The sequence below is a fragment of the Vigna angularis genome, chromosome 8 (genome assembly GCF_016808095.1).
Source record: "Vigna angularis cultivar LongXiaoDou No.4 chromosome 8, ASM1680809v1, whole genome shotgun sequence".
Lineage (NCBI taxonomy): Eukaryota > Viridiplantae > Streptophyta > Magnoliopsida > Fabales > Fabaceae > Vigna > Vigna angularis.
Window position 1 is genome coordinate 13,609,221 of NC_068977.1, and position 72,089 is coordinate 13,681,309.

Below are 72,089 nucleotides of genomic sequence, written 5' to 3' on the forward strand. Positions count from 1 at the left end.
AAATAATATATATATATATATATATATATATATATATATATATGTGGATTTATTAGAAACAATTAGAGATTCTTGAGATTAAAGGGCATTATTGATGGGTCTGTATAATTCCTAGTTCTAGTTTTTTTAATGGGTTGTTTATGGTCATCGTGGTGTTTTAGTGTCTTTGCGCTGTCCATGTTGTTTAATGGAAGCCGTATCCTTCTTTATGTCTTTTTCTATTCAGTGCAATTTTTCTTTTAGAATGCATCCATAAAATTTCATGCATGTCGTGCATTTTGGTTCACCTTTAACTAATTTCATGTGCAGCTCCTTATTATTTTAATTTATAAACCATTAATAATAATTTATTTCCGTATGCGCAGTCCTTCAATTAGTTCTAATTAGTTTCCTTGTTTCTTCCTGCCACGTTCTTCTTCCCATTAAAATGTTCCATTATAATTGTCCTTTTATTGTGGTGTCGAAGTACTTTTTGGGCTTTTATCCAAATTCTTTCATACATAGACCCATGATTTTGTGAAATCTTATGAATGTTATAGTTTATTGCCATAGTATTTGTTTTGTTTGCTGAAAAGAAAAATTTATTTCTATATTACAAGACTTCGACGTAACGGTGTTAGTGGCTTTTTTTAGCATATGTGTGGGTGTGTTTCGGTGATTTCATGTGCAGCTTTTTGATAGAGAATTTCTGCATGTGCTGCAAAACAAGAGGGGTGACGCTGGATTTTGTTTTTTAAAAAATAATTATAAATGATTAACGTAGAAAATTTCTTTGGTTTCAATTAATTCTAGTTGCTGCCATTCCTATCTTGGATTCTATGCGGTGCAGTATTTATTTTATTTGTCAATTAGAATTGTTGCTGCCATGTATTTTTGGTGCAATTACATTGGTGAAGGCCATTGGACTTTGAAGTATGTTCTGGAAAGAAAATTTAACGCTGGAAATGGAATAAGGTTGCTGAAAAACTTTAAAAAACGAACGCATGTTTTAGAAGAAAAAAGTGACGCATGAAAGGACTTTTGCATGCAGTGGGGTTCTGAAAAATGAATTTATTACAATGTTTTAATCGTGGAAAATTAGTTTTAGCGCATTGATAATGAATGATTAAATTTATTTTTAGTACAATGTTTTAAGTCCTGGAAAATTGTTTTAGAAGCAATAATATTTGATGGTTAAAAATCTAATTTGGTGTCTTCTTTGAATTATGAAAAATATAATGCAATTTAGCATGTAAATTGGAATGATTTGATACTTGAAACTTGGTGTTTTTGGGTATGGTATTGTGATACATGTGGGAACATGAGACCCAAAAAAATGACTCGAAGGCTTCGAAGGCATGTAGAGTGGTCTAATTTTATCCACTCTTAAAATGATCTATTTTCTTACCTTAGAGTATTCTAGAAGGAGTTTGTTATAATTGTTATGCTTTGATGTAAGGCTTGAGTGCCACGTAGCTGATAAGAATCTTCTCTCAGCTTTTCCTTTAATAGTATTATTCTGCATTGAATGAAAGGGGAGGGGGGGGGGGGGGGGGGGGGGGGGGGGAAACAATATTCTCATCTTCTTATTGCTTTTTCTTAGGAGGCAGCACTGACCTTGAATCCAGTGTTTATTCCCCTACTAAAGGGGAGGGGGGGGGGGGGGGGGGGGAAACAATATTCTCATCTTCTTATTGCTTTTTCTTAGGAGGCAGCACTGACCTTGAATCCAGTGTTTATTCCCCTACTTTTAACAATTGGTGTTTTCATTGTACTTTTCCATGTCTGACGGTATACGTTTGAAAAATCTCTCTAACAAGCTTGATGATGTGCTCACATAAATGTCCCTTTTCTCCACCCAAATGACAAACATCCATACCCGTATATCTCACCTCGAAGCTCACCCTCTCCTCACCCCTCCTTCACCACACCGTCTCCATTCCAGCGACACCTCCTCTTCACAACGTCATTTCCTGAAGCTTGATGTGCCCCGTTTTGACGGCACCGACCCGCTCGGCTGGATCTTCAAAATCACACAGTTCTTCGACTATCACAATACCCCCGAAGAAGAACGCATTACCGTTGCCTCGTTTTACTTTGACGGCGCCGCCTTGGCCTAGTTCCAGTGGATGTATCGCAATGGTCAGATCCACTCTTGGCAACACTTGTTCCAAGCTCTGGAAATGCGATTCGCTCCCACGACATTCGACGATCCACGGGGCAAACTCTTCAAGCTCGCCCAAACCACCACAATCTTAGAGTATCTCATAGAGTTTGAGGCAATTGCAAACCGTGTGGCAGGGCTACCCCCTTCCTTCCTTTTGAGTTGTTTCATCTTAAGTCTCAAGCCGGAGATCCGCCGTGAGGTGGTGGCCCAACAACCCCCAACACTATCTCATGTGGTCGGCTTAGCAAGGTTGCATGAAGAAAAAATCTGGGATCTCAATCGTGTTTATCGTTTTCTTCTTTTCATTGCAGAGGAAGCTGACTTTGTTGGGGAAGGTAAATCAGAATTTTCATCCTTAGATTTGGGTCATTGCGTGTCGGGGACCCCTGGAGAAAACCCATATCAATCAGCCCAAATTAGTCTTCACGCCCTATGTGGCACAAGAGCCCCTGAAACATTGCGACTTATGGGCCAAATAGGGCCTCATCAAATCAATGTTTTAGTAGATGGTGGCAGTACCCATAATTTTATTCAAAGGAAGGTAGCTTAGTTATTAGGCCTGACCCATTCCCCCTCACCTTCTTTGAAGGTTTTGGTTGGCACCGGTGAGGAGTTGGCCTGTGCTCATGTGTGCCAAGGGGTAGAGCTCTCTCTTCAGGGTCATTCATTCACATTGGATTTGTATTTATTGGACAAGGGGGGTGTAGACGTAGTATTGGGAGCCCAATGGTTGAAATAGTTTGGGCCTATTTTGATGGACTATCAAGCTCTCACTATGAAATTTGTATTTAACGAATCTATTATTGAGCTATGCGGCGATTCGGGATTGAAGCTCACTTCCATTTCTCTTCACCAACTAAAGCGAGTGGCTCAAACAGATCCTTCGGCCCAGTTCTTTTCACTTTCGGTTCGCCCATCTCACCTTCCAAACTCTTCTCCCTCTCATCCTAACACTAAAGTACAACAATTGCTTCAATCATATTCCACATTATTCTCTGAATCATCCTCTCCCCCCCCCCTCACGAGCAATTGATCATGCCATTCCTCTATTCTCCCTTGCCTAACCGATCAATGTGCGACCCCATAAATACCCTCATGCTCAGAAATTCGAAATCGAGCGTCAGGTTTCGAAAATGCTGGAATCTGGATGGATTCGACCTAGCACCAGCCTTTTCTCGTCTCCAGTCCTTCTATTAAAAAAGAAGGATGGTTCTTGGCGCATGTGTGTTGATTACCGAGCACCGAATGCAATAACGGTCAAGGGTCGTTTTCCTCTTCCAACAATAGATGAGCTTCTAGATGAACTGGGTTCTGCTTATTATTTCTCCAAATTGGACCTCACTTTGTGATTCCATCAGACTCAGTTACAACCTAACGACGTGCATAAAACAGCCTTTCGCACTCACGATGGTCATTACGAGTACCGTGTGATGCCATTCGAGGTGTGCAACGCTCCTACAACTTTCCAGACTACAATGAACGACATCTTCCGGCCCTTATTGCGTAAATCTGTTATCATTTTCTTTGATGACATCTTGGTTTTTAGCAATGATTTTGAGCAGCATTTGTCTCATTTGAACCAAGTATTCTCTATCTTAGAGCATCATCAGTTCTTTTTGCAGCCGCATAAATGCTCTTTCTTTCAGTCAAAAATTACTTATTTGGGACACATCGTGGCTAATGGGGGTGTCTCTCCTGATCCTGCGAAGATACAAGCCATGATTCAATGGCCTACACCCCAATGCATTAAAGGGTTACGTGGGTTTTTGGGGCTCACTGGATTCTACCGGAAATTTGTTCAAAATTATGTTGCCATTGCGTTGCCTCTCACGGATTTACTCAAGAAGGGAAATTTTCAATGGTCTTCTTTAGCTCAATCAGCTTTTGAAGCTTTGAAATCTGCAATGACGAGTACCTCTATTCTCGCACTCTCGAATTTTTCTAAACCATTCTGCGTTCAGACGGATGCTTTGGGTTCTGTCATGGGAGTCGTTCTACTTTAGGACAATCATCGAATTGCTTTCTATAGCAAGGTTTTTTGCCCTCGTTTGTCAAGGTCCTCTGCTTATTTTCGGGAGCTACATGCCATCACAAGTGTTGTGAAGTAGTGGTGTTAATATTTACTGGGCCATTTCTTCATCATACAAACAGATAAAAAAAGTTTGCGTGAGCTCTTAACTTAAGTAATTCAAACTCCGGAGCAACAACATTATTTGGCAAAATTGCTTGGTTATGATTATGAGATTCAATACAAACCAGGCTAATTGAATGTTGTGACAGACGCTTTATCACGTTTTCTAGGCCCGTCGCAAGCTAATCTTTTCACCCTCACTACCCCTAGTTTGTATTCCTGCGAGATTTGAAAGCTTCTTTGCTCAATGATCTTGAATTTGTAATGATGCATGATAAGTTTAAGGCCGACCCCTCTTCCCTTCCGTTATTCCGATTGCACGATGGACTGTTAAAGTACAAGGGAAGGATCTGGCTTAGCAACAAATCTCACTTTGTGCCACTGTTATTACGCGAGTTCCATGAAACTCCGATTGGTGGTCATGTCGGCATCAACAAAATTTTAAAGTGTCTTAGTGCAAATTTCTATTGGGGTCTATGGCTAAGGATGTGAAGTCCTTTGTTTCTTAGTGTATGGTTTGTCAACGAACAAAGTACAACACTAAACCGCCAGGGGGTCTTCTTCAGCCTTTGCCCATTCCAACAGGAGTGTGAGAGGACATTTCCTTGGATTTTATGATCGGATTGCCTCCTTCCAACGGTTACACTGTTCTTTTAGTGGTGGTGGACCGTTTCTCCAAGGCTGTACAAATTGGTGCCTTACAATCCAATTTCACAGCCTACAAAGTTGCAAGAGCTCTTTGTTTCTATTGTTTGCAAGCATCACGACTTACCACACAACATTGTGTTTGATTGTGACCCCATTTTTATCAGTCGATTCTGGTCAGATTTATTCAAATTCAGTGGCACACTCCTTCGTATGAGTTCTTCCTATCATCCGCAAACAGACGGACAAACTGAAGTTATGAACCGTACAATAGAACAGTATCTTCGTGCCTTTGCTCATCACAAACCTAGTCTATGGTTCAAATTCTTGCCATGGGCACAGTACCACTATAATACTTCTACACATTCTGGTTCAGTTTTGTCTCCTTTTGTAGTGATGTTTGGAAAGCCGCCACCATCAATTCCGCATTATATTGAGGGGTCTTCCTCTAATGTTGGTTGTGATAATGTGCTTTCTTCATGTGAAGATATAATTTCTCTCTTAAGGCGTAATTTGTTAAAAGCACAAGTGCGTATGAAAAGGCAGGCTGATGTTAAGCGACGTGATTTGAATTTGGAGGTATGCTCTTGGGTCTACGTAAAACTGCAACCCTATAGGCAGATTTCGGTATCTGGCAGTAAATATCATAAGCTTTCCAAGCATATTTATGGCCCCTTCAAGGTTCTGGAGAAAGTCGGCCCTGTTGTGTATCGCATAGAGCTCCCTTCAAACTCCAAGATTCATGATGTGTTTCATTGTTCTATGCTGAAGCCACATGAGGGTACGGTTCTGTCTCTCATAGATCAGATCCCTCCTGCTTATGTGGATAATAATCCCCTCATTTCACCCTTGGCAATCTTGGATTTCAAAATAGTGAATATTGAGGGCTCCCTAATGCGCTATGCTCTGGTTCAGTGGGAAGGGATCTCGCCCGATGATACTTCTTGGGAAAAATCGGAGGAGCTTAAATCACTTTATGACCTTGAGGACAAGGTCATTATCGAAGGGGATGATATTGATACATGTGGGAACATGAGGCCCAAAAGAATGACCCGAAGGCTTGTAGGGTGGTCTAATTTTATCTATTCTTAGAATGATCCATTTTCTTACCTTAGAGTATTCTAGAAGGAGTTTGTTATAATTGTTATGCTTTGATATAAGGCTTGAGTGCCACGTAGCTGATAGGAATCTTCTCTCAGCTTTTCCTTTAATGGTGTTATTCTGCACTGAATCAAAGGGGGAAAAAATAGTATTCTCATCTTCTTATTACTTTTTCTTAGGAGGTAGCACTGACCTCAGATCCAGTGTTTATTCCCCTACTTTTAACATATTGGCTGGAAAAATTGGTATTAGGTGTAGAGATTTTAGGAGCTATTTTGACTTATTTTGGTATGATAAATTGTTTAAGTTACTTGTTGGAATATTTGGGATTGTTTGGTGAATATTGTAATTTTTTTGGATGGTTAAGTAATGACGTTGGCTTTATTTAGTAATTGACAACTTGTGTTTTATTTATTATGTGGTTATAATAATTATGGAATTAATTTGGCATACTAGGCTTTAAATGTGTATGCCTTAAAAATTGATAAAAAGATGTTGTTTGGGTGTGTTATAGACTATTGCTTTGGGGTGTGGGTGTGTGTCAGGATTGTTGCTATGCAGTTTGGGTATGTTGTCGTGCTTGTTTTGGATGTGGTCGTGCTGCTTGATTACGTTAATTAGTTGTTTCAATGTTTTTTCGAGTTGTTTGCTTGATTGTCGAGTTGTTTACGATGTTTCCAAGTTGTTGTAATGCTTTGGCTAGGTTGAGACATGGTTGATGTATTGGATGATTGGTTTGCTTTTGTGGTGGAGTGATGTTGTTTGTTTAGGGTGAAACTGAAAGATATGTTGATTGTTATGTCTTCTTGTCGTATTTCGTTAATCTGGAATTGTATCGTTCCTCTTGTGAGAGGATAGAAAGGTGAATCTCTTTGTGTCTAAGATGTAGTAGAGGAGATGAGTCTCTTTGCCTGTGATGGGCGGTATAAGGGACTGAGATTCAAATGCTACTCTTTCCTCTTTCAAGGGGTTAGAAAGGGATGAATGTCTCGTCTGTAGGGTTTCGGCTCGTGCACAGTATAGTGCCCGATGTGAACAACATCGAAGTTTTACTCATAAGCCTTGAGAAGCAAGGGAAATAGGGCTGAAGCTACGGTGGAGGACGACTTGAATCACCCTGTTTTGGTAAACAGGTTTGGAGCGATAAAGTATGAAAGGTGACATATGATTGTAGTGATTGTTGGTGTTGGCATGGTTTGTGCTAAGATTACATATGATTGTAGTTATTATTGGTGATGAAGTGGTTCGTTCTAAGATAGGTCCAAAGTTGCGGTGGAGGACCAATCAAATTGTCTTGTTTTATGAATAGATGTCATGTTTTGGTTAACAAGTTTTGGTACGTTGGAGTATGGAAGGACAACGCTTGTTTTAATATTGTTTGGTTGTGATCATTGTTGGAGTGACTTACTCTTTGGGAGAACCTAGGGTGATCGGGGCCGTACCCGAATCAAATTAATATGCAATTAAGTACAGTATAGACTAGGAAGTGACTTCTAGGTCGTCTCTCAAGGGCCAAATATTGGTTCAGTCAATAGGTCAAACACTTGGTGGGGGTTTTATGAAGGGATTTTGTGTATTGAAATGAAGCAATTAAAACACGAATTCAACACACATTAAAAATGGTTGGCAATTAGATCAATTACAATGCTTTCAATCACAGATTAAAAACAATTAAACACCACTCTCACCCCTAATCCAACACGAATTAATCAACTAAGCAAAGGTTAATCTGGCCTTCAAAAACGTGAATTAAGAAAACACATTGCATAAACCCAATCAAATCTGCACCCATGGTCCAATTAACTAAGCGAAAATCAAACACCAATTAGGTAACTAAGCGTATACCTAATTGTAAGCACAAGTCCGAATTGGCATCATGCAAGGCAAGAACAACACCGTCAATTACAATCCAAAAATCTCAAGCAAGCATTGCAATATCCCCAATTACCAAACACACAGATTTATAGTTCCATTAAACTAAATTGAAGTAGCCAAAACAAAATTGAATACTTTAAAGCAATGTTGGAAAGGAACTCAATGCAGTAACGAAAACCACTTTCAATTCATAAAAGTCAAATGCCCAAAACGAAATGCTAAAAACAAGATGGAAAACAAAATTGCAATGGGTTAGAACACTGGAAGCAAAATTAAAAACGCAAATGAAAACGAAAACGAGATTGGAAACAAAAACTACAGTGCGAGAATGAAAGGGAAATTAAATGTGCAGAATCCAAATTCCAAAGAGAAGAAAACGAAATTCAGAATTAAAATTATATTGCTGGAATTAAAAAGACATGAAAATGTAAATGAAAACCTAGACCCCAAAAATGGGGGAACTCTCCCTTTGTTGTCCAAAAGTGCTAGAAACGTAGAATGAGAGAGAATGAGGACGTTTTGCCTCCTTTGGGTCATAAAATCCTAGTCTAAGGTCAGCCCATAAATTGTGCTTTTACTATTTTGACCCAAAAAGCCCAATGGTCCAAATCTGTTCAAAAATACACTAAAAACGAATTTACAGTTGAATTAAATCTAAAACGCCTATGTGGAGAGTGGTTGTTGATGTTTTTGCCCTCTTATAGTCCCAAAATAATATTCCAAACAATTCCCTGTAATTAATAATGGAAATAATTAGCCTCAAAAAATTCAAATTAACTAAAATAAGAATTACTAGTCAAATTAAGCCCAAATATCAAAACTGAGGAAATATTGGACAATTAAGCATAATTCCCTAATCAAATGTAGTACAATAAACTAAGTGATTAGTAGGAAATATTGATTCATCATAGGGTCTTAAAGATTGTCTAAGGTTAGCGTGGTTGGTTTTTGAAATAAAAGATTATATTAGAAATTGATTGACTAACATAACATGTTTTGAAATGGGTTTTGGTGAGGGTGATATAGAATCATAGTATTGACTTGATGATTAAGCTTTAATAATATCTAGTATTGATGGTTGATGTTTATTCTATTAGCTCACCCTTGCTTGTTTGTGTTTGTGTGATGATCGTATAACTCATGTTGTTATACGGGAACAGTTGATTCTACAAATGCACCTGTTGATGAGTAAAGCAGCAATTATTAGCGAGTGTTTGAGGGAACTTTTGGATTTATTAAACACCTTTGTTTATTTAATAATGTAATAATTTTAGTGATTTCATTTGAAAGGTTTAGATTTTGACTATGGTTTAATTTAATTAAAATTAAATGAATAAGTTTTTCTATTTTTTTCAATTTTAAAAAGATTTTAAATTTTAGCTTCCGCAACTTAGAAGGTTTTATAACTTATTTGGGATATGCTAAATTGGGATGTTACATAAAACATTGAAGAAACATTCTCAAAATGTCTCCATATCTCTTAATGTTTTTTTAAATCATCACAAAACTTTTCAATAAAACATATTGTCCTTGGCAGATCTGTAAAGATTAAGAAAAACAACACAACAAACAAAAAATATTACTCATATATTTGAATTTAAAACGTTAAATGTTTATTATATTGTTTAACATAACTCGTGTATTATAGGGTTTAATGTAGTCTCTTTATCATATAATTTAAAATAATGTATTACGTTTAGGATGTTGTTTAGAAATTTATTATGTTTGCTAATTTATCTTAGATCGTCTTTTTGATAAATACTAACATAATTGAAGCAAGGTGTTATTTATGGGATGACAATATATAAGTGTAGGATTTTAAAAGTACATGTTTCAAAATGGCAAATGAGTAGGCTTTTGTATAGGGCCGATCGGGGATTCGGTTTATGGCGAGGGACGTACGACAAACTGTTGAAAATCCAAGTGTGAGTCCAAGTCCCACGTTGAATAAAAATGAGAAAGTAGAGCACTATATAAAGATGAAAGACCCATTAACTCATTACCTTAAGGTTTTTGGTAGAGAGTGATGTCAATCCCTTATATGATTGGCTCATATCTCATTGGTGTTTGTGTCTCTCCAGTGAACCTCTTCCTTAATAGACTCAATAGTGGTATTAGATGTTTGAAGAAAAAGAGGACGTCATTTGTAGAGGGGTTATTCTATTAGTTTAGCCAATTTATTTATTTCTATGTTAAATTGAATCAAAGATATACTATATTATGAAAAGTATTTGATTTTACATTCAAATTTTAAAGTTTCCTTTCACTTTAATCTACCTTTTTTCTTCGTACTCAATGTATTACACACCTAGATAGTAGAACGTAATTAAACAACAAATATCTTTATAATCTTAGTAATAACAAAGGATATTGTTGGGGATAAGGGAGGTAATTATAAATGAAAGCGTGACTTCCAATTAGTCACTGCATGCTGTGAATCAATAATAATGATATTTACTGCTGTGAGGCATATTTTCAGCACAGAACTGATAAAAAAATCTTACAAAACCATATCCATAATGACTATTCTATAGTCACTGCTAATACACTAATTAGGAAATGATAAATACAAAGTTTTAGGATTTATTATAAAAGCAATTTTCTATAAAACAAATATTCTTTTTTATTCCTTGGCCAGTATTTTAAAGACAGTTGCAGGCATTTTCCTTCATTTTGTATAAAAATTCTCTGTATAATTAGCACCTTCAGAAATTCCCTGATTATTATATATGGTCCCTACATTTTCTAAGTTCCTGAAACAGAACGATGTAATTGTTTTCCATTTGACACCTTTGCAAGCTAAGCAGCAGAAGGAGGAAGAGCAGGAGCAACACCGCCAGTGGTTGGCCTGATAAGAAAAAAAGGAATTTCATTACCATATAATACTAATTAATGACATGATATAAACCAAACAAAACCTATTTATCAAAACCAACTAGCAAATGATGCAAACTTACAGCCCCACAAAAACTTTGAATGAATCATATATTCCCCATTGTGCTCCTGTGAGAGTTCCAACCATAAGAATACGAAGAGGTAGACCACGGGTAAACATACCCCATAGTCCAAGCTTCTTTACAGCCTGCATTTGGAAAAAAATTCAGTACTGCAGAATCATACGCTCCTTCCATTAAACCTATGACACCTTAACATGTATGATTCTTTTTTCTTTTTCCTATTTGAATTTGTTTCCCATTAGGCAGATTATTCAGCCAAAATACCAAAGAAAGTCTAAAGCGTTAAAAGTACATAAAATCTAGCACTTACATCAGCAACGCTTGCCCCTTTGGAATTGTTAAGGAAAGAGACAAGATTATCAGCGGGATGGGAGACGACAGCACACAATATACCAGCCATGTATCCACCGACAATGCTCACACCTACTTGCTGGGAAATGCTGCATTCATATTTTGGTTTGGAGATGACATGCTTGTAGATCATCTCAACTATGTTCTCAAAAGAAGCAAATTTCATCATTGTATCTGCAAGGAAAAAAATCATTTACTTAACAAGTAATGGTTTAGGTAACTGATTAGCAATTTTCCGAAGGAAATTTTAGAGTAGAAAACACACACACAAGAGGTATCAGTACTGATACGATTTTGTACACTGACAAGTTGGCAGAAAACCAGCAAAAGGAAAAGGAACAACATAGAGACTCTTGACAAGCTTTCAGATAGTTCCTTATCTGGACTACCTAAATTTCCCTTGTTGCCCCATTCTTTTACTACATATATACGACAATGAAATAAAAATCCTTCCGAATTTTAACAAGATAGTAAGAAAGCAAAATACCAACTAGTATTCTCCAGAAAAATTAGCATATAAGCTAAACAATTAGCTGTCACATTGAGACTCAAATTGCAACATATACAGAGAACAGGAAACAGACAAAAACAAAGAGACATTTTTACTTTTGGAATTATCTTTAAAAACAGAAAAATAAATGACGAGAGCAGCCAATTCAGCCAAAAAGGCACTTTATGTCCAACTGCGAAGTATAAGATGGGGAACTTACATGGAACCTGTCTTCCCCACAGAGGCATAATTCCCTTGTACAGCCTGAAATCAAATGACATTTTATTAAAAGCTAATCCTATTAATAGTATCTATTATGAGTAAAATGTACACTTCATAGTGCCGGATTCAGTATAGTTCACTTTTCCACACCTTCACGAGGTCAGCTCATTGTAACCATTGGATGTTGATCAGATTACTCGAATCTCAAATGTGTGTCCATTTATTGAGATAAATTATGAGCTGTTTCATCTTGTTTTGAGTTGCTGACTGTGAATGCATGGAAAAGTAATTGCAAGGAATCCAGAACCACAGCTTCACTCAACCTTCTTACCAAAACAATGGGAAGATTTAAGTTAACAACAATTATAACATCATAAGCATACCCTGAGACACCTTCAGTTCTGACTAACTTTGGGAGTCCATCAGCTAGGCCTCTAGCAAAGCCAGGCTGAGTTTGAACTCTGACCTTCACAGCCTCAAATGGGCAAAGAGCAACATCAGCAATCAACTCAGAAGATGCTGAACCGGCTAGGTAAATCAATGTCTTGTACTTCGTTGCATACTCTGGACCAGCTATGTCAGAATAGTACTTCTTGAAGTACTCATACAATCCATATTTGAAGGCACCCTGTGCGCTGTAACCAACAAGGGTAGGTGCCCATCCGCGGTAAAACCCCCTCAGTCCTTGCTCCTTAAACATGACTCCAAATCCTGTGCTGGTGTTCTTGTACTTGACAGGGTCAATCTGAAAATGATAACTAACTTAATGTTAACAGAAACCAAAAGCACCAAATCACGTCAAAGCTTACCATCATTTCCTTTTAAAAATAAATACGAATGCAATGTTCAAAAGACTAATTGGTCATACAAAAACTGTGGCTGTAATCGTGGTTGCCGAAACTTATATATAGCTAGAATTAAAGACGCAATAGAATTGTAGACACATAAAAACTAGCTAGTTTTGTTTCTTTTTTTTTTCTGCTCTCACTTTTGACTACAAACTCTTATTTCTTGCTGTCGAAACTAGCTAGTTTTAAACTTATTTCATTTTTACACAAATATTTAGAAAGTGGCATTTTTTAATTAAAATAAAAAATACTTTCACAAATTTCATTTTTTGTTTTGTTTTTATTCTTATTTCTAATTACAGAATATATCACTTTATTTTAAGCGATTCCATTCCATATAAAATACAAACACAAAAACATTGTTATGACATTTTCATAATTATAAGTCAAAAAGGACCATGAAAATAACAATAAACAATCCAAAATCGAAGGCTGTGTGACTGACGTGGTTCTGGGCTCCCTTGTATGGATTTAATCAGAATGTAACATATAATTACATTCAAAATAATAAAATGCTTTAAGTAAATTTATTTTTTAAAAATATAAATTATGTCATGAGAGCTTAAAATTTGAAATGCAATGGCGTGGCAGGGGAAAAAAGTGCATAAGGAGAGAACTTGAGGAGACCTGTATGTTGCATTTGACAACGTCAAGAGGCGTGACGGCGGTGTGCGTGAGGCCACAGCTGAGAATTCCTCCGATGGTGCAAGCACTGTAGAACGCCGGCGAAAACATCTCTATGCTGCGTTTCTCACTGGGAGAAGGAACCGCGAAGCTTGAAGCTTCCATCTTCTTCTGCGGCGGAGAGGGACAGGAATAGAGAAAGCTCGGAATCTGAGAATGGTGCCCCAAAGTTTCAGAGTCTGAAGGAGCCATCAAGAGGTGAAACAGTAGCAGGTACAGATCAATTCAATGATACTGTTTGTGTGTGTGAGAGAGTTTACTTGTAGGAAGAGAGAAAGAAAATTTTGAAGGACTTGTGTCTGAGTTGTTATGCTCTTACAATGAAACCTTCTTTATATATCCAACCTCAACACCTCGGAAAGTCATGGAGAGAATTGACCACCAAAGAAAGAAAGATGGTCTAAATTGTATTCTTGATACCCAAGAAAATTATTGGGATAGTTTTTTTTTTTTTTAATAGCAATTATTGGGGTAGTTGTTAAATTTCTTTTTACCTCTTCTTATCTATGGTTTCTCCTATCTTGTAGAAATCATTACACTTAATTATTTACTCGGTCTCCACTTTCCCCTATTTAGTATTTAATTAGTATCTGATTTAAAAAATGCTTGCATTTTAATATGATTAATTAAATTCTATCCATTTAGTAACAACGTACTTAAATGATTGGTGATGTGGCAAATCATTAAATTAACGTGATAAATAATTTTTTAAAATTTACTTTTATTACGTTGACTCAATGATTTGTCATATATCAACTTGATTGATAAGACTTAATTGATATAATTATACAATTATAACACATTTATAAGTAATATAAATATTTTTTAAAAGTAAATACTAAGAAACACTAAAGGTTAAATCTGGGATAAATAATCAATTAAGCCAAGTTATTAATATAGTGAAACAACTTTTGTCTCCTTTTTATTATGTGTTTTCTATAATTTTATTTTTCTTAATATTCTAAAAAGTTTAGACATATTATTTTAAAAATTAATTATATATGTTAACCATAATAAAGTTAATATTAACAATATTTATTATACTTATTACAAAATGTTATTATTAATAATATTGATTCATTTCATAATAATAGTAATGACAAATAATATTATTATAATAAAATTGGAATTAGATAAAGAAATACAATTTCAATAACATTATAATTAATTTATTAAATAATATAATATGAAAATATTGAACTCGTAATTTTTTTAGAATATTTCAACTTTATTATAATTATTATTGTTATTATTATTATTATAAAATAATATTGATAGTAGTGATAGTTATTAATATCATTAATTATTTTATTTTAACTGTTTGAGTCTATGATAAAAAATTATCAAATTTTAAAAGAAAATATTGATTAGGTTGAATTTAATTATGTAATTTAAATCAAATCAACTATTTTTACTTTGTGTTGAATTTTACGGTTAAAATAATTTCGATTTAATGATTTTTAACATTTATTAACTAATTAATTTAAAAACAAAGTTTACATATTAGATTAGTGACAACAATGAGTGAGTTATGTTTGAGTTTGACTATAATTGTTCTCATTTTTATTCTAAAAGTAAAAGAATCATGTATATCTCCAATACTTGATGTTTATGCTATTTGTGTTCTTTTCTTCTCTTATTAAATAATGAGTGTCTTTCTTATAAATATTTATTAAATATTTTTTAGAAAAATGATACATAATATTATTCAAAATTAGATATCAAAATTTTATAAAATTTTAATGTTAAATATTAATAAAGAAATTATAATTTTATAAATTTAAAAACTAAAGTACTAAATATATAATAGTTATTTCACTTATTTAAAATGAGAATATGTAGGTAAGATAGATTATGTACATCATTTTTCTTACCCTTATATTTAATCTAAAATGTTGAGTATTAATTACACATGTGAATTCGAGTACTTCTTATTAATATCAAGATGAGTTTAAATAATACATATAATATAATATATTATATAAAGGATGATTGTATAATTGAAAATATTGAAATACTTTATAATTGGAAAGTAAAAGAAGAAGTGTTTCTGAAATTTATTTGAAATTAAATTATATTTGCAATGAAGTAAAATAATTTATATTTTATATGTAAAAGTAAATTTACTCTAAAAAGTGTATAAAATTTTATCCATATTAATTTTAATTCGAAACCAGTTTTGATTCAACATGATCGGAATGCACATGATTCTCATAAACATTATGTTAATATAGAATAAAGGAATTTTGACCACTTCTAGATCATCGCAGTATCAATTTGACAAAACATGGCTGCTTAAAACTATAGTTTCTTGAATTATAAAAAAGGAAAGTTGGTCAAAGAGATTTCGGATAAAAACTATAAACTTTGTGCATACATACAACAATAGGTCACATCACTGTAAAACACGTGTCGCTTGCTGAGAAGCTTGATCACATTTAGTTCCGTAAGGTTTGGAAGTGGAAACCTAGGTGGTTACGGCAATCTAATCTGACTACTTTTCAATTACTTTAAATATAAATTTTACACTTAGATAAATAATATAAATATTACACTTATTTTACAATTTTACATATTAATTAATTTAATATAATATTTTAGTTAAATTAATATAATTATTATTTAGTTATAATAAAAATATATTATCTTTTAATTTTTTTAAAAACTATGATATTTTTAATAAATTATGTTTTAATTAAATTAATATAATTATAAATTAAAGCTTACATAAACAATATTAAATTAATGTATACAATTTTAATGATATATCGTTTTGGTTAATTTATGTTTTTTTAGCTTTGGGTCATTGAACGTTTGGGTTTAGCGGACGATCAACATCACATTGTGTTTCCGAGAATAATAAATTGGTCTTTGCTTAAGTTGAGGTAAAAAGAATAGAAGACTTGTTTAAGAAGAAAGATGTAAGTTAGTTGTTATTTTTCTATGCATTTATTTGATATGTAAGCCATGACTTGTGTTTTGTGTTTTTGAATTATTACTTATTTGGATGTTTATAAATATGTTGGGAGTGGTTTTTGCGGGAGGAGGACCGTGGAAACCCAATCATCTATGTGGCCCTTCATTTGGATGAAGGGCCAATACCAGAAGATGATGTACATGAGTTTGGGATGACATGGGAAGAAGTGATGATGAAGAAAATTGAAGACAACCAAAGAAAAATGGTTGAAATGAATAAAGAGTTAAGAACTTTGGCTGTCATGGTAGGTTATGGCAAGAAAGAAAGACAACAACCTTATTTTTTTTGAAGAGGGTGGTACATGTGGTGTTGATGTTGATGGTGAACCTGATGATGGTGAAGGAGATGATGGTAAAGTAGATGATGGTCATGTTCATGGTGGAGCAGATTAGGAAGCCCAATGTTTTGAAACAGTTAGGTATACTGATGTGGGTGGTTGTTTGGAGGAAGAGAAGGAGGACGTTGAGGACGTTTTGGATTTTGCACCTCTTTTAGGCATCTTGGCACGGCAACACCAGAATGAGGATGGTCATTTTTTGAATGTAAATCCAAAATACTTGTACAACTTGGTTATTCCGTTTAAGCTTCCTTGGAGTTAATTTATTTTATAATTTTTAATTGTTTAATTTTTTTTTGAATAGTGTGATGATGAGACATGATGACATATGTGATTTTTTTGTTCGAAGGGTTGTTTATGAAATTTGCGGTCAAACATTTTGCACCCAGAATTGTTATTCTTTTGGACCTAGAATGCAGCTTGGCAACATGATAATAATGAAATTTGGTGTGGTTATTGTTGTTGTAGTTTATATGTTGGTTGAATTATGTAGTATTAAGAAGTTGTTGGTTTTGTAGGGGATTTTGTTTGCCACATTCGTGTTCATGTTCTTTGAAAGAAGGAGTACTGGAGTAGTGAAAATGATATGTTTTAGTCCATTATATGCGGTTGGTTAAAATAATAGTCATTTTATGTTGTAAATATTGTATTCACATGAGAAATGAAAGCTAACTATGTGATTTCCTTGCAGACCTATGTTTTAATTGACTCAAGAAAGAAAAAGACTAATCGCAAAGTTTGGACATTGAATGACTACTCTAACTACTTCCAGTCCGATATCATTCGATTTGATGACATTGTTAATGTCAAATTTGTTAGTGCAATTAGATTTCATACGATGTACTTTCAGACTATGTTGATGGTTATTTGTACATTTGTTGACAAAATTTATTTTTTGTAGTTGTTTGTCCCAATTATCCATGACGATCATTGGTGGTGCTACGTTGTGAAGATTCCATCACTGCAAATGTTTGCACTAGACTCTTTTGGGCACAAAAGAAAAGAACGAAAAAAGATTGACAATGTCATTGTAATGTCATTGTATGTGTAGTAATTGATGTTTACTTTGTAATTATAAAATTTTAGTAGTTTGGATAGTTAAGGAGACTATGTTGTTTTGCAGGCACAAAATCTTGCATTGCTTTTTGGACATTTGTTGAATTGTTCCGAAGACAACAAACCGTCATTGGAGGTACAACACTTGCAATCCAACCAAACTTGTAAGTTTGTAATGTTTATTTTTGTAAATATAATATTTTATTGTATCATTGATATGTTAAATATCATTATTTTGTTGTTGGACTTTGTTTGTTGTAGATTTCATTGTGGAGTAATTGTTTTGAAAATTATGGAGTTGTGGGATGACATTCAGAAATACAAAGGCAACACAATGCCCACTTACACAACTGTAAGTTGTAAAAATTTTCATGTTGTGGATCTTTGATAAAAATGTTGCATTTTATTGATATATTGTGCATTTTTGTCTTTGCAGGAGGAACTGCAACAGGTTAAGGAACAATATGTTTGTGAATGGATTTTGGATGTGGACAATGTGCGGAGGAATAAGGTGTTGCAAGATTTAGGCAATGTGTAGAATGTTGGGGAATAGTGATTTTTGCAATGTTATTTATGGTTTGTTTAGAACTTTTTCAATATGTATTGATGCTAACTATACATATTTGTTCTTTAAAATGTTGAAAGAAAAGTAGTTGTTACATTTATTATTAATGAAATTTGAATATCAGAATGATCAATGTTTAAAATGTTTGCACTGTAGTCCGCACTACATTTCGATATCGGGATTTATGAAATATTGTATGTACAGGGTTGTATGTAGAAAGAATGATGAAAATAAATTGGCTTAAGTGGAAATGATGAAAATAATTGTTTCCACATCACTTTTAAGTTGAAAAAATCATGACAAAGAAATTAGGCACTCCAAAATGAGTTTCATGTTCATAGTTGACCTTCCTGTGCAAAACCTTTACAAGAAGTACCCACTTATTTTGCCTTTGCTACCAGTTTTGTTCTTGCACCATGACTTTTACTAAATATGGTTGCTTTGTCACGTATTTCTTCATAAATTGTATAAAAATTGGTTTCGAATTAATTATAAGTGGAAAAATGATGACAAAGAAATTAGGCACTCCAAAATGAGTTTCATGGTCATAGTTGACCTTCCTGTGAAAAACCTTCACCTAAAGTACCAACTTATTTTGCCTTTGGTACCAGTTCTGTTCCTACACCATGACGTTTACTAAATATGATTCCTTTGCCACGTATTTCTTCTTAAATTGTATAACAATTGGTTCCACATTACTTATAAGTGGAAAAAATGATGACAAAGAAATAAGGCACTCCAAAATGAGTTTCATGTTCATAGTTGAGCTTCCTATGCAAAACCTTCACCTAAAGTACCCACTTATTTTGCCTTTGGTACCAGTTTTGTTCCTGTACCATGACTTTTACTAAATATGGTTCCTTTGCCACGTATTTCTTCATAAATTGTATAACAATTGGTTCCACATTACTTATAAGTGGAAAAAATGAGGACAAAGAAATTAGGCACTCCAAAATGAGTTTCATGTTCATAGTTGAACTTCTTGTGCAAAACATTCACCTGAAGTACCCACTTTTTTTACCTTTGGTACCAGTTCTGTTCCTGCACCATGACTTTTACTAAATATGGTTCCTTTGCCACGAATTGACACGTAACCCCTCTTTTAACGATATTAGTAAGGACCTAATTGCTTTAATTTTTCGAAAATAGGGACCCAATTGGGAAAAAAAATAACTTAGAACCTATTTGAGACTTTTCAACAAAATTAGGGACCTCGAAAATGATTAAACCTAGATATAAATACTAATCAATTCAAGACAAAATATAATTATTATCAATTGGGTTGTAATTACGCTGTTGCTAATCAAAAGTTCATCCCAAACTCTATAAATATAGGTTTTAATTAAAGAGGTAGGTGATTTCACATTTAATACACATTAATAGCTTGAGTTGTCCAATTTTTACTAACTTTAGCATTAGAGTACCTTATGCAAGTAACCTCCGGGCATAATGGACGAACTATTGGGACGAATGATAGCTTAAGGACGAGCATTTGAACCACTAGTGAATAAGTACGACAACAAACTATTGACCTCAATCCCCACACTTGAAACATTTTGGTGCCCACCGTGGGGCACGGGTATTCAATAGACAACAACCCAATGGTGAAAACATGAAATATGAGCATCATAGGACCATAAGAATCAGGTAGCCAATAGGATCCCATGGACATGATCAGAGCAAATGTAATGCTAGATGCAAGAGATGCAGCGTAAGCATGAAGAGAAGTTGGTGACTTTACGGGTTAAGAACGCGGTCATCCGATAGGAGCAGACCGTCCAACAATCTATGACAGGCGACTCTAGTAATCCTATCCTTAGTAAGTAGAAGGATAAACTATGCAAGACGGTGCAGGAAGGAAGCACAGGTGCCAGCAAGGGCAATCTCTTAGTGTAAATGATCCACACGGTCGGTCTACTACCTTTCACTCCAAAAATCACGAAAACGCCCATGCCTAAGCGGTGCATGCCTCAAACCTTTTAGAAGTACCACTAGTACAAAAACAGCGTATAACGTCACGCGTTCAACGTTCAACCACTAAATAGCCAACGTTAAAAATGACCGGTGACATTTTTGTAAATAAATGCAATTATTAAACGTCGTTTAGAAATGTAATTCAACGTAAAAGGATATAAAACGTCGAATTCCCCAGTGTTAGACGTTAAAAGGTTAGTGAATTCAATAAAAAATTGAGCGGGAGATTGAAAATTCATTCACTTTATCTTAGTGCGCGAGACCTTCTTCTCTTCTCAAACTTTTCTCGAACGAAGTTTGACGACCATCACATGTAATATTTCTTTCATTTGATACAAATGCATGTTAATTAACTACTTTATGTATGATTTTCGTTTGTTTTGACCGCTTATTTTCGTGCTCTTGTCCTTCATAGGCGCATTCTGCTTTCTCTGTCACTCGTGACAACACTTTATTTCGACGAACCTACCTTTTGAAGGTTAGTTTTCGTTTTCATTTTGAAGAACTTATTTGTTGAACTTGTTTGTTATTTTCTTTGTTGAACTTGTTTGTTGTTGTTTGCTTGAACTTGTTTGTTGTTGTTGTTTGATTGAACTTGTTTGTTGTTGTTTGATTGAACTTGTTTGTTGTTTGTTGTTGATACTACGTTCATAGTTATTGCTTTATAAAATACCAAAAATTGAAATTTGTTGTTTTTCTGCTTTTCAGATCGCGTAGAGTTGTAAAAAAGGATCACAATTAATTAAGAAAAAACAAAAAAAAAATTGATTAACGTCGTATATTGACAAAATTTGACGTTAAGTTAACGTCGTATATTGACAAAATTCGACGTTAGTTTAACGTCGAATTTTTTAAAATCGATGTCAATTTAACGTCTCCAGATATGACGTCGTTCGCGAATTCGCCGTTAAAAGCCCAAAATATTCGACGTTGTACGCGATTTTTGTACTAGTGTACGATGGATCAACTGACCCCAACGAGCATCTGAGGATGTTCGTCAACCTGATGGCCTTCTACATCGTAAGTGATCCACTATGGTGTAAAGCCTTCTCTCTATCCTTGAAAGGATAAGTCTTAGGGTGGTTAAACTCTTTGTGATCAAACCATAGGCAACTTCTCGAGCGTACACTCATTGTTCAACAGATAATTCGTGGTGAGCCAAACATAGAACCTAACCACCCTGGCCTTGATTAACATCTTGTAGGATAAATATGTACTGTTGCGAGCATTCATGGATCGATACGGAAAAAAATGTTCGGCAAATCAAAGACCTTAGTCAAGAGTTTGCCCTACAGCACATCATCACGGCCTTGAGGCTTGGACCCTTTGTTTATAGTCTTTGCTTGAAGCCAACAAAGACTATGGAGGAGTTGAGGGAGACAACTGTGGAGTACATGCGGGTGGAGGACATGCAGGAGTTTCGAAAGAAGTAATAAGAAGCGGTGAACGGCGAAAAAAGAAGGGGAAGAAACCCATTACAGGGAGTGATAAGGGGAACAGGTCACGACCAAAGGACCTCCTTCCAGGGTCGTGTTTCTACCAGTATACCCCTCTGAATGCACTGAGGGCGAAGATCTTGGAGAATGCATTGAGTGTAGACCTTCTCCCACTCATGAAAAGGATGTCAACCCCACGCAATGTCGACAAAAAGAAACAATCACCATAATTTAGGGCACACGATAAAGGAATGCAGGACCCTTCAAGACAAAATTGAGTAGTTAATATGTGCGGGTCATCTTCAACGATATGTGGAGGTTGATCAGGCTGAGTGGAGTCGTACTCGCAGGTAGAGTCCCGAGTGATGACCTCAACATATTGAGAGCTAGAGAAGGACGACGCGTAGAAGTAGAAGCCGAGAGTGTCCCCTTTGCGGCCACATAAACATAATCTACGAAGGATTTATAGGAGGCAGATCCTCTTCATCGACTCGAAAGAGGCACCTAAGATATTGATGGAAATATCCTAGCTAGGTTGGACAAAAACTAGAAAACAAACCATGGTCATGGTGAAAGGTTGATAATGTGCAGAACAATGGTGGGGGAAGAGACTAAGTGTCTCGGTCATGGGCTATTTTATGGTGATGAAGGTGGTGTTTGATGATGCTCTAAGAGAGGTTGGGCCAACTCTTGGAGGAAGGTGGTGGAAGGTGGCTAGAGGAGGCCACTTGGGTTACTCTAGCCTAAGGTGACCTAATAAAAGTAGTATGACACATAAATGACAACATAAATTTACTCTAAATCAAAGGTGAATACAAGAGTGTGAGACACCTCTATTTATAGGTTAAAGGTGTCTCCTAATTTCTAAAAGCTAGACCTATAAACCCTACCTTGGCTAACTTGGAGAGCAAGGAGAAAATCCTATCCATTAGGAGAAGGACAATTAGCAAAAATCCTCTCCAATGAGAAGGGGACATGTAGCCACTACCTATGGAGAATCCTCTCCATTCCTAGAGTGACATATGGCCACTAACTAGGAGCAAAAACTCTTCAAAAGGGTGATGACACATGGCATGGACTACCCACTCCTCCTTGTCCATCAAGTTAGATGAAACTTTGACCCTTTGGTCAATAGGGCCAAAATTCATGTTCCACTTTGGTCAACAATCGGCCTTGGCCCTTTGTTGACTTGAGTGGTCTAAACATTATTCTATTTGGCCCAAATTACAAGGCCCAAAATTAGTCTTACTCTATTAGAAGCTTCATAATGGCCCAAGAGAGAAAGTCTAGGACCATCTTCCATATATGACTTCAACTCTTCTTGAAAGTGTTTGGTCATGGCTAGGGGGTATATAATCTTTCCCTCCCTCTTGAAAAGGATTTGTCCTCAAATATTGATGTTTCTTCATGAGAAAAGTCGTTTTCTTATTATTGGTCAACTTGTGTATCATTCAGCCAGGATCGAAGATCCATATGCAGTAATCACCAATCAATATTTCACTAAATCATAGTATTACAAAAAAAATATTTCTTAATGAAAAGTTAAAAGAAGGCCTTATTTTAATTTTGAAAGAATTTCCTTGAAAACTTTCAAGGCCCACTTCACAAATGTGGTTTTGTCTTCTTTGAGTTAATTGTAACCTAGGAGGTAACATGTGTTACCAATGTGAAGCACTGATGCTTTGCATTGATTTTGATGATGATCTACTTGAAACCATGAAAAATTATTTACATACATTGTTAGAGCATTTTTTGTAGAAAACTTTGTATTAGGCTTTTACTTTCACTTGTAAACCATTAAGAGTCTTGTAACTTGGTTTTTAGTATAGCTTACTTGTGGCAATAATCAATTATCATAGGATTATCATGTGTAAAATGAGAAAACACTTCAATTCGGCAATAATCGATTATCACTGAAAGTTATAATTGATTAAGGTTCGACAATAATCAATTATCACTAAGGATAATCGATTATCATTATTTTGAAACCTTATAACGACAAAAAATAATCGATTATCACTTTTGGTAATCGATTATTACTGTAGTTGAGAGCTTCCTTTTCAGTTTCTGACCCTGCTCGAACCTTGGGCTATGAATAGAGTTCTCCAAAACTCTAAGAAGGTTATCTAAACTACTACAGAGTACAAAATTGGTTCTGAGGAAACTCTAAGAGTTTAAGTGTGCTTGATCAAGTGCTTGAAGAAGGAAAAGCTAATCTTAATGTGTCTAAGGTGGTAGCGCTTCTCTAGCAAGCTGATTCAAGTTGTTTCATTCCATAGTGTGTCGAAGGAAGGTGTTGTTAACATCTCTTATCTGTTAAAAGAAGTGTTTTCTACTTCATATTGTTTTCACTTGTATCGTATCTTGAACTAATATTTAGTGAAAGGTTAATCATTTTTTAGAGTGATTAATAACTAGACGTAGAATGTTTTGGGTTTGAACCAGTATAAAATTGCTTGTGTGAATCTTCTCATCCTTTCTCTACTTTACTTTATTCTCTTCAAAGAAATTTTAAAAGGGAAAACAAAATTTTTAATAGAACCAATTCACCTCTCCCCTCTATGTTTTTTTTTTCGAACACACTCATCTTAACTTTCTGTTGCGCGATACCAATTCCTACAATTGGTATCAAAGCTTGCTTTTATATTCTTTCATACTTTTCGAAAATGGTTGGACATATCCAAGTGTATGCTGAGGGTGCCTCCATCAATAAACCCCCGTTTTTTACCGGTGATAATTATGCGTAGCAACTATTCATGGGGTCTGTTGACAGGGGTATCTTGGAAGCTATGGTAAATGGTCCTATTATTCCCTACATAATTGTTAATGGTGTAGAGGAGGAAAAACCTCACTTGTTATTCATAGGAGAACCTTAATAATTGAAGAATTTGTGCATGTTGTTTTTGATGAAATCGTAGACCTTGAGGAGAACCCTCTTGAGTCAAATAAGCCACTTGCTGGTGATGAAAATTACTTAAGGGAGGCTCTTGAAGAAATGTACATCAATGAGAACACTCTATATGAAATTCCTCATGTATAACAAGAAGAAGAAGATCCTAGGGGCTATCAAGAACCACATGGTCTATCTATGGACAACATAATAGGAGACATCTCAAAACGGGTAACTACCAGACACAATTTAAATAACTTTTGCATGACAATTGCCTTTGTCTCACACATAAAACCCAAAAATATTGGTGAGACTCTTCAAGATGATAACTGGTGCGTAGCAATGCAAGAAGAGCTTAATCAATTTGAAAGGGATGATGTTTGGGAACTCATTCCTAGAGAAGAAAGCTACCAAGTCATTTGAACCCAATGGGTCTTTATAAACAAGTTGGATGCAGATGGACATATCACTAAAAACAAAGCTAGACTTGTTGAAAAAGGGTATTGCCAAGAAGAAGGTATAAACTATTATTAAACTTATGCACCAGTGGCAAGGTTAGAAGCTATTAGATTATTACTTGCTTATGCATCTTTGATGGAATTTAATATGTACTAAATGGATGTCAAAATTGCTTTCTTAAATGGCTTTCTTAAAGAAGAGGTATATGTTGTTAACAACCCCCTGGTTTGAGGATTTTAAATTTCCTAATTATGTTTATAAACTTAAGAAAGCTTTTTTTTATAGGGGGAACAATGTGAATGCTAAACCCAATCCCTTATGTGTTTGGTTTTTGATGATGACAACAATATATATGTTTTCATGACAGCAACAAAAATGTTTCTTTATGTTTAAAACATATATTGCCTGAAATGTTTGGTTTGCACACTTACTATGATCATACAAGTGTTTACATCTGTAGTATGCATACTCATGATTTCAAATGTTAAAACCATATGCACAAAACATATCTGTATGAAGTAATCAATTACAGTGGTTATGTAATCAATTAAGTTCATCATTAGAAAACTATTTTGATGATAAGTCTTAACTGTCATAACGGTCACATTTTCAAATGTTTTGACTTACAATTCATGTGCAATCGATTAGATTAATTTCTTAATCAATTAAATATGTTTTAATGTAATTCTGGTGTAACTCTGTTAAATGTATATTCGATTACATTATTTTAGTAATCGATTAAAAAGTGTCAGACATATGAAAATCTATATATTGACGCGTAACACTCTGCATTAACAACTTTTGATGATTTGAACTTTTAAATCTGACATAAGAGAGTCAAGAAAGATTTATGCAGGTGCGCTGGTTCTCCAAGAATCAAGATACGAAAGATTTGCAACTTTGAAGGATTCTTGAAGGATTACTTTGAATTGTTATTGGCTGATCAATCTACTGCACTTTGAGGTGTTTTCTTTCCTGATTAGAAATTTGTTTACAATCATAGATTGTGGTTTCCCTGTGCGTATTACCAGGAAGAGAACATGTTGTTCTTGTGACTTTCAGAAGGGTCTCAAAGGGGTACTATAAAAGAGAGGTTTGTTCTTTCTGTAGGGTGTTTTCCAATATTAGATTGGTGAGTTAGATAGGAGATTACATTTGAGAGTTGGTCTCTATAAGCCTTGCTGTAAAAACTCAAATCTTTATAGTGGAAGGTCTTTCAATGTCAAGTTGATTGAAAGGGACTGGATGTAGGCATTAAGGCCGAACCAATATAAAAATATGTGTTTGTTTTCTATCCTTTGACTCTTTTACTACATTGTTTTTATTATTGTCTTGTTCATTAAAGATCATTCTAAAGATTTCCAAAAACATAGAAAAAGAAAGCACTTTTATTAAAAATCAATTCAACCCCCTCTTGGTAAGAGAATTAGAGCTTACATTTCTTACAGCTTTGTATGGCCTTAAACAGGCACCTAGGTTTGTGTATGAAAGACTTATTAATTTTTTTTATTGATAATAATTTCTCTAGAGGAAAGGTTGATTCAACCGTGTTCATAAAGAAAGTAGGAAGTCATATCTTGCTTGTTCAAGTATATCTTGATGACAAAATTTTAGGGTCAACTGATAGCATCTTATGTGAAGGGTTTGCTAGCATAATGTAGGGTGAGTTTGAAATGCCTATGATGAGTGAGTTAACATTTTTCTTAGGACTACAAATTAAACAAATGTATGGGGAACCTTTATATCTCAAGCTAAGTAATGTAGAAAGGTCCTTAAGAAATTTGGGATGGACACTGCTAAAAAAGCCAACACTCCCATGGGCACCTCTTGTTATTTAGATAAAGATGAGTCTGGAGTAGAGGATAACCAAACCTTATTTAGAGGCATGAGAGTATCCTTACTCTACCTTACTGCTAATAGACCAAATATTATGCATATTGTATGTGTGGTGTCTAAATATCAAACAAATCCTAAAGAATCCCTCCTTGTAGTTGTTAAGAGAATCTTGAAATACCTTAAAGGTACTACTTCTTTTGGATTATGGTATCCCTCTGATACAACTCCTAGTCTTATAGGATATTCTTATGATGATTATGGTGGTTGTAAAATTGATAGGAAGTGTACTAGTGGAACTTGCCAATTTCTAGCTGTGTGTAGCCGCAAAGAAACAACTTGTGTAGCCTTGTCTACCAATGAAGTTGAATACATAGCTGTTGGGAACGATTGTGCCCAAATTCTATGGATGAAACAACAACTTGAAGATTTTGACATCTTCCTAAACCATATTCCCCTAAAATGTGATAATACTAGTGCCATTAATCTAAGTAAGAACCCCATAATGCACTCTAGAACTAAACACATTGAAATAAGACATCATTTTCAAAGAGATCACACTAAAAAAGGAGATTGTGTCAAAGAATATATAGCTATTATGCATCAATTAGCTGATATATTTACCAAAGCATTGCCTAAGGAAAGATTTTAAGAGCTTAGGAGAGATTCGACAGTGTTAGATATGTCTTAGGATAAAAATTTGGCCAAAATTTGCATTTTTCAAAAATTAACGCTCAATAATCAATTATCTAAAGCCCATAATCGATTATCTTGGACCTGAAAAATGTTTTTGATTCGGACTTAATCGATTATCCCATGTAATAATCAATTATCTTGAGATTTTCAACAAAAAGGGATTTCAATACGGGAATAATCGATTATCCATAATTTCCGGGAATTATATTTTGAAACGATAATTGATTATCTTTAGTGATAATCGATTATCACACGTTGCACTTTCAAAAAACTAGTCGTTGCAACGACTATAAACGACCATAAACGGTTAGTTTCGACCTTAGGTGTATAAATAGGAACCTTTAATCGATTACAAACACTTCTTTCACCAAAATTCTTCCCATTTGAGTTCTCAAAGAGCATTTTCTCTCATCCTCTTGCTTCCTCTTTCTTGTGCCCCTTTGTCTGCAAGTCATAGCTAATTCAAGATGCAAGATGCCAACCAAGAGAAGGACTGAAGCCTCTTCCTCTACTCAACCTCACAGACAATGATCGACAAACCTTGATGGTTGGGTTTCTGACACCAACAAGAATGAGGAGTTTAGAAACTTTTCGAAAGAAAGAAAGGTTGTTGCTCTTAAGTATGTAACTTTGAACTAGTTTACCAACAATGGCTTCCAATTTTTGAAATTATTATAGAACCAAGGGTTGAAACATCTAGTGGAACTCAAGGGTGTCTTCTACCCGGATTTGGAACGAGTTTTCTTCTTCATATTCAGAATTTATGATGGCATTGCAAGAACTAAAGTCAAAGGCATCAACGTTGTGATGATATCTGGGCCAATGTGGCAAGGTACCTCTTCGAGAGGATGTTGTCAAAGTGTTTCTTGGAGTTGAAGGATTAACCGACAACTTGCCTTTCAATCATTTCTGCGCAATCCACAACATCAAATTGGGCGCAACCAACTTCTTGTGGGTGGGTTCAAAGTAGATGGTTGCATGATTCATTATTTGGTTTGTTGAATCTTATGTCCGCGTGCCACAAATCACGCTAATGCTCTTAGAAAATCTTCTTATGATATATGGGCTTCTAAACAACATTCATATTGATTGACCTTCACTAATCATTGATACTATGATGAAGGCCCAAAGGTATCCTATTTACAATTTGCCCTATGTTCTTCTTGTCTCCAGGATCTGCGAATACAAATGGGTAAATGTTAATGGTGAAAAGAAAACTCATGTGTTGCCCGCACATGAGATTGGAGAGAGCACTTTAAGACAAATGGGTTTTGTTTCCCGTGGAAACATTTTTGTCCACAAAGAAGATGGCCAAAATGACGTTGATGATGATGAAGATGTGCAAATGGCGGAGCCAGTAAATGTAGCTGGACTATCAAATGTTGGCCCTTCCTATGATACTTCATCCTCTTCCTTCTTCATTGAAGAGCAACTTGAAAACTTAACTCGCCAAATGGAGCAGATGAACATTCTTCAACAGTCTAAGCATCAAGAACTAGTTGAACTGCAAACATCTCAGCATGCTCATCTGTGTGGACTTTTAGATGATCTTGACACTAGGCTTAATAATATTAAGAGTCACTATGATCTCAATTCTGATGACTCTCCCAGTGCAAACTTTTAGGTGTTGTCGTGGTTTTAGAACATCTTGTACTCCTATCTTAGTTATGCATAAAACTTGTCTTTTTAATCTTCTTTAAATTGTCTCTCATTTGATGGATTGTCATGCTGAGGGGGAACTCCTCTTTAGGGGGAGTCTATACTCTTAGATCCTCTTTGCTTATGATAAAAAAAGGGAGAGAAACAAATGCTAACAAAAATACAATTGATGTTCTTGTTTGAAGCTAATAATCTTTGTGTTTTGTCTTAGTAAAAATCATGCAGGATAAATCAAAAAGTGCCTTTAACAAAGATTTTTTTTATTATCACAAAAAAGGGGGAGTTTGTTTCCAATGAGAAGCATTGATGATTTAAAGAGATTTTGATCGTGATGCACTTGAAGCCTTGAAGAATTATTTACATATATTTTTAAAGAATTTTTTGTAGAAAAATTTGTATTAGGCTTTTACTTTCACTTGTAAACCATTAAGAGCCTTGTAACTTGCTTTTTAGTATAGCTTACTTGCGGAAATAATCGATTATGACAGGGGTTAATCGATTATCATGTGTAAACTGAGAAAACACTTCAATTCGACAATAATCAATTATCTCTCAGGATAATTGATTATCACCGAAAGTTATGATTGACTAGGCTTCGACAATAATCGATTATCAATAAGGACATTCGATTATCACTATTTTGAAAACCTTATAATGACAAAAAATAATCGATTATTATTGGCAGTTGGGAGCTACCTTTTCAATTTTTCACCCTACTTGAACCTTGGACTATAAATAGAGTTCTCCAAAACTCTAAGAAGGTTACCTAAACTACTACAGAGTACAAAATTGGTTTTGAGGAAACTCTAAGAGTTTAAGTGTGCTTGATCAAGGCACTAGTGCAGCGAAGGGAAACGACCGTAGTTGTTTTTGAATATACGTCGCGGTTTTAGAACTGCAGCATATACAGGCGAGGTAAAAAGTCTAGGACTTTAGGCCGCGGTAATAACCTAGGGATATGACAACGGTTCTATCCTTAACCGCGGCCAAAACCTTTTTTTTAAAAAAATTTTCGTCTAACCATTCTACCTAGGTTTTGGCCACAACCGCGACCTAGACTCCACCAGATCATGCCATCTGGCAATCTAAAACCCTAAGTGCTATCCAACCACATGCTGCCACATCACCACCCAAACCACGTCACCATCTTCTTCAACCTTCCACTCACAGAAACCCTAAACTCCCAAACCCTAGCCGTCGTACAACCGTCGCCGGTCACCACCTTGCCGCAACCAAGCCGTCGTCGCAAAGCCACCAGAATCGCGCGCCTCCACCACCATCATCCTCGTCGGAGTGCAGGCTGTCATCACCCAAAATCAGCGTTCACATTGCGAGAATCTTTAGGCCACCATCTTCCTCGTCGAGACGCTGTCGTAAAAATAGTGCCTCCGTCAAACATCAACACGCATCGACCATGGCCTTCTCATTCACGCTTCTTGCTCACCATCTTCATCTTCGTCTAACCCTGCCTCACCAAGAACAAATCGCGAGCGGCGAAATCATCACCATCACGCCGCTGAAGAATGCCACCCAAAGCCGATTCAATCTTCGTGCTCGTCGCGCAACTAACCTGCAACCACAAAGAAAAACCTAATTCCAGAACACAGAAACTTCCATTGCAGAAAATCCAGATCCGTTTTGTCATCGCGCCACCATCCACCACGCAGAAACCTTAGTGTCACCATTGTCAAAGATCCGCCACCTATAGTCGCCGCACCATCCTCGCCGGAGCACAAGCTATCGTTGCCAATCTCCTTCGTCTTCATCACCTGCAAATCCAGAAAAAGCAGAGAAAACCCCAGTATCCAGATCGCGAAACAGAACCGTGAAAACTCCTCCATTCGTGGAACACGGTCACAAATATTCAGGTTTTTTGGAATTTTAACCCTGTACAGGGGCTACTATCGTAGTTCACTAGAAAACCGCGGTAAAAGAAGGGATACGACCTCGGTTCCCATATTAGCCGAGGCCTATGCTCATAAAAAAAAATTTAAATTGATTTGAAATGGCAATTTTGAATTTTTTTGCATACCTTATGTCGCAATTCTCCGCCCAACCGAGGTCTATTCTCTTAAATATTTAAAATTTATTCAGATCAGGGAATAGACCGCGGTTCCGCAAACAACCGAGGCCTATTCCTTGACGGTCTGACTCCTGCAGGGACAATAGGTTGCGGTTCCCCTCAGAACCGCGGTCTATTCCGTGACTCCAAATTTATTTCAGGACTGCCTTTGGGGAGAATGTCAGAATTTCGCAGGGGAATAGACTGCGGTTCCCCTCAGAACCGCGGTCTATTCCCTAACTCCAAATTTATTTTAGGATTGCCTTTGGTGGGAATGTCAGAATTTTGCAGGGGAATAGACCGCGGTTCCCCTCAGAATCGCGGTCTATTCCCCTACAAATTTATTTCAAGACTGACTTGGCGGGAATGTAAAAAATTTGCAGGGGAATAGACCGCGGTTCCCCTCAGAACCGCGACCTATTCTCCTGCAAATTTATTTCAAGACTGACTTGGCGGGAATGTCAGAAATTTGCAGGGAGAATAGGCCGCGGTTTGCCTCAGAACCGCGGCCTATACTGTCGATATAATTTCAAAAATGCCACCGCGCAATATTATGTTGCGGTTTCTAGTGAACCGATGCATAATGTGCGCGATAATAGATCAATTTTTTACTAGTAAGGAGAAGTTAATCTTAGTGTGTCTAAGGTGATAGCGGTTCCCTAGCGAACTGATTCAAGTTGTTTCATTCCATTGTGTATCAAAGGAAGGTGTTGTTATCATCTCTTATCGATTAAGAGAGGTGTTTTCACTTGTATTGTATCTTGAACTAAATTTCTAGTGAAAGGTTAATTACTTCTTTTAGAGTGATGGACAACTAGACGTAGAATCTTTTGATTCAAACCAATATAAAATTGCTTGTGTGAATCTTATAATCCTTTCTCTACTTTAATTTAATCTCTTCGAAGAAAATTTTAAAAGGGAAACAAAATTTTTAATAGAATCAATTCACCCCTCCCCTCTTAATAACCTAAACGAAAATTTTTAATAGAAGAAATTTTCTGATCTACACTTAATAAGAAATGCATATTATGAATTGCTATTGTATTCGTCTAAACTTTCTTGTACATATAAAGATTTATTTAATTAACGTACAAAACTTCTTGCACATAGAAATAACCTAAAAGATAAAATAGATGCGTCTAGGAACAATATTAACACACTTCAACAAAAAGTTAGTAGTCTTAGGTTAGAGTTGAGTGTCATATAATAAGAAAAGGAAGAAACTAGGACACAAAATAAGAGACTTGTAGATAATACAACAGTAGACAAAGATGTTGAAGTCATAGAATCCCTTAGGCATGAAAATGATACCCTTACAAAAATTCTCAGTAGAACACTTGAGAGAAATGATAGACTATATTGTCTGTTGAGAGAAAGTAGGCATCCATCTAACAAACAAGGTCTAGGTTATAGGAAACCCAATACAAAAAATGTATGTAAAACTAACCATGGTGGTCTCATTAGGTCAAGTATAGATGCATCGACTTTTGAAAAGAAGAAAATGCATGTATCTAACAAGTCAGGACCCAACTAGTTATGGGTACCTAAGAGTCAAACAATTCCTCGTGCAGATTTGTTTAATGACCAAAACGAAAGCCTTGTCATCGTTCCGGGACAGTGGCTGCTCATGTAACATGACAGGAGAAAAGTGTATGTTCCTAAACTTAATGTTATTTTTGAGAAAGGCTAATGTAGAGTATTAGATGGTAATAACTCTTTAGTATTTACTGCTAATAGGCAAGGTAACTTGTATAAAATAAATCTGGATGAATTATAGTCTCAAAATGTCTCATGTTTACTCTTTATGAAATACGAGGCAGTAACGTGGCATAATAACTGTAGACAAGCAAGCATGAGATTAATCTTTAAGTTGCAACGCCATGACCTCATAAGAGGACTGCCAGATGTATCATTCAATGATACAATCTTTTGTAGTGCTTGCATGAAGGGCAAATAAGTCAAAGAATCTTTCAAAAGTAAAAATATGGTTTCAACCAAACGAACTCTAGAGCTGCTTCATATAGATTTGTTAGGACCTACAAGAACTAAATCTATGAATGGTAAACGCTATGGATTAGTAGTTGAAGATGATTTTTCTAGATGGACTTGGGTTCTATTTATGACTCATAAGGATGAGGTTTTTAACGCCTTTTGCAAACTTTGTAAAAGGATAGAAACTGAAAAAGATTTGAAAATTATATCTATTTGAAGTGATCATGGAGGAGAATTTGAAAATGAGATTTTTGAAAACTTTTTGTAAAAACTCTAGCATCAAACATAATTTTTCAATTCCAAGAACTCCACAACAAAATGGAGTTGTTGAAAGGAAAAACATATCTTTGCAAGAAATGGCCAAAACAATGTTAAATGCTTTCAATACTTCAAAACACTTCTGAGTAGAAGCGGTCAACACTTCTTGCTATATTCAAAACATAATTTACATGAGGCCCATCCTCAACAAAACTCCCTATAAGCTATGGAAGGACAAAAGGCCAAATATTTCTTACTTTGATCCTTTTGGTTGTCAATGTTTTATTTTAAACACTAAGGATCACTTAGGTAAATTTGATTCTTGTGGTGATGAAGGGATCATGGTTGGTTACTCTAAAACCTCAAGAGCGTTTAGAGTATACAACTCTAGAACCTTGAAAGTTGAAGAAGTCATTCATGTGAAATTTATCCATGAGCCTGACCAAAGCAAGTTAGAGCTAGACGACTCCTTCTCAAAATTATAGGTAAATGATTACACATCCAAGGAAGGGAGTGCATCAGAAAATCCCAACCTCGAAGTCGAGAGTCAACATGAAGAGTCACTCAACGATACTGGTGAAAAAAAAGGGAGCCAACTAGCTTAGATTGTCTACTCACCAAGGATCATTGCTTTGAGAAAATTATTGGAAGTTTGAGGAAGCGCGTAAGGACAAGATTGTATCACAATCCATTACCTACTACTTTCATCTCCCAAATCGAGCTATTAAACATCAATCAGGCTCTTGAAGACAACTCTTCGATTGAAACTATGAAAGAAGAACTCAATCAATTCAAGAAAAATGAAGTATGGAAACTTGTCGAGCTTCCCCAAGGAAAGCATGTAATCATAGCTATATGGGTTTATTGCAACGAATTGGATGAACATGGGAATGTCATCAGAAACAAAGCAAGACTGGTTGCGAAAGGCTATTCTCAACAAGAAGGAATCGACTACATAGAAACCTATACTCCAGTAGCAAGGTTGGAAGCCATTCGCATTCTCTTATCATTCACCACGTTTAACAAAATCAAGCTGTATCAAATGGACATAAAGAGTGCATTTTTAAACGATAATATTAAGGAAAAAGTGTATATGGAACAACCTACAGGGTTTGAATGTCAAATCAATTCCATGCATGTCTTCAAACATAACAAAGCCTTATAGGGATTAAAGCAAGCTCCCAGAGTTTGGAATGAAAGGTTAAGTCTCGTTCTTATAAAGAATTGTTTCATGAGAGGTCAAGTAGAAACCACATTCTTCAGGAAGAATGTTAATCAAAATTTCATCATCATTTCAATATATGTTGATGACATCATCTTCTGTGCTACTGATGAAAAGTTATGCCAAGACTTCTCGATCATGATGCAAGAAGAAATCGAGATGAACATGATGAGGGAGCTAAAATTCTTTCTTAGACTACAAATCAAGTAAGAAGACGACGCAATCCACATATATCAAACAAAGTATATCAAGGAGCTGCTCAAAAAGTTTAAAATGGATGACGTCAAGGATATGAAGACTCCAATGAATCCAACAACTAGCTTGGGGCTAGATAAAAGCTCAACAAAACTAGACAATACTCTTTACCGTCAAATGATAGGTTCACTTTTGTTTCTCATTGCGTCTAGACCTTACATTATGTCTAGCGTCTGTCTTTGTGCGAGATTTCATTCTGATCCCAAAGAAACCCATCTCAGTGCTTTTAAACGTATATTTCAATATCTCAAAGGAACAACATCTCTCGGTCTGTGTTACAAAAGGAGTGAGAGTTTTGATCTTAAAGGATATTGTGATGCTGATTTTGCTGGAGATAAAGCTGAACGGAAAAGCACAAGTGGAAGCTGCCACTTCATTGGAGGAAACCTAGTATCATGGCTAAGCAAGAAGCAGAATACCATTGCGCAATCAATCGCTAAAGTTGAGTACATATCGGTTGCACACTGCTGCTCTCAACTCTTATAGATCAGGAATCAACTAGAAGACTACTTTCATATTCAAGGTACGATTCCTATCCTCTGTGATAATAATGCTGAAATTAGTTTGTCTAGAAATCCTACATTGCATTCGTGCGCTAAGCATACTAAAGTCAAGCATCACTTCATACGTAATCATGTTAACAAGGGTATTGTTGATTTATGCACCATTTTGGTGATTCCAAACACCGAGAAAGTTTTTTAGGTTTACTGTGATGCGTCCTATCAAGTTAGTGGCATATGCATCTCGTCAGTTGAAAGTGTATGAGAAGAATTATCCGACGCATGATATGGAGTTACTGTGGTAGTGTTTGCCTTAAAGATGTGGAAACATTATTTATATGGAGCGTGTTTTCAAGTTTTTATGATCACAAGAGCATGAAATACCTATTTGAACAAAAGGAGTTGAACATGCATTAGAGGAGATGGATGAAGTATTTGAAAGACTGTGATTTTGAATTGCAGTACCATTTTGGTAAGGCAAATGTTGTTGTTGATGCTTTAAGCAGAAAGAAAGTTCAGAAGGCTTCCTTGATGATGAAGGACTTGAAGTTGATCGAGAAGTTACGAGATATGAACTTGGGAGTGCAGGTGAAAGAAGGTCATATCCGATGTAGTTACTTAGCTATCACGAGTGACTTCTTGAAACAGATAAAGACAGAACAAATGATGGACCATGAGTTGTAAGACATAGTTGGACTGTTATGTACCGATCACCAAGGATTTTGTTCTAAACAATGATGGTATTCCTCGGTTCAAAAGTAGAATTCCAGCAAAGTTGAAGTTGAGAAAAATGATTTTATAAGAAGGTAATAAGAGTCGTCTTAGTATACACCCTGATATGACTAAGATGTACAAGGATTTGAAGGATTCGTTCTGGTGGAGAGGAATGAAGGAAGATGTGACTGAGTTTGTATCTTCTTGTTTGGTTTGTCAAAATGCAAAAATGGAGCACCAATGACCGGGAGGAATGTTACAACAGTTTGAAATACCTCAATGGAAATGGGACAATATATCTATGGATTTTGTAACTCATTTGCCTATATCATTGAAAGGACACGGTTCCATTTGGGTAATTGTGGACAGGTTGACTAAGTGTGTTCATTTCTTGCCGATAAACCAGAGGATTAAGAACCCTATTGTTATTACTATTATGTATGAGGTAGTTGTTTATGGTTGATGTAATACGTATGCTTATATCTTGTTATTATGATTGTTTTCTCAGTAGTTTACCCCTACATGTTTGTGTTTGTGTGAACGAAATTATCGATAATGATAGTATAATGTGTTATACGTGAGCAGATGATATTACAGATGTTGCTAAGGCATGATAGATTCAAAAGATGATAGAAAAAAGACTTGGAATTTTTATTTAAATTTAAGACATAGTAATTGTAGTTATTGTATTTCCTTCATTATTTTGAATAATATAATTGGACAAGTGTTTTGGAACTATTATGCTTTGAATAAATTATGCATGCTTAAATGTTAAGGTTTGGAGAAAAATACGTTTCTGCACTTTAAGAAAGTTTTTAAATATTCGGTTTTTGTAAACCCGTAGCATCCCAGAACTTGGAGCGTTACACATGACCTAAAGGGAACATAAATATGGTACTCTGATAAAACATTGAATGTATTATTCTTACAATCATTTTACCTTGATTCATTCCACTAACTTTAATATGGTTATGCATTTGCAATGACATGAATTACTTTCTTTTATATGCATTAAACATCGACATAAAGGTCAAAGAAGTATATACCATTGTTATCTATTGATTCCAACAGTTTGATAACATCTTGTTGTTTGCCAAAACTTAGTACAATTCTCTTATGTCATAAAACTTTGATATGTATTAAAATATAATATAACTCAGATGCCAAGTTTTATGAATCACACTCTAAAATGTATCGTTTAGGCTATAAAACATATTAAACGATTTGAACCATTGCCTAACGTAAAATCTTCATAGACATATTTTGTTTAGCATGAGTATTTCTTAAACATAAGAAATAGGGAGAGTACTGAGACAAGAGTTTTCGTGATTTTTTGGGATTGCAGGTTAGGTTTTTGCGAGTTAGGTTTCGTGATTTCTGGGATTGCAGGTTCAAACAGCTGGAGAAGATATTGCAATTTAGGGTTCGCAATTTGAGATTTTGTGGTGCTCTCTAACTACTACGATGGTTGTTGCGATGGTTAATGTAACATCCCAATTTTGGGAGTGACTTACGAACATCAAAGACTAAAATCTTTTGAAAACACGATTGCAAATTTCGTGGATTTATAACTTATTACAACTTTACAACAACCAATATCCAATTCTGAACCTAATATAGAGTGTCATTACAAAGTATTAAACTTTTACATAAACATAAGTAAACCTTTATAAAACTCCCACAGAAGAACCCATCTCTCATAAATTACATAGCTTCAGAAGCATCAATATACCTATCTCACCCCGTATAACAACACGAGTTATACGATAATCGCCACACACACAAACAAATATGGGTGAGCTAACCGTAAAACCATAAAAACACCAATACAACAGTTATATCTCAATTGTCAAATCCTTACCATGCTCCTATCACATCAAATAGGATCAATGTAATAAGAAGCAATACAATAACATCATCTTCATTCCCTTAAAGGAATCATGATCAACCCATTAGCTTTATCCAACCTGCCCATTAAAGGAAACCCGTGCCAATACCAACCATATATATAACCGTATGTCTTCTTCCAAACTTCACCACACCATTCCTCTTTACCAAAACAAGACAATTTGAGTGGTCCTGTACCGCAACTTCGGACCTATCTCCCCTACTCCTCAAGCTGCTCACATCAGGTCTACACTCAACATGAACTGGAACCCTACGGGCGAGACATTCATCCCTTTCTACTCCCTCGCAAGAGGAAAGGGTAACACTCGAATTGTTAGTCCCTTCTACCGCCCATCATGGATGAAGAGACCCATATCTTCCACCGCCTCTTAAAGACGAAGAGATCCACCTTTCTACCCCCTCGTAAGAGGAAATGTGACTACATTTCTACCCTTTGAAAGAGGAAAAGTTCAAACTCTTAATTAATGAAGTATAGCCGGAAGACATGTTATAACATAACCATCATCGCACCACGTGGTTGGTTGAAAACGATGACTCTCTCACTAAGCTAAACAATGATCACGAAAAACCACTACCACATTTCTTGTAACTCATCCTCTTCCCTTGTCTAGCATGGCATAAAGGAAAGCGTATCACCGCTAACCATACTAGATCACTTTTTACTCTTGAATCACTCAAGAGTAGCCCTTAGAGTATCTCACCACTCACATTTGGCTTCTAATATCTAGGATTATTTCCTAGCCAATACCTACTCACTTTAAGTGAGTACACCCATTGATACCCAAAGCACAAATACATCATCATCAAATGTGTAAATTATAAATATTCAATGTATACACCATTGCACACATCTAACCATTGCATTACCACCAATAGAATGCATGAATACCAAAACTCACATTTGAACAATCACATCAACTCAATATATATACGTGTGTGTGTGTGTGTGCGTGTTTCAATAACCTAACAGATGTGAAATCTTATTCAGAACCTAACAAACATACATGCAATCATATCGTTACTAAAATAGCAACAGCCATAACCAGTCGCATCACATATAAATTTTCGCAAGCCAATTAAAGATTACATAACACGGTTAATAACCTGTATGTATCAGAATACATATTCATTCTATCAACTATGCATTATAGCACATAAGACCATAAACTACATTACAATAGCATGTACCCTGACCGAGAATAATAATCCTACCAACCCTGATAGTTTCACATAGTACTATCAATCATATATTCATTTAATCAATTATATGCCATTTAACACTATCAATTTACAACTTCAAAAATTCAATGAAGGTATTATAGGTCCCCCAACAATCAACCAATTTTCGTGCATTTCGACAAACAACAGATAAACACCTATTCATTTATACAATCACACATTACAATTCAAATAGGTTTAACTCCCCATACTTTCTTCAAAGTCCTCTTGCAATTGAAACCCTTGACCTCGACCTCCTTTGAACGCTTATCGCTCAACCTTCGTGCTCCCTCATTCACTCAATTTTGCCTCGCTTCTCCTCCGCTTCACTCAATCCTCTTAGCAAAACTCTCCTATGTATGCTCAAACCCTACGAAACCCCGAAGGAAATCTTCCTTCTTCTCGCGCCACCGAAACAGGTGCTCCCACTTCTATCTCTTTCTCGCACCTTGATGGCCCTCATTTTCTCTCGTTGTACCATGTCATTACGCCCTATTTTCCTAGGGTTTTCGGATTTTGACTGAAAAGGATGAAAACAAGAAAGAAGAATGAAACAAATATATGAAGGAGAAAAGGGTTGTTCGACACTTTGGGTTTTTGAAGAGCAAAGTTTTGTTCTTTTGTTCTTCTTGTTTTTCTCCCAAGGTTACTCTTTTAAAAACAAAAAAAAAATCAAATGAAGCCAAAAATAAAAGAACAAACGCACCACACCAAAAGCAACACAACATATACCACTAAGCCAAACTCAATTCACTAATAACTTAACCATTTAATATCTATTTAAGTTATTCAATTTCTCTTATTTCCCTTTTTACACTCATTTAACTCAAACAATTAATTATAGGTACACCACATAAACTTGCACATAAGACTTCTACCTCATCACAACAAGTTCTAGATAATTAACCCCCATAAAATATTCCCCATTTTAGTAATAAAAGAGATTAACTTTTACATAGACTTGTATTAATTTCACGGGTCTTACAATTAATGAGAGTTTTGGTGTGGTGGCTCACTACAATTTGGGTTCTAGTGTTTTTTTTTTACTTTCAGGTTTGATGGTGTAGAGCAAAAGACAAATCTCGTGATTTAGGGCTTTTTGCAAGTTAAGGTTTGCGATTTTGGGGATTACAAGTTCGAAAAGGTAGAAAAGATCTCGTGATTTTTAGAGTTTTGATGACTGATGACTCTCGGTGGTATGATGACGAGATGATGTTCTAATGATGGCTAGGGTTTTGAGTGGTGAGAGGTTGAAGATGATGAGGTGACCACATTCAATTTCCACATTCCACGTCACTTTCATTTAAGTTTTTACGTATATGAAAAACTGGAACACGTGAACACGATGCTGTTAACTATTTGGATATTATATAAAAAATAATTAAATTGAACAAAAGTTATAAAAATTAAAAACATTTTAAAGGTTGAGAGAAAGTTAAAATCACTTTAAATAATACTAACAAAAATGGAATCAAAAAGGTATTAAGCTAATAATATTTTTTAAAACATGTAATAAGTAAGACAAATACGTTCTACGTGTCTTACATTGCCTTAGCTTCGTCTTCATAGTATGTATTAATATATATATATATATATATATATATATATATATATATATATATATATATATATATATATATATATATATATATATATTTCTTTTTTTTTTAACTGACAAGGTAGATTAGATTTTAGCTACGAAGATCCACGACGCCATGAAAACCCACATCCAATGAAGATCGAAAAAACCACACTCAGCGAGATCTACTTCTTTTCATTTCCATTCATTCACCATTCTCGACCGATTTTCATTCACTTTCCCTCCCCACTGATGCGCTTCAAATCTGAGCGATAAAACCCCGCATCTCGCGCGATCCGACACCCACTGAAAATGGGCGCGAACCATTCACTGCAAGTTGAGGAAGAGAGCGAAGAAGAGGAGGAAGAAGAAGAGCAAGAGGAGGAAGAAGATGAGAGGAACCTCAATGGGCCTCTATTGGGCCGGACGCAATTGGGGAACCACATGGTGAAGAAGGTTCTCGAACAGGAGCCGGAGATGCTGCCGTGCCACGCCTCCGCGTCGCCGCTCTCACCTCAGCTCTCTTCGCTCGGGACGCCGCGCCTCGGCCCCTCGATCAAGGTATGGGATCCCTACAACGTCCTCGGGCCGCAGCTGCCGCTGCTGTCGCCGCCTGCACTTTCGCGGAGCTTCTCCGCGAACGGGATGGTGCCGGATGACGAGGCTGTGACAGAGGTTTTCCTGATCAGCCACGGTGAGTGCGAGTTAAATTTGGCTCCGGACTTGGTCGGTGGCCGCTGCCCTGCCGCCGCGCTTACCGCCAATGGAATGCGCCAGGCCAGGGCTCTGGCCGTGTTCCTCAAGTCGCAGGGGGTTCGGTTCAGCGCCGTGTATTCGTCGCCGCTTGATCGGGCGCGGTCTACGGCGGTTTCAGTGTCAAAGGTACTTTACTCAGTGTGGATGTGCTCAATTTTTTGGAAGTGCAAAGATCACTTGCATTTTGAATGTTCCACGTGCGTTCTTGCCGTGTATTTTTAATGGTTCTAACTGCATTTTATGTTTTTTAAGCTTCTGGAGATGTATAAGTGAGAATACTTAGTTTGAATGTGCTTAATTGTTTTTGCAAGTTCAAGGATCACTTACATTTTGACTGAATTTTATATTTTTTAAGCATTTGTTGAAGGGTAAATGAGAATACTTGGTATCAATGTGCTCGATTGTTTACAAGTGCAAGGATCATTAACATTTCAAAATGTGTTATGTACATGTGTTCAACATGTGCTCTTGCCATGTATTCTGAATACTTCTAACTGCATTTTATGTTGCTTAAGCTTTTGTAGAACGATAAACGAGAATATTTAGTTTGAATGGTCATGATAGTTTGCAAGTGCAAGGATCACTTACATTCAAAATATTTGTTTTTATATATGTTTGTTCTAGATTTCCTCTTGCCATGTATTCTTAATGCTTCTAAATGCATTTTATGTTTTTTAAGCTTTTGTAAGAAGACAGATGAGAATATTCCAGTAATTAGACAAACTATAGCATTTTACTATGTCTACAATAATACCGACTCGTTTGCTTTTAGAGCATTGTTTCTTTTGATATGGAATTGTGTTTAATGTTGATTTGTATTAGTTGTATACATAGTATCATAACGGAGCCTGCTTAAATGGTGCATTCGTGTGGCTGACCTTGCTAGACAGAGGGCTTTATTATTGTTTTTTGTATGTACATTGTATTGTTTATGTGGTGTGTCATTTCATGTGTATGTAGTGTTTGTAAGAAAAAGAGAGAATGACTTTGTTAAACCAAGAGGGGGTGAATTGGTTTTAAAACTTTTTTTCTTCAAAAGATTCCCTATCTTTAAATATTTTAACACACTTTGAGTTCAGAAAACCAGAATGCAGTTACATTTGAGAATCAAGATTGATAGCTATACAATTAAAGAAGATGGAGTAGGAACAGGAAAACACAAAAAGACTGATACTGGTTCAGATCAACAAATATTACATCTAGTCTTAGTTTTTCAAGCTTAAAATTCTGGTTCCACTATAAAACAAATTGTACAAATAACATGTACTACAAATTTACAACATCTAGGAACTCCTTTACACACTCGAGCATATCAAACTCTAATGGGATATTAGACTCTATCAACTCTTGATCACAAAGAGGATATATGCCCTATCTTAGTCGTATCAACTCTATATCACCTTAGAGGATGTTAGGTTTCTTAAGAGCAAGAAACCTGGAGCACTATTCTGGTTTAACTCCAGAAAATGAAACACAACAAAGAACTTGTTTCTTTATTTCAGAAAACACAACAATTGTACAACACTATCAAGGAAGCCTGTCTTCCTCCCTCACAGGATGTGCAAATCCTGTCTCAACTTCAAACAATACAAAAACGTGTCCCCTGACAGACACTCCCCCTTATATAGCTAAATCCTATCTAACTCCTAAAACAACCTCCTAACATAACTGCCTAACCAACTCCCCCCGTTTTCCTGACATAAACCCTTAAGACCCAATCATTACTCATCAGAATAACCTTGTCCTCAAGGTTGAAATTTGGGAATTGGTCCTATGATCCTGGTCTCTCTTGGGTGGTAGATTTGTTGGTTCCCTGAAAATCTTCTCATGCTTCCCTAAGATCTTCTCAAGTTTTGTGGACTGCCTAGGTGATAATTGATCCACCCTTCGCTCTTTTTCTTCCAGCTCTGTTTTTTCTAGACTCTTCTTAAATTTAGGAGAGAGAATATATTATTTTCTATTATTTGTCTCCTTACATGCATTGGATATATATACAAGAGCTTATTGAATGAGCAACCTATTCTATGGAACAAATCCCTAAAATTGTGGGATTGTTATTCTAGTAATAATAGCAAGATACAGGGAATATAACAAATTAAATACATGGAAATAATATTTAAAGTTTCCTAAAATATATTTTGACACTCTCCCTCAAGTTGGTGAATAAGTGTTTTCCATTCCGAGCTTGGATATAATTCTTTCAAAATTACTACTGCTCAGTCCTTTGGTGAGTATGTCTGCAAGTTGACCTTGAGTGGACACATATGGGGTGCAAATCAAGCCACTGTCAAGCTTTTCTTTGATAAAATGTCTGTCCACCTCAATATGTTTTGTTCTATCATGCTGTACTGGGTTGTGTGCTATACTTATTGCAGATTTATTATCACAATATAACCTCATTGGTTCATCCCACTTTATCCTTAATCTTCCAATATAATCTTTAGCCATAAAAGTTCACATATTCCTTGGGCCATTGCTCGAAATTCTGCTTCAACACTAGATCTAGCTACCACACTTTGTTTTTTGCTCTTCCAAGTTACTAGGTTTCCACCAAGAAAGGTACAATATCCAGTAGTTGACCTCCTATCCACAGCTGAACCTGCATAATCAACATCTGTATATGCCTCAAGACTGGCATTCTTATTTCTTTTGAACAAAATTCCTCTTCCCGGAGTCCCTTTTAAATACTGGATAATTCTAAGTGCAGCTTGTAAATGTGTTTCCTTTGGTTGGTACATAAATTGGCTAACTAAGCTCACATCAAAGGAAATATATGTCCTAGTGTGAGATAGGTAAATCAGTCTTCCCACAAGTCTTTGGTACATTTTTTTATCCACAGAAACATCCTCCTTTGCACTTCCCAACTTTATATTTGGATCAACAGGTGTACTTGTTGGTTTGCAGGCTGTTTTACCTGTCTCCTGTAGCAAATCAATGATATACTTTTGTTGGGATATGAAGATTCCTTTCTTGGAATGGGCTACTTCAATCCTCAAAAAATATTTTAGCTTCCCTAAAGTCTTGATTTCGAATTCCTTGGCAAGGCATTGGCTCAACCTTTGTTGTTCCTTTTTATCATTCCCAGTAATAATTATATCATCCACATAGACCAATAGTATTGTCACTCCCCTTGAATCAGAATGTTTGATGAATAAAGTGTGGCCCCCTTGGCTCTATTTGTATTTAAGACTTGTCATAACTTTGGTGAATCTCCCAAACCATGCTCTAGGTGACTGTTTTAACCCGTATAACGCCTTTTTTAATTTGCAAACTGTGTTGGCCTCAATCTGTCCCGTATACCCGGGTGGTATTTCCATGTATATTTCTTCTTCAAGATCCCCATGTAGGAATGCATTTTTTACATCAAATTGCTGCAGTTTGCTGCCAATGACAAAATTACTCTAACCGTGTTCATTTTTGCAACTGGTGCAAAAGTCTCTAAGTAATCCACTCCATATGTTTGGGTGAATCCCTTGGCTACCAACCTTGCCTTATACCTCTCAATAGTCCCATCAGCCTTGTACTTCACTGTATAAACCCACTTGCACCCAACAGCCCTTTTTCCAGGTGGTAGGGAGACTAGCTGCCAAGTATTGTTTTTCTCCAACGCCTCCATTTCCAAGTTCATGGCTTGTTTCCATTTTTTGTCAATTAATGCCTTAGATACAGAAGAAGGTGTAGTTGTGGTGTTTAGGCTTGTGAGAAAGGTTTTATGGGTAGGTGAGAATTTTTCAAAGGATAGATAATTTGTCAAGGGGTAAGGATGTTGTTTGGTGCATGTTCTGGTTCCTTTTCTAAGAGCAATTGGGAGGTCTAAATTATGATCTATCTATTCAACTGGTTTTTCAGAAGGAAATTCATCACAAGCAGTAGAGTTAGAATTTATAGGATCAAAAGGAATTACCTCAGGTAATGTTGTAGGGTTGGATTCTTGAACATGAGTAGATCTTGGAATGGCCTTTTCTCTTCGTGTGTACACCAAATTTTTCCCAAACTTCGTATTATCATGAGGTTTAGTTGCTGGTCCTGCAGAGTGAGGTATTTGATTCACCTCTACTTGTTCCTCTTCAGCTTCCGCCTCACATATAGTAGTCATATCCTTTTGAATTTTTGTTTCTGGTCCAAAAGACAAATTTGGTAATATAAAAGGATCATCTTCCTCTTTTAAAGTCTCCCCCTGAAGATGAGATTGGTCAAAGTAGCTTACTCGTTCATTGAAAGTAACATCTCTTAACACAAAGAATTTTTTGGAGGGGGATGGAAACACCTATACCCTTTTTGTGTGGCTGAGTACCCCAAGAAAATACATTTTATTGCCCTTGGGTCAAGTTTTCCTCTTCCATTACTATGAACATATACAAAGGAGACACACCCAAAAATTCTAGGTTGAAGGTTATTTGTATGGATTATATGTGGGTAGAACGAGTTTAAGACTTCCATGGGACTTTTTGAGGATAAAACAGTAGAAGGTAATCTATTAATCAAGTAAGTAGCAGTGAGAATAGCTTCTCCCCAAAATCCTTTTGGAACATTATTTTGAAAAAGAAGAGCTCTAGTTTGATCTAATAAGTGCCCATTTTTTCTTTCTGCAATCCCATTTTGTTGGGGTGTGTTTACACATGATGATTCATGGATTATTCCTTCCTTTTGACAAAAAGAATTTAGAGTATGATTGAAGTAATCTTTGGCTTTATCAGACCTAATTATTTTTATATTAACCCCAAATTGATTTTAATCATTGAAACAAACTAGAGAAAAACAAAGTTGACCTCAGATTTGTGTTTAAGAAGGAAAAGCCGTGTTACCCTTGTACAATCATCTATAAAGGTTATAAACCATTTAGCCCCAGAAGTACTAGGAATATTAGAGGGACTCCACACATCCAATCGTCCAATCGTCCTCCCTAACTTCTTGTCCTGCAATATACAAGAGTTACTATGAAAACCTACATTACATAAGAGGTCCTTGGTAAGTTTTTGTATAGATATCAGACTTGTGGATAACTTAGGCACATGGTTGGGGTTATTTGGAAATCTCCTTGTCCAGCTGCAGTTATGAGGGTTCCATCAGTTGTAGAAATTTTCTTGCTGCTGGGACATGGGGAATATGTGGAGAAGTGTTTAGGGAATGGTGTCATATGGTCTGTGGCTCCAGAGTCTAGTATCCAATAATGGGCAAATGGGGTATTTGAGACATTAAATCCACAAGAAAATGGAAACTTACTAGAGTATGTCAATGAACACGTACCTGTGGGTTTTTCCGATTTACTAAGAAAGGACCTTACTCTTTCTAACTCCTCATGGTTGAGTTGTACAAATCCTTCCTGACTTTCAGGACAGTAGCAACATAAGCTTGCCCCCCTCTCCTTGGAAGGCCTCCTTTGTGTCCCCAATCTTTACTTTGAGGTTTTCCATGTAACTTCCAGCACTTATCCCTTGTGTGACGTGGCTTGTTGCAATAGGTGCACCAAACTCCTTCATTTTTCTTCTCTGTTATGGGAAGAGGACCTACTTTTTTTTGTTCTGCAACCATGACTGTTGCTCCTTCAACAAGCATTGCTGAATTATCCGCAATTGGGGTCTCTAGCATTAGACTCCTACTTTCTTCACTCCGAATAATTGCCATTACTTCATTGGGTCCAGGAACCTTCTCCTTGCCTAATATTTGGATTCTGACTTGATCATATTCTTGGTTTAGGCCTACCAAGAAATCATACACCTGATCTTGTTCAATGTATTCTCTTAGAATTGCTGAATCCTCAGAACACTTGGCCTTTATGACCCTGTAAAGATCTAACTCCATCCATAAAGATTTGAGTTTATTAGCATATTTTGTGATAGTTTTAGTGCCCTGTTTGGCTGCCATTGTTTTTACTTTCACCTCATAAATCTGGGCAGCATCCTTTGCCTTAGAGTAGGTTTGCTCTATTGCAATCCATATAGCCTTTGCAGAAGTGAGGAACATGCATGTATCGCTAATTTCCGGAACCATTGAGTTCCATAGCCATGCCATGATCATGGAGTCTTCTTCATCCCATGATTTGAATCTGGCATCTGCTTCCGCAGGGGCATCTTCAGGGAGATGGCTGACCTTTCTTTTCCCTTTTAGAATGGTCTTAATAAGTTGAGACCATTTAAGATAATTTTTTCCATTAAATCTATAAGTTGAATGAACATTATGCAATTCTCCCGTACTCTAGAACTTGTCTACATTTTCCATTTCAGCCATTACAAAAATGTGCAATTAAGGCACAAAAAACGAAGATTGATAATGTGCAGGAATGAAGGCTGGGATGGAACTCTAGGGTTGGGCAGCAATGAAGGCTGTGATGGACCTCTAGGGTTGGGCAGCAATGAAGGCTGTGATGGACCTCTAGGGTTGGGCAACAATGAAGGCTGTGATGGAACTCTAGGGTTAGGCAGCAATGAAGGCTGCAATCAAAACACACGGTCCCAAGGATCAGGAGCTCTGATACCATCTTAAATTTAGGAGAGAGAATATATTATTTTCTATTATTTGTCTCCTTACATGCATTGGATATATATACAAGAGCTTATTGAATGAGCAGCCTATTCTATGGAACAAATCCCTAAAATTGTGGGATTGTTATTCTAGTAATAATAGCAAGATACAGGGAATGTAACAAATTAAATACATGGAAATAATATTTAAAGTTTCCTAAAATATATTTTGACAACTCTAAACTAAAGTCATAGCCTCAATTTCTGTTTCCTTTAGTAAAGCCTCCAGAGCCACCACTTTCCTAGCCAAAGTAGGATCCCCTCTAATAATCACTTCCCTTTCTCCTTAGGCAAAACTCATTGTTAATTTTCTCCAATTGATCTTGACTTCCCCTAATGAAGCTAGCCATGATATCTACTCCTCTGAGTTCAGACAGATAAAATTTCTCCTTCACCTCTACTCCTTTCAGGATCACCAAAATGTTGGTGCAACATCCACTAGTAGTCTTCTTGTGACCATCCCCCAACATACTTTGTAGGGAGGGCTTTCTTCCACCTCCAGGCCTAATTCAGCCACCAATTTTGCTGAAATAAAATTGTTGTTGGCGCCACTATCAATTAACATTAACACCCTTTTTCCTTTCACCCATCCATGTAATTTCATAGTTTTTGTCTGAGTCAGTCCTCTTGTCGAGAAGGCTGACAACACCATATACTTCTGCTCCATTTCCCCTTCCTTCTCACCTTCACCTTCTTCTTCATCTCCTAGCTCTTTGATTCGCGATGAAGGTGATTGGAATATCTGGGTTTCTACAGGTATTGGGTGGTTGAACAAAAAAGATAATGGTGGTGCATGGAGGAGATGCTCTCGGTGGTCTCGTGATTGGGTTGGCGTTCCCTCTGGTTCTGTTTCTGGGTTTCTACTGGTTTTTGTGGTTACTTGCAGGTCAGAGGTTGTTGGTGGTTCTGGCGCGATGGTTGTTTCTGGGTTTTCAGGTTGATGGTGGTTGGCCGTGGAGTTTGGGTGGCGTGATTTGGGATTGCGATGATGAAGGTTGAACGCCATGGTGACTTCGTGGTTTCAGGCACGGTTGATGCTGGTGGTGCATGGTTGCCGGTGGCGTGGTATATAGGAGAACTAGGGTTTCTGATTTTAGGTGATGAAAGTGGAAATGACATGGCATAGTTGATGTTACTGTATTACCCTTTTCTTTTTATTTATTTAGTATATTTTTACGCGTGTTTTTCCACATCATCACAATGTTTTGCCACATCACCACACTATTAACACAGTTACTTGAAAATTAACTAACTGGACTTTATTGATGCACATTAAACCAATTGTGGACGAAGTGGATACTTTTTTAAAAGCAGGGACCAAGTAGACACTCTATCCAGAAATTGGGGACTATCCTAGTAATTAAACCTATTTTAGTATAATAATATGTGTGACCTTTTTAGGACATCTTCTCCTGAATTGATGTATCTGATGGATGGGTTACATATCAATGTACCATGTGTTATTTTAGATTGTTGTTATGGCTACTATGCTCTGTGGAGCCCTGCTACTCTTTAGATTACAGTAGAGGTGAATTTATATCATCTGATCACAGCTTATGTTGGTTTTCACCTCTGCATATAAAACAAATCACAGGTCAAGGTTAATTGTTGTTTACTTAATAATTACTTCAAAACTGATTCTAATATTGAATTTCTATATAGAATTGTAAAACTTTTGGTGTTGTCAGCTTATATTAATTCTTGGGTGGATAAGGTGGTTGCTACCAAATTTTCTCATCCTTTAACAGCCTTTAAACCTAGCCGGAGGAGGAGAAACACTGGAAAGGAAAAGAGTCACCATAAATTTAGATTGGAATAGTCAATTATGAACTAGACTTTTTAATAAACAATATTATTTTAATTTTAGTTCAGATTACAACCAGCTTTTGAAAAATATGCTATAGCCAGACACTTCTTACTATGATGTAAGCTTTTTTAAAGATTCTACACACCCTGTATCCTGCTAGCTCATTTTTAAACCATTAAATCTCTCTTTTGATCCTTCAAGGATACATGTGACGTAATTATGGTCCTTTATTGATACGTGCATCAAATTAGTCTTTCGACATGTGTCACATTAAATTAGTCCTGCCATTTTCTTGCCATCAACTTTGACTTTAAAGCATAAAATTTATTTCATTGATTATCATCGAGGGTGTCAATGATAAATGGATGACCTGTGATGTGCATAACTGTAAAGGACCAATGCTGAATATTTTCACTTGCAGTTTACTGAAAACATGGATGTTAGATGAATAAATGTGAGATTACATAACATATCTATGAAATTTTGAAGGAGATGGGGCAAAAGCCAAAGCTACCAGAACTGACTATTGCTGCTTGTGTTGGATGCTGATTTGTATGACTAAAAGTTATAGAAAATTCTCAGTTTTAGCAAAGCAAGATGGAAAAGCTGGAAACTGTAAAAGCTTCAATTATTACTATGATTTTGATGCTAGACACTGAATAATGTTGTTCAGAAAGATGTGGTTGAGTGTATTCAATGGTTTGAAGGCATGCACAAAATAAACACCAGAAATTAGTTTAACTTAAAGTCTGCAGTAATGGCATGATTACTTTACATTGAACTTCATGATGTGTCTTAAGAAATTTCATTTCTCTACTTGTTGATTCCTGAAAATGAGAAAAGGACTTGCTGCATTCCAGAATATTGTGCTTCAAATCTTAATCTTTAAAATTCCAATGAACAGGAAGTCAGTTTTTCAGAGGAACAAATTCAATCCTCGGATGCTCTTGGGGAGATTAGTCAAGGGAATTGGGAAGGTTGCCTTCGATCAGAAATATACACCCCTGAAATTCAGGCCTTAATTGACAGGTCCCAGCCAGATTTTACTGCACCTTCTGGTGAATCACTTAGACAAGTAGAATTCCGGATGATTAACTTCTTAAATGGAACCGTCCTGGGGTTACATGAAAAATTAAGGTTAGATTTATCATCACATCAAAATGACAACCATGCATTTGCACAGCACAACTCCCATGCTCTTCTTACAAACTCAATTCACGACCAAGATGGACCTTCTCTCCCTCCAAACCAATGGGATTTGCTCAGCAGGCATCGGCCTGCGTTCTCTAGGAAGAAGTCTGGTAAGAGCAGGCTACAATTTGTCACAAACACTGGTGATGTAATTGAAGAAGAAATTTCTTCTGGTAATGTAAACCACCAAAGTTCTCTGCATAATTCTGGCTTCAGCAGCTTTTCACCTACTGTGGCTTGTATAGGACTATTTACTCATTCTGTGCCAATTAAGTGTCTCCTGACTGGTCTTCTTGGATGTAGCCCTCTGATGTCACATAAGTTTTGCATAGAAGACTCATCGGTGACTGTCTTGCAGCATTCTCTGAGAACTGGTTGGCAGATAAAAAGGCTGAATGATACGGCACATCTTAGGCTTCTCTAGTTAGAGAAGCTGTACTTAAAGGATCTGATTTTGGCATTGGCTTGGATATAATTTTATCTTGGTTGTTGATATCTACTGATTCACAAGAATTAAGGCCTTTTATTGTAACCTTTATTTATTTCTGCACTGATCTATTCCAAAAGGGGAATTGGATTGTTGTAGTAATTCTTTTTGGTTTGTAGCATTACCGAAGTTGTTATACATCTACATGTCATGTATTTCCCTGTACTTAAAAAAGATGCAATTATTTCGGATCAATGGCTTTAAAGATGTAGTTTTAAATTCTTAATCCGGAAGATATGACGGTTACATTTTGGTCCAGAATTATACTTGGGCGATCTTTGTGCTTGACTATGATTAATCACTTGAGCAGTAGGAAAAAAGGAGTAGAGGAAGAAACACACTCCAAGAAAATCAGAAAATAGTGACCAAACTATTAGTTATTAAATTGAAAAAAATCAGTCACTATATCTTTCGTTACTAATGTTTTGATCAAATTAGTGTGATTGATTCAGTGATCAATTTTGAAAGCGATTATGATTGAATTTGTAACTGATTGGGATTGATTTTATGACCGAATTAATTGTCGATTTTGTGATTGATTTTATGACCGGTTTTGTAATTGATTTAGTGATAAATTTTGTGATTGATTTGGTGACTAAATTTGTAACTGTTTGTGTGATTGATTCATTGAGTGATTCTGTGACTAAATTTGAAACAAATCTAGTGACTGATATATCAATTATAATTTAGTCACTAATAAAAAAATAATATATTTTGTATGTATTTATACACATTTGAAATATTTTATAAATTTATAAATTTTAGCCAAAATAATATTAGCTCACGATGAATATTAGAATATATTTTGAATGTATCTAGGTTAAAATTATCATGTAAAGATAATACTAAAAGTATTACAAAAATTCAAAGTTCATCAAAAAAAGTTAATAAAGTAAAATGTAAATGGCTACAAAATGAGATGTAGTTCATATTCAAAGTTCATCAAAAAAGTTAATAAAGTAAACTCTAAATGGCTACAAAATGAGTTGTAGTTCATATGGAAGGTTGAACATCTATCTTTTTCATCAACATTTGTAACATTTTATTGTTTTGTTGAATTTCTCTCTTGTTATCTAACATTTCTAACAAATATCATTTTTCTATGTTTCAATTACCTTTAACTTGTTAAGATAAGATCTTCTAAAAAGACAAAACTGTCTAACAATTCTTGTTTTGAAATTTAATAAATGAATATTTTAAAAAAATATTGTTTATAACTTAAAACTTTTAGAGAATTATGCTAAAAACTATGCTAAACACGTTAGCAAAACATCAATATAAGTCTCTATAAGATATTATATAGCTTGCGAACAATGTTTGGTGAAAATATGTTTAACATTTTAAAACCTTTTACAACAATAGTTCTATTAAATGGTATACCTTGTAAACGCTGTGTTACTCAAAAGATTAGACTAGACAGCTTTTTCTCGGATATCCTACAAAACTTTATAAGATGAAACTGTCTATTCCTGTTCCTTCTATGGAAAGACAATCTTCTGCTTACCATAATCAATGAGAACACCATTGGTCATAAGTCAATACTAACCCCTCAAGTGGTAGACACACCATATTAGCCTTGAATCTGCGTCCTGCTACCTGAATTGATTGAGACTTGTCATATATATATATATATATATATATATATATATATAAATATATATATATATATATATATAAAATATGTATATATATATGTGTATATATATATATATATATATATATATGTATATATATATATATATATATATATATAAGGACACTTATATTTTTAATATTTTAAAGCAAAGTATTTTATGGTTTTGTTGTAAGCAGCATGAACGGTGGCAACTTTAGCTAATTTATTGTAATATTAGGTGCAATTTTTATAATTATTAAACTGTGTTCTAGAGTTTGGGCACATGCTAAATGGGTGTTATGAGAATGAATTAAGTATCCTAGCATTTTATAGCAAGTTGTAGTATTGTTATATGATGTTTTGCTGTTGTATATAAAGTCGTAGTATTTTATATGTTGTCGTGATATTTTATAAGAAGTCGTAGTATTTTTATATGATGCTTTGGTGTTGTATATGAAGTCGTAGTGTGATGTTTTATAGAAAGTTGTAGTATTTTTCTATGATGTTGTGATGTTTTCTAAATGCATGGTGGTGTTAGATACTTGGTGTGCATTTTGGAAATGTTTCTAGGAAATTAGTGATGATTGAAATGTTGTGAGTCTTTGTACCATGATGTGTGTTAGTTGTAGGGATAGTTATATGGTCAATTATAGTTTAAAAGCATGATCCGTAATGTTGTTCCTACATGAGGTAGTTGCAAAGTTAATTGGATTGTGTGTCGAGTGGAACATCTGTTGGTTGAGTTGTTGTTTTCCGTAAGAGTTATTTGATAAGCCATGTTAGTGGGTGATTGTGAATTATGTGTTTTCTTATGTATTCAATGGCAAATGACACGAGGAAGTCCTACGTTGGTGTGTAGGCCCGATTTTGGTAAATCGGAAAGTCTTGCGTTGGTGTGTAGGTCCAATTTTGGTAAATCGCAAAGTCCTACGTTGGTGTTAGGCCCAATTTTGGTAAATCAAAAAGTCCTGCATCAGTGTGTAGGCCCGGTTTTGGTAAATCGGAAAGTCCAGCGTTGGTGCGTAGGCTCAGTTTTGGTTAATCAAAAAGTCATACGTTGGCTCGTAGGCCTTATAGGTGAATCGAAAAGTCATGCGTTTATGCGTAAGCCCGGTTTTGGTAAATCGAAAAGTCCTGCGTTGGTGCGTAGGCCCTGTTTAGATGAACAGGTCGTGTGTGCTGAAGTACGGAAGAAAACAGATGGCGATAGTAATTGGGAGTGATGGCATGATTTGTCTGGGTTGGAGTTGGATTAACAATGTTGTGAGTTTGATTTAAGTAGGAGTGTTATGAGCTTATATCTTAATTGATAATGGTATTATTATACTATATCGTTATGTGTGAGTTAGATGTTGATTATGTTAGCTCGCCCTTACATTTGTGGTAATGATTTTTACCTACGACGATCGTATTTATACGCGAGCATATGATCAGATGTTGTTGATGATGACGTTGAAGCGATGTAGAACTAGATGAGTGGGAATTATTTTTAGGGGTTTCAAAAGGTCATTTTTTTTTATTTAAACAAATTATAAAGAGTTTAGTACGTTATTTTAAGTTGTAATGGGATTAATTATTATTCTCGCATGTGTTTATTTATTTTCACGATAACTTAATAAAGTTCAAAATTTTTACTATATCGTGATGGTATCAGAGTTTTATTTTCCTAAACAATAGATATTCTTTTACTCATACGTGACATCCTAAATTGGGGTGTTACAATAACTATCAACGATTTTCATGAAACATGGTTTTTAGAAACTTCCTTAAGTAGCGACGGTTTCTATAAAACTCCTACAAATAGTCGCGGTTACACACAAAACTTTTGTCGAAAATATTTTTTAATGGTGATTTTTCCGACATTTATCAAACCACAAAAAATATATTTATCAAAAATTAAAACCGTCGTAAATGAAAATCATAGTAAAATCACATATTTTTATAGTGTTTATTTTTGTGTAATATTTTTATTTGTTGTTATTTTATCATGTAGAATATATATTTAATGAGTTTTCAAATAATTATTTTTAATTTTTAATATACTCTCGTGAATGTAATTTTTCTACCATAACTGTAAAAGAAGATTTCATTTATTATAATACTATAATTTCATTTCATTTCAAAACAATTATTAATTTAATTTTTTTTTCTACGTTTGCTTTTATTTAAGTATTTTATTTAAGTAGTGTGTTATTATTTTTATTAACGTATAAAAAAATATTTCATTATAATTTAAAAAAGTAAAGAAATTTTTTGAAATATTTTTAAACTTAAATATTTATTTTCTTTTTATAAAATCTTAAAAATATTTTTGAACTTAGAGTAATGGATATTTTAGATGTTATGAAATTTTATTTATGTGTGTGTAATATTTTATATAATTATTTGATTTTTTTGTCTAATTATTATTTAGTATTATAAAATTTATATATTATTTTTCTTTTTAAATATTAAATATTTAATAATATTTTTATTTTTATTTTTGTTAGAATTAATTAATTGATATTAAATATTTTAAAGAAACAATTATTGACACATCGTAATCCAATAAAAATGAGAATATGTCAGAAAAATTTACATTCATTAAATATCAAAGTAATTTTTATTTCAGAAATTAAAGTGAAATAATTAAACTGTTCACCCGCATGTGATTCCTAAGGAAACATTTTAGATTACTATAATAAGATGATGTGTGCAAACTATTGGCTGATTTGGTGGTCAATATTCGCTCTGAATCTGTGGTGGAATATCTCTTGTCTCGTCTCACCACTCAACTCAAACGCGTTTCCGCGCGTCGTCCCCACACAAAATTTGTGGTCCCTACCATGTTCACACCAACCCCACCACCAATCACAACAATACTCCAATTCTTCCTCTTCAAAACTAATTATAGAAGTGATTCTACAATCTAGGTGTTCATAAACTAATATTTTACTTTAAAATGCTTTTATTCAATTAATAATAATAATTATAATATAACCAAAGAAAATAAGTTCTAGATCGTAAAAAAATCCGCGTCCACATATATTCGCGGATAAAATCTGCGATGGATAGTTGATACTAGCGGATATTTACTACCCGTGAGTTATGGGTAGCGGATTTTTTAATACTCGCTTATAAACGAGTCGGTTGTGGGTATTATACTATCTGTACCCGTGGATATCTGTTACCCGCGAAAAATAAAAATAAAAATTTAATTTATATTTTATTAAGTTAAATTTAATTAAAATTAACATTAATTTATATTTTATAAGGTTAAATATAATTAAAATTAAAATTTAATTTATATTTAATTTTATATATATTATATTTTATAATTTTTTTAATTTTATTTAAGTTTTATTATAATATTTTATAAAAATATATTTTTTAAATATTTGCAGGTATCCACGGATATCCGCAGGTTTTAAAATATCTGCGGGTATTTTTTAAGCGGATATCCGTGTGGGTAGCGAGTGAATTTCTTTTTGTCGGGTCGGGTTGCGGGTAGGCACTATCTGTGCCCGACCCGACCCGTTGCCATCCCTACTAAGGACCTTTTTAACGTAGTTATTGTTCCCACTGAATGTATGTGGATATAGTTCAAAGTTACCTCTTTGAAACTTTTTAATTTTATTCTGAACACTCAAGAGATATTAAACTTTTGCATATATAGAAAAAGTTGGTTAAGATTAAACAATTCTACTTAATAAATTTTACTATGCTACTTGTATCAATGGTGGTTTAAAAACACAATGTAATCAAGAGAAGATTTACTAATTACATATTATGTAATTATGTATTAATATATAAATTAAGTACAAAAATTGTGAAATTAAATTAAATAAAATTCTGACTTTGAGACATCATTCTATCTTGAGTGAAGATTGCAAGTGAGTTGGAGTAATCCTTCCTTTCTTTTAACCAAAATTGTGAGCCTTCAACTTTGGAGTGAGTTGTTGTTTATGAGTGACTTTTCTTGTTGTTTAACCTTTTTTGTTGTGAGTTTTCTTGCTGCTTTTGTGTAGTAAATATGAGAACAAGTCCAACGCATTCTTCCTCCAAAGGAGATAACACTCCTAGAAGCACATCTTGCAAATTGGACATGAAGAAAGAATTTAAGCAAATCCAAAAGCAACTTGATTTTCTCACCAACAAAATGGATAAGGAGTTCAAGTTAAAGGGCTGATCGGGGTCATACCCGAATCAAATTAATATGCAATTAAAATGCAGTATATACTAGGAAGTGACTCTTAGGTCGTCTCTCAAGGATGGTTCAAGCAATAGGTCAAACACATAGTGGGGTGGAGGTTTTGGACAATTTGTGCTAATTAATTTAACTAACGCAAACACTAATTAAAATACGAATTAAAGACAGGTTGATCACTAGTTCAATTGCATTTTTTCTCATCCCTGATTAACAATAATTAACCGCTCCTCTCACCCCTAATCCAATAGAATTAACCAACTAAGTGAAGACTAATCTCATTTTCATAAAATGTGCATTAAGCAAACGTAATGCACCAGAATTAATCGATTCAGCACTAGATTAATTAACTAAGCGAGAATTAAACTTTAGTCCATTAAGCGTGTCCTAATTGCAAGTGCAAAACAGGTTGAATTATGATGTGGGCACACAAGAATAGAATCACAATTAAAGCACAATAATCTCATGGAACAATGCAACTTCCCTAGTGTTCAACCCTGCACAATTAAGCTACCATTAAAATGACCTTCAAACATCAAAGTGAACTCGAAATCATCATATTATAGGCAATACGAAATCACAATGTGAAACTGGAACATCAAGATTAAAATTGGAACGAAAATTAAACTACAAACAAAACTAACTCAAGAACTTAAAACAGGTGTAGAGAACTAATAAACGAATGGAAAACAAACAAAACAGCAGCACAACACCAACAATAAAACGCAACTACAAAACACACAACACATAAATGAAATAGCACAGAAACAAATCAACACACAAAAATGAAAGTGGAAAATTGTAAATGAAATCAGAAACGAAAACAAAATTGTAAAATGAAATTGTAAACGAAAATCAATCCAGAGTGCATAAGCAAGATGAGCAATAGAATTAAATGAACTTTTACTCAAGTTGTAAAAATGAGAATACGAAAAGACCTCACATGGAGGGGTTGTTCATGTCCTTAGAGCACCATAGGCAATGGAATAATAGAATGGGAGGAAAAAGGAGATACTTGGACACTAAACCTAGGTGCCAAGTTTGACTACACTTTGGGCCTTTTCCTAAATGACCAAAATTGGGCCCAATGGGCAAAGGTTTGCCCAAAATTACAAAAACGAATTAAAAAACGAAATTACAAACTAAATAACATAAAACGTTGAGGTAGAAAATAATAACGGGAATATTTAAGCTTAGATAATTAGAATTAATTAAAATAAGAATTATTGGTCAAATTAAGCACAAATAGCAAAACTTAGGAAATATTGGACATTTAAGCACAATTCCCTAATTAAGTTTGGTACAAGAAGCTAAGTGAATAGGAGAAAATATTTATTCATCAAGGGCCAACAGGAAGAACACAAGTGATGAATCAATATTTTATACTATTCACTTAGTTTTCCACAATGAATTGTGTTTAATTCTCAATTATTGTCTCATTTTCACTATTTGGGCTTAATTAGACTATTAATTCTTATTTTAATTAATTTGAATTATTTGGGCTTAATTATTCCAATTATTATTTGCAGGACAATTTTGGAAACATATTTTGGGACTTCAAGAGGGTGGTCACGTCAATATTACAGTTTAATTTCGTTTATAATGTAATTGAGTCAAACTTTGTGACTTTGGGCTAAAATTTAGGTCATCTTTTGTAGAAGCCCATTAGAAGGGTAGAATTGTAATTTGGGTTTATATACCCCAAAATCAGATTTCTTTTCCTGCTCTCTCCCCCTCACTTTTCACGTTTTCCTTTAGGTTTTGGAGCTTGGTGTGTTTTCTTCCCTCCCCTTTGGGAGGGTTTTAGGTTTGCTTTCCTTTACTCTTAATGTATTGAATGTTTTCCATTTTAATTGCAATTTCTGTTGTGTTCTTGCTTTTATGTTTTATAGAACTTTCGTTTAATGTTGTTGAATCTTCAATTTCATTCACGCATTGCCCTTTTGTTCCCAATCTCGTTTACACTTTTAGCTTTCAAACCCATACAATTTCGTTTTCCAATTTGCGTTTTGTGCTTCTGTTTTGTATTCTGCATTTTGTTCCCGATTTGATGTTGAATTCCCTTTTCCTTTTGCTGCATTTACTGTAATACCGTTCGGTTTCTAACATACTTCATTGTTAGTACCGTTTAGCTTGTTATTGTTTGTCCTCTGTGCATTTCGTTTCTGCATTCTGATTAGCATTCTATTTGTGTAATACCGTTTGCTCTATAACATGCTTCACTGTTAGAGACCGTTCGACTTGTTCTTCTTCGTTCTTCTATTTGGGTAATACCGTTCGGTTAGATTCTGTATTAACTCGTTCAATTTTCCATTCTCATTTCCATTCGCTTTCTTGTATTCATACTGTTCGACTTTTACTTACATGTACCGTTCAACATCTTAATCTTCTTGCATTTCTCCTCTTCTCACACTTACCTTAAATCATCCGGTCTCTAACACAGTTCATTGTTAGTACCGTTCGGCTTTAATGTTTTCCACATTTTCAATTCTGTTTGGTTGTGTTAATTTCATTTTAATGTTTGCTTAAGTGTGCTTGGTTGGTCATTAGCAAAATTACATTGTTTCTTTGAGATTTCTGGACTGTAATATTGTTTATGCTGCTCTGGCTTGACATCCTATTAAATCTGTTTTGTGCTTGTGATTGGGTATACGCTTAGTTGCCTAATTGGTGTTTAATCTTCGCTTAGTTGATTAGGTTGTATGGTGCATAATTGATTGGATTTATGCATTGCATTCGCTTAGTTTGCAATTTTGAGCACTAGATTAGCCTTCGCTTAGTTGGGTAATTTGTGTTGGATTTGGTTTAGAGTAGTGTGTAATTGTTGTTATTTTGTGATTGGAAGCATGTAATTGAGCTAGTGACCAACTGTTTTGAAATCTCTGTTTAATTTCGTGCTTAATTTAGTTCATATTTGCATTCACAAATCTGTCCATAAACCACCCCCACCAAGTGATTGACCTATTGACTGAACCACATTTGGTCCTTGAGAGACGACCTAGGAGTCACTTCCTAGTCTATACTGCACTTTATTGCATATTAAATTTGATTCGGGTACGACCTCGATCAACAAGCTTCCTTTTCATATGCTTAGTGATGGTATCAGAGGGGGTATTTTTCGAAGAGTATAGCGCAGCGGAATTAAAACTCAGAGAGCGGGAAACGTATTTGATCACAATTAAAATTAATTTTGTCCTTTTAGTAAAAATAATTTTCTTTCAGAAAATTAATCAAACAGTTGATATACGTAAAATAATATGAGTGTAGGGAATAAGAAGATCAACACAAAATTTTTATCCTCGTTCGAATCAAAAGATTCTACGTCCAGTCGTTAATCACTATAAATAGTGATTAACCTTTTTCACTAAAAATGGTTTAACAGATTACAAGATAATGAACAGGAATAAAATGAAAAGAACCACTCTACCAACTTGAAGAGAACCGCTCCAGCAATCGACCAACGATTCACAAGCTTCTCCTTTCACAAGACCAGGCAGAGCACCATGCTAACTTGAAGAGAGTCTGCTCCGACTACCGACACACGATACGCGAGCCTCTCCTTTCACAAGACCAAGCAAGGGAACAATGAACAAAAAGCTCTCTAAGAACGTTCCTCTGACACACAGTGTTCTAAGCTTTCTCAGTTCAAAAAACGTTACCTTCTGATTTCTCCAAATCAAATTATATAGCCAAGTACACTGAGTGCCAAAGGTCAGCTCTCAACTGCCATGAATAATCGATTATTGTAAGTGATAATCGATTATTCAAGTCCGTTACAGGTTTTCAAAAATGTGATAATCGATTATATGAAGTGATAATCGATTATTCAAGTATGACTTGTGATAATCGATTATTGCTTAACCATAATCGATTATACTAGTAAAAATTACAATGTTTAACATTTTCCTACTACATTCAAAATCTACAAGTTGCTTTTTTAAATATTTTCCTACTACATCCAAAATCTATAAGTTGCAGCATCATCAAAACACATCTTCAGGTTTTATCAATACTCCTTATTGGTAACAATCTCCCCCTTTTTGATGATGATCAAAAACTCTCTTTTTAAAAGCAACTCAGGTTTACCTGCAACATATATAAACTAATGGACAACCACAGTTAGCAGTACCTGTACAATTAAAAACTATTTTTTTTCTTTAATCCTCTCCTTATATTTCTTCTCCCCCTTTTTGATCATAAGCAAAAAGAATAATGTAATAACCTCCCCCTTAATATGAGCTCCCCCTCAAAAATGGAATATATGCAAAAAATAAAAGCTCATTATATTAAGAACATAAAGGAATTACATGAAATTCATAAAGATTAAGAAACTAAATACCATAAAGAAAATAATATAACAATCAAACTTAGAGGCCTAAAACCTAGAATTCAGGACTAGGAGAACGTTCAGGAGGTGGGATATTAAGATGACCCTTGATGTTAGATAGGCGAACATCAAGATCAAGAAATTGATCAACCATGTACTCATCAACAGATCGCTGCCACTCATAAATCTCCTCAAAGTGAGTCTTTTGTGCAAGACTCATATCCTCCAATTGTTTAGATAACCTTGCAAAATGTTCTTCCATAGAAGTTGAGGAAGAGGAGGGTATGTTGGATGGTCCAGCATCAGCGGAGCAGCAGCACTTACTGGGTCAGCCATATGAGTGTCCATGTCATCATCTTCATCTACATTAGGATGGTCATCATCTTTGTGAATAAGGACTCTGCCTCTAGTAATGAATCCCATTTGACGAAAGGTAGTATCTCCAATTTCTAATCCCACAGCTTCAATATTTTGAACGAGTTCTCCTTCAACAGGTACACCTTTGAATTCTAAAATCCTAGAAAGAAGAAGAGCATAGGGAAGTTGATATGAATGGGATTTCTTGGCTTTTACCATTGTGTCAGCAATGAGAGCAGGCCAGTCGATGTGTATGTGATTTAGAATCCCATACAACAGAAGTAAATCCTGCTTAGAGCATTGAGCATGGTTGGTTGCTCTAGGACATAAAATCCAGACAATCAAGTAGTGGATCATCCTTTCTTCAACTTTAAAACCTCCAACCAGTAATTGCCTTCTATTTGTTTGCCGTTCAAGATGACGTAGGAAGGATTGAAAAGTCATCATCCTGTTGAAATCTTGAAGTCCTAAATGGACTTTGACAGCATCATCCCAGATGGAAAGTTGAGCAACATTGGTCCATACATCATCATCTAAAATGATGCGTACTCCCTTGACCTTAGTAGATATTATCCCATCTCGATAGCGCAAGTTGAAGTAGAAGACTCTTATAAGATCAGGATAAATGCATCCTTTTTGTTCTAACAGATGCGTTAACCCCTGCTCAGCAAAAGTGTTTGGAAATTGAAAGCCATAGAAGCGGAAAAAGTCAAGACGAATAAACTTTACTGCCATGATCTTCCTTTCTTGCCAAGAATTAACAAAGTTTGCATGTTTCCCTTGATCTGAAATCCATCCATCTATGTTTGCAAGACGTGGTTGAGAAGAAGAGGAGGCTCCAGCTGTTCTGCGACGGTGCCTTCTTGAGTCAGCCATGGAGGAAGAATGGGAAAATGAGATTTTGAGAAGGTGAAGGGAAATGAAGAAGATTTGAGCTCTAGATTTGATTTCAGCAGTATTTGGGTGCAAAGGAGTGTCTAATAATCGATTATGGGGGGCTATTTATAAGAAAAATGGAAAAACTAGCCGTTTATGGTCGTTTATAGCCGTTATGGGATGCTCCAACGGCTCTATTTTTGAAACTGTCAGCGCGATAATCGATTATGGCTCGTGATAATCGATTATCAGTTCAATAATTACTGCCCAGAATTGCATGATAATCGATTATGCATAATGATAATCGATTATTTGCTCAAGATTTTCCAGAATTGAATTTGATGCATGAATAATCGATTATAACTTAGTGATAATCGATTATGAAGCGTTAAGTTTACGAAAAATGCAAAAATTTGCATAGATTTTGATTCTAAGATATGTCTAACACTCCTAACTCTCTTCTAAGCTCAAAAAATCTATCTTTAGGTAGAGCCTTGGTAAAGATATCAGCTAATTGATGTAGAGTATCAACATATTCAATTTGACAATCCCCCTTTTGAATATGATCTCTTAAGAAATGGTACCTAATTTCTATATGCTTAGTTCTTGAATGCATGATGGGGTTCTTGGTCAAATTTATCGCACTAGTATTGTCACATTTTAGAGGAATTTTTTCAAGGAAGATATCAAAGTCTTCTAATTGTTGTTTCATCCACAAAATTTGGGCACAACAGTTTCTAGTTGCAATATATTCAACTTCGGTGGTAGACAAAGCTACACATGCTTGTTTCTTTGAGTGCCATGACACTAAAGAACATCCCAAAAAATGACAGGTTCCACTAGTACTTTTTCTATCAATTTTACAGCCACCATAATCTGCATCAGAGTATCCTATTAAACTAGGTGAGGCATCAGAGGGATACCAAAGTCCAAATGAAGTAGTTCCCTTAAGATATTTTAGAATTCTCTTAACTGCAGTCAAATGAGATTCTTTAGGATTGGCTTGGTATCTAGCACATACACAAACACTCTGCATAATATCTGGTCTACTAGCAGTTAAGTATAGCAAGGATCCTATCATGCCTCTAAACATGGTTTCATTCACTCCTTTTCCAATTTCATCCTTATCTAAATAACATGAAGTACCCATGGGTGTACTAGCTTCCTTGCAGCTATCCATACCAAATTTCCTAAGAATTTCTCTACAGTATTTAGTTTGGGAGATGAATGTTCCACCATTCATTTGTTTTATCTGTAGTCCTAAGAAAAAGTTTAACTCACCCATCATAGACATCTCAAATTCACCTTGCATTATTTTTGCAAACTCTTCACACAAAGAGTCATCAGTTGACCCAAAAATGATATCATCTACATAAACTTGCACGATTAAAATGTGTTTTCCTACTTTCTTAATGAATAAGGTTGAATCAACCTTTCCTCTAGAAAATTCATTTTCAATTAAAAAGATACTAAGTCTTTCATACCAAGACCTAGGTGCTTGTTTAAGACCATAAAGGGCCTTTTTCAATTTGTAAACATGATCAGGAAATTTAAAATCTTCAAAGCCAGGAGGTTGACTAACATACACTTCTTCTTTTATAAAACCATTTAAGAAAGCACTTTTTACATCCATTTGATACAGTTTAAATTTCATCAAAGATGCATATGCAAGTAATAATCTAATTGCTTCTAACCTGGCTACCGGTGCATACGTTTCATCATAATCTATACCTTACTCTTGACAGTATCCTTTAGCAACTAGCCTTGCTTTATTCTTTGTAATGTTTCCATCCTCATCCAGCTTGTTCCTAAATACCCATTTTGTTCCTATGACTTGGAATTCTTCTTGTTTTGGAATAAGTTCCCAAACTTCATTCCTTTCAAATTGATTTAACTCTTCTTGCATAGCAATGCACCACTTGTCATCTTGAAGAGCTTCCTTTATATTTTTAGGTTCTACCTGAGACACAAAAGCAACAGTTAGACAAAAATTATTTAAATTATTTCTAGTAGTTACCCCTTTTGATATATCTCCTATGATGTTGTCCAAAGATAGTCCTCTTGGTTGTTGATAGCTTTTGGAATCAACGACTTGCGGTGTTTCTTGAAGCTCCGGAGGATAATTTTCATTTAGATACATCTCCTCAAGGGCTTCTTTTAAGTAATCCTCATCACCTCAAGGTCTACAATCTCATCAAAGACAACATGCATTGATTCTTCAATTATCAGTGTTCTTCTATTGAACATTCTATAAGCTTTGCTAGTCAAAGAATATCCTAGAAAAATTGCTTCATCAGATTTTGCATCAAATTTTCCAAGATTATCTTTTCCATTATTTAATACAAAGCATTTGCATCCAAAAATTTGCAAATGGGATATATTTGGTTTTCTACCATTCAACATTTCATATGGAGTTAATTTTAGAATTGGCCTAATAATCATCCTATTTAACACATAACAAGAAGTACTTACTGCATCAGCCCAAAAGTATTTTGGCACATTAGATTCATTCATAAGCGTTCTAGCTAATTCTTCTAATGATCTATTTTTCCTTTCAACGACATCATTCTGTTGGGGAGTTCTAGATGCAGAAAAATTGTGTGCAATGCCAAATTCTTCACAAAATTTTTCAAATGATTCATTTTCAAATTCACCACCATGATCACTTCTCAAAGTTTTGATTTTCAAATCTTTTTCATTTTGAATACGTTTAGCAAAAATTTTAAATGCTTTGAAAGCTTCACTTTTCAGAGTTAAAAAGAAAGTCCAAGTAAATCTAGAGTAATCATCAACAATTACAAGAGCATAGTAGTTTCCACCAAAACTTTTAATTCTAGATGGACCAAACAAGTCCATATGCAAAAGCTCTAAAGGTTTTGATGTTGAAATCATGCTTTTAGATGAAAATGAAGATTTTGTTTGTTTACCCTTTTGACATGCAGAACAAAGTTTATCTTTCTCAAATTTTAGTTTAGGCAAACCAATCACAAGATCCTTAGAGATTAATTTATTTAACTGTTGCAAGTGAATATGTGCAGCTCTTTTGTGCCATAGCCATGGATTTTCTTCTTTAGCAACTAAGCATGTTATACTATGACTAGATTCACTCTCAATATCAATCAAATATATGTTATTATGCCTAACACCTTGCAAAGCAATTTCAGCAGAATTTTTAAAATAAACAGTACATTTGTCACTCTCAAAAGTTACCTTGAAACCTTTGTCGCATAGTTGGCTTATGCTTAGAAGATTATGTTTGAGGCCTTCAACATATAAGACGTCTTTTATTGTCAAAGTGTTTCCTCCTCCAATGTTTCCAGTACCCATTATTCTGCCTTTGTTGTTATCCCCATACGTTACAAATCTTTGCTTCTTCTTCTCAAAAGAGATGAATCTTTTCTTGTCACCAGTCATGTGTCTTGAGCAACCACTGTCAAGATACCACAGTGAATTCTTGGACTTAGATTGATCCTACAAAAAAAGTTAGCAAGAATTTTAGGTCCCCAATCTCAATATGGGTCCTTGGGGTTAGTTTTTACAAGTTTACATCATCTCACAGCTTTAACCCAAGCATATTTGCCACTTTGAACACCAACATGTTTAATGTTGCATTTGTTTGATGTGTGTCCATGCTTCATACAGTAAAAACAACAAGCATTACTTACTTTGTTTTTAACAAAAGTCCCTTTTTCAACCCAAACTCTACGAATTCTTCTTTCTTTGGACTTATTTATTTGATGCATATTTCTATTTTCAACATTGCTTCTCTTAAGGTTTGTCTTAGCATGTGAATTAGTCTTGGTTTCCTTTGCAAGTAAGTTTTCAAGTATGTCAATATCAAACATATGATTCTTACAAGACAAGCATTCAATAGGTTCAACAGTAGCATTTGCATAAGATAATTTTGTTTCTAAAGAACTAACTTTATTTCTTAAGACAACTTCATCATCAAGCAACTTTTCATAATTCAATTTTAATTCATTGTGCTCTTTCTTAAGTTTTTTATGTGCAGCATCAAGTTTTTCAGATTCAATCAACAATTCACAGAAAGCCTTTTGCAAGTCTAATTCACTAGATTCAAAGCTGGAATCACTTACTTGGCTTCCAGTATCTTCTGATTTAGCCATTAGAAAAATATTGGCTTCTTCTTCTGTGTCACTTGAACTCGTTGAACTAGAGGCATTATCCTCCCAAGCTATGTATGCTTTCTTTTTCCTTTGAAATTTTCTTTCCTTCTTGTCTTCACTTTTCTTGCTTTTTGGACACTCAGATTTTACGTGCCCTCTTTCTCCACAACCGAAGCACTTTATGTTTGATGGAGATTCTTGACTTTCTTTCCTATCTTTGTGAAACTTGTCCTTTCCCTTTGCTTTCATGAACTTTACAAATTTCTTTATCATCAAGCTCATATTTTCTTCATCATCAGAATCATCTTCTTCGATCCTCTTAGAGCTTTTTCCTTTAGATATTTCAGACTTGAAAGCTAGAGTTTTCCTTTTGCCTTGATCCTCTTCAGTAGTCAATCTCCTCTGCTCAAGTTCATGCTCACGGAGCTTTCCAAACAAGATTGGCATTGACATCTGAGTAAGATTTTGAGATTCCGAGATGGCAGTCACCTTTGGTTGCCAAGACCTGTCCAGAGATTTCAGAATTTTCACATTAAGTTCATCAGTATCAAAAGTCTTACCCAACCCTGTTAAATGATTCACAATATGAGTGAATCGTTTTTGAACATCAGAGATCGTTTCTCCAGGTTGCATTCTGAACATCTCATATTCTTGAATGAGAGTGTTCTTCCTAGCACGCTTCACGTCCTCTGTTCCTTCATGAGTGACTCTGAGGACTTCCCACATTTCCTGTGCTGTCTTACACACTGAAATTCTATAAAATTCATCAAGTACAACAGCAGATGAAATTATATTGCGAGCTTTAATATCAAACTGAGCTCGTCTATTTTCAGTCTCTACACCATCAATAGTATTCATAGGAATATAAGGGCCATTTTGTACAGCTTCCCAGATACCTCTATCAACAGACCCCATAAAAATCTCCATTCTCACTTTCCAAAAAGCATAGTTATCACCAGTAAACAATGGAGGTCTGTTAATGGAAGCACCCTCAGCATATACATGGTTTTGATTGTGACCGTCCATTTTCGCAAATTTTGAAAAACTATCAAAGCAAGCTCTGATACCAATTGATGGTATCGGAGGGGGTATTTTTCGAAGAGTATAGCGCAGCGGAATTAAAACTCAGAGAGCGGGAAGCGTATTCGATCACAATTAAAATTAATTTTGTCCTTTTAGTAAAAATAATTTTCTTTCAGAAAATTAATCAAACAGTTGATATACGTAAAATAATATGAGTGTAGGGAATAAGAAGATCAACACAGAATTTTTATCCTGGTTCGAATCAAAAGATTCTACGTCTAGTCGTTAATCACTATAAATAGTGATTAACCTTTTTCACTAAAAATGGTTTAACAGATTACAAGATAATGAACAGGAATAAAATGAAAAGAACCACTCTACCAACTTGAAGAGAACCGCTCCAGCAATCGACCAACGATTCACAAGCTTCTCCTTTCACAAGACCAGGCAGAGCACCTTGCTAACTTGAAGAGAGTATACTCCGACTATTGACACACGATACGCGAGCCTCTCCTTTCACAAGACCAAGCAAGGGAACAATGAACAAAAAGCTCTCTAAGAACATTCCTCTGACACACAGTGTTCTAAGCTTTCTCAGTTCAAAAAACGTTACCTTCTGATTTCTCCAAATCAAATTATATAGCCAAGTACACTGAGTGCCAAAGGTCAGCTCTCAGCTGCCATGAATAATCGATTATTGTAAGTGATAATCGATTATTCAAGTCCGTTACAGGTTTTCAAAAATGTGATAATCGATTATATGAAGTGATAATCGATTATTCAAGTATGACTTGTGATAATCGATTATTGCTTAACCATAATCGATTATACTAGTAAAAATTACAATGTTTAACATTTTCCTACTACATTCAAAATCTACAAGTTGCTTTTTTAAATATTTTCCTACTACATCCAAAATCTATAAGTTGCAGCATCATCAAAACACATCTTCAGGTTTTACCAATACTCCTTATTGGTAACACTTAGAACGTCCAAGAAGTACCATGAGGACCATCCTTGTAGAAATCCAATGATGCCTCTTCCTAAGCTCAAATTGTCTTCCTTTCATGGAGAAGAAGACCTTAACATTTGTTTAGATTGAATAGCTAATGTAGATAATTTTTTGCTTTGTATAGAGGCTTAACACTCCATGGAATGTTCAAATAACATGAAAATATAAGAAGAGAGGGTAGAGAACATGAGAGAAGAGAGGGTGGGCGAAATTTGAACCCCCCAAAGGATTCCTAAGTTCTTCTAATGTTTTTCCCTAAGTCTCGTTATATAGAAATTGGATTGGGCTTTGTTTCAGGCTTTTCTGTTATTGTAATCTTCTTTATGATAATGTAATATCTTCCAATTATCTTCTAAACATTCCAATATCTTCAAAATATATTTGATTGTTGTGGAGATCTAAAACTATTTGAGAAGATATATGCTAGATTAAAAAAGATTTGGGAAATATTATCGTTTGATATTTATTGATATAGTTAAATAAGGTAATTATTTAACAATATCAAATAAAATATCTTAAGATATATTTTTCCTAAATTATTTTAATAATAAATATTTATCAATTATCAAAGCTCTTTTAGTAGAAAAGAGTAGAGAAAATCGTAATATCCAATTTTTGTTGCATTTTCCCTCTTATTGTCTTAGCACAATTTCTCCACTTTTTCATGCTATGCTTGGATTAACTCCTTGTGGTCTTAATTATTTGTCATTCTTAGATTTATCTTTAAGGTGTCATGAAACTTTAATCAATTTATTTTCACACCTAAATAAGCTCAACTTAGCTGCAGCTGCACTAACACACATCAAAATATCCAAAGAACATATGCAACTAAAACGTTATTTTTAACATGTTTTTGTATCTCATGCTAAATAAACTCAATTATAACAAATCCTAATTAAAATATTCTATTAAAGTACAAAAACCAGTTAAGAATCCAATATTAAAGGCTAAAAGAGGGCCTAAATATACACTCATCACGCATTCACGTGCTTCATCCGATACAAATCAAAATTGGACGTTAGGAACAAAAAAGATATTCACGGAATGTTTTCTCCATCACAAGTCGTACCAGAAAGATAATACAACCTATTTCTATCAAAGTATGAAAAAGAAAGCCTATTTTGACAAGTTAACTTTAACCAACGACTACTTCATACAAAAAGACTAAGAAGACTCAAGAATCAAGGCCAAAGCTTTATCTAACATAAATCTTTTGAGAAGCCTTTAAATAGAAGAAGATTCAAAGAAAGAATCAAGAGAATAGCTTACGAAGAGAAAAGAATAAAAAGAGAAAAAAGGAACAAGAAAATATTGTCGAGAGAAAGGCACAAAAGAGCTCAAGAACTCAAAAGAAAATATCTGAGATGAGAAAAATCTCAAGTCAAGAAACACTCTCAAGCTTCATTGTAATATAAGCTTACTATTAAAAGAAGATAGAAGAGAGAAAATCACTCAGTGAGTTTGTAGATTGAATTGTTCTTAACATATATCCTCTCCGTGAGAGTAATCGTTTAAAGACTTGTAAAGAATCTGTTTGATTGCATTCTGAATCAAGAGAATAGCTTACGAAGAGAAAAGAATAAAAAGAGAAAAAAGGAACAAGAAAATATCGTCGAGAGAAAGGCACAAAAGAGCTCAAGAACTTAAAAGAAAATATCTGAGAAGAGAAAAATCTCAAGTCAAGAAACACTCTCAAGCTTCATTGTAATATAAGCTTACTATTAAAAGAAGATAGAAGAGAGAAAATCACTCAGTGAGTCTATAGATTGAATTGTTCTTAACATATATCCTCTCCGTGAGAGTAATCGTTTAAAGACTTGTAAAGAATCTGTTTGATTGCATTCTGAATAGAATTAAAACACTTGTTGATTAACTTAGTTGAGTTAAAGGATTACTAGGCAACATATCAGGTTGATACCAAAATTTTCTAGTGGAAACCAGGAGTAAGTGAAACTCAACTAGACAGTGTATCAGGTTGACACAGGAGCATCTAGAGATACCAGAAGTGGTTAAGAATATTGCACAATCAGGAGTGAGTGAAACTCAAACTAGTAAGCATAATAGAGGTTATTCGTTGACTAAGAATACCAAGAGTGGGTATAACTCAACTAGTCAAGGTAACATAGGTTATTCGTTGACTAGGATACCAGAAGTGGTGAGAATACTGAATTCTAATCTTGTTGAAGATTCTATTGGAACCCTCTAAGGTCTTAAAGGAAACTGGACGTGGCTCGGTGGAGTGAACTAGTATAAAAACGATTGTGTGCTTATTGTTTTGTTTTCTTCAACATTTCTCTTACAAAACCTACAGTTGCACATACTTTTGATATAAATGCTTCCTTTGTTAAATAATTCATTATTAGAAAGGAAGTTTTATTAAAACGTTGCAGCATAAATATATTAACAACTCAAAAGCACTCAAAAAGATTTTATTATTTTCCAAAGTCGAGCATCTAACTATTTGCGTAAAGTCTTTCAATCCTCAACTACAATTCTATTATATTATTTGCGAAAAGTTTTTCATTAACATTATTCACCCCCCATTTTGCAGGTACTTCAGTTGGTATCAAAGCTAACCTCGCGGGGTTAGTTCTTAACAAGATTCGAGGAAACGATCCTAAGGCATGGAAAACGAAGGCTACGTTGTCAACCGTTATCCTTTATTCAAAGGAGAGAAGTTTGACTACTGTAAACAAAGAATGATCGCAGTCTTTGAATCATGTCCCATTGACATGTGGGACATTGTTGAAAAAGGCAACTACAT

The 72,089-nt window shown here is 35.1% G+C and overlaps 3 protein-coding genes across 3 annotated transcripts; 2 read left to right on the plus strand and 1 right to left on the minus strand.

The window, feature by feature from the left end:
• Positions 1-10,334: 10,334 nt before the first annotated feature.
• LOC108344999 (mitochondrial phosphate carrier protein 3, mitochondrial) lies at positions 10,335-13,813 on the minus strand. The gene is made up of 6 exons (XM_017583548.2): positions 13,394-13,813; positions 12,302-12,663; positions 11,917-11,960; positions 11,166-11,380; positions 10,856-10,980; positions 10,335-10,746 (listed from the first exon to the last, which is right to left on the minus strand). Exons 1-6 carry the CDS (start codon positions 13,640-13,642, stop codon positions 10,698-10,700), a joined length of 1,044 nt encoding a protein of 347 aa, XP_017439037.1. The 5' UTR covers positions 13,643-13,813; the 3' UTR covers positions 10,335-10,697.
• Positions 13,814-35,139: 21,326 nt separating this feature from the next.
• On the plus strand, positions 35,140-36,305 carry LOC108344362 (secreted RxLR effector protein 161-like). The gene is made up of 2 exons (XM_017582814.1): positions 35,140-35,577; positions 36,084-36,305. The coding sequence occupies exons 1-2, from the start codon at positions 35,140-35,142 to the stop codon at positions 36,303-36,305; spliced, it is 660 nt and encodes a 219-aa protein (XP_017438303.1).
• A 4,834-nt stretch (positions 36,306-41,139) lies between these two features.
• On the plus strand, positions 41,140-51,997 carry LOC108345685 (uncharacterized). Its single transcript, XM_017584360.2, has 2 exons — positions 41,140-41,922; positions 51,029-51,997. Exons 1-2 carry the CDS (start codon positions 41,353-41,355, stop codon positions 51,737-51,739), a joined length of 1,281 nt encoding a protein of 426 aa, XP_017439849.1. The 5' UTR covers positions 41,140-41,352; the 3' UTR covers positions 51,740-51,997.
• Positions 51,998-72,089: the final 20,092 nt, after the last annotated feature.

What these genes read in the sequence shown, in the direction of transcription:
- LOC108344362 (XM_017582814.1), top strand. Translation starts at nt 35,140, where the DNA reads ATGGATGACGTCAAGGATATGAAGACTCCAATGAATCCAACAACTAGC. An exon ending in CTAAAGTTGAGTACATATCG is followed by an intron (nt 35,578 to 36,083) that starts GTTGCACACTGC and finishes TTTGAATTGCAG; the next exon opens with TACCATTTTGGTAAGGCAAA.
- LOC108345685 (XM_017584360.2), top strand. Translation starts at nt 41,353, where the DNA reads ATGGGCGCGAACCATTCACTGCAAGTTGAGGAAGAGAGCGAAGAAGAG. An exon ending in CGGCGGTTTCAGTGTCAAAG is followed by an intron (nt 41,923 to 51,028) that starts GTACTTTACTCA and finishes TCCAATGAACAG; the next exon opens with GAAGTCAGTTTTTCAGAGGA.
- LOC108344999 (XM_017583548.2), bottom strand. Translation starts at nt 13,642, where the DNA reads ATGGCTCCTTCAGACTCTGAAACTTTGGGGCACCATTCTCAGATTCCG. An exon ending in AAGGGGCAAGCGTTGCTGAT is followed by an intron (nt 10,981 to 11,165) that starts GTAAGTGCTAGA and finishes TTCCAAATGCAG; the next exon opens with GCTGTAAAGAAGCTTGGACT. An exon ending in TTCAAAGTTTTTGTGGGGCT is followed by an intron (nt 10,747 to 10,855) that starts GTAAGTTTGCAT and finishes TTTTCTTATCAG; the next exon opens with GCCAACCACTGGCGGTGTTG.